Here is a 60093-nt window from a genome sequence, read left to right on the forward strand (position 1 = left end):
AAAAATTAAAATTTATTTCCATTCTTTAACAAGTTTTTTTTTACTTTGGAAAGTAAAATGGTTATATAGTATACAACAAATGCTTTAATTAACCCTTTAGCTTTCTGACTGCAATAGATTATAACCATGCAATCAGTGCAGACAAAGAACAGCTAGCACATCTGTGTCATCTGATCATCATCTGCACTGTTTGCTGTTCTGATAATGGTCACACAAATTTTGAAATTGTCCCTTAAAACTGATGATTACATGAAAGATGGACAAGTTCATTTAAGATATTCAGTAAAGTAAGTTTGTACAGTTCACTTGCACACACTGCTTATGAAGTATATTTTTTGACAACATAAAAATCTAAAATAGTGTTTGCATTTAAACTGAATAAAGACACAAATTTGGGTTACATGTATGAGTATGGGTCAATATGCAATACAATATAAAGTTTATTTCCTAATTTAGATTGTAATTCTTGTGTAAACTATGCTAAGTTTCAAATCATCTGCTTTCAAATGATACCAAAATCATGTGTGAAGTCAACTGATTGAGTATTTTATTAACATTTAAAAATTCCTCACGCTGGTAACTTCATGTAAAATATGACTTGTAAATGCTCATATTGCAGGGGTATCAAACTGGTCAATTTAAATGATTCTAAAGAACCACTTGAAAGTTAGGCAAATAACTCCCATATAGATACCCCTTTTGCTAACATCTGACCAGAAGAAGGAGCAAGTTAAATGCGCTCAGAAGTTACTGAAAATGTAAGTGTAAGTGAACAAGAGACATGTCAACATGGCCATCCCCCACCGAATGTGTTTGCTCATTGGAAGAATGTATATGTAGTAGAGCGGAATAATTCCATTTTAAGAGGTCGTTTGGTAATGAAAACTGATGGCTATAGTGATTACAGATTTGAAACCTATGTGAATACTGATGGCTGAAAATAACAAAGGGCAATTACTGAAAAATAATGCAGGGTAGGTTATCATTCTTGTGTGCTGCATCCCTCCTCAGTAAAATCTATCCACCTATAAAGTTTCTAGAGCTGTCATTGATTCAGTGCAAAGCATATCAACGATATATCGATATCAAGTAACTAAAATCAATGATACACCAATATATCGATAATATCCTATACGCACTTGTGTGTCATTCATTTTCATACGTGTTTCAATGATTTCAGTCAAAAACATGTTCTGTACAGTGTCTTGTCCACTGCATGATTTTTTCTAGACAATATTTTTTTGTCACCATTCATCCATTGCTATGAAATAATTCCACTATATAACAAAAGCATCACATTTGATATAAATAATTGTTTTTGCATATATTTTGGGTGAACTGTATAATTTCTAGACATTTAATTTATAAGTCAAAAGTATCGATTTTTTAAAATGTGTATCGATTATTGATCGACAAAAAAATATCAACGATACATCGATATTGTCGATATCGATGATGGCTCTAGAAGTTTCAAGTTGATACCTCAAATACTTTTTGAGAAAAAAATTGAATTGAAAAATTAAGTATGAAAAAGAACAAAGGGCAATAACACAACAATTATAAAAGGTAGAGTTATCATTTTTGTGCAGTGCACACCTCCTGAGTGAGATCTATGCACCTATGAAGTTTCATTTTAATATCTCAAAGGCTTTTTGAGTTATGCTCTGGACAAAAATTAATTTTGAAAAATAACAAAGGGCAATAACTCAAAAATAATGCAGGGTAGAGTTATCATTCTTAAGCACTGCACTCCTCCTCAATGAGATCCATCCACCTTTGAAGTTTCAAGTTGATACCTCAAATACTTTTTCAGATAAGCTCTGGACAACATAGCATGAAAAAAAACAAAGGACAATAACTCAAAAATTGTATAGGGAAGAGTTATCATTCTTGCGCACAACATTCCTCCTCAAAAAGATCTATCCACCTATGACATTTCATGTTGATATCTCAAACACTTTTTGAGTTATGCTCCACTTGGGTGAAAAATTAGGTATGAAAAATAACAAAGGACAATTACTCAAAAATTATGAAAGGTAGAGTTATCATTCTTGTGCACTGCACACCTCATGAGTGAGAATTATGCACCTATGAAGTTTCATGTTAATATCTCATAGGCTTTTGGAGTTATGCTCTGGACAAAAATCAATTTTGAAAAATAACAAAGGGCAATAACTCAAAAATCATGCAAGGTAGAGTTATCATTCTTGTGCACTGCACTCCTCCTCAATGAGGTCTATCCACCTATGAAGTTTCAAGTTTATTACTCAAACACTTTTAGAGATATGCTCCGGACAAAAATGTCGGACGGACAGACGGAAGGACGGACGGAAGGTCGGACGGACGGAGATTATTACTATATCCTCCGCCGAAATTTTACATACATTATTTTTTTCAATAAACCTGGAACTTTGGTCCTAATTCCTGTTTCTAGAGGCTGTCCTGACACATCAAAGTATCATGGAGAAGTCGTGTTAAGAAATCGAAAAACTCTTCAATAAAGTTTGTCTTCAGATTGGTATGAAAGGTCTGTCCTTTCTGATTGAAAATACTCCTGTACACAAAAGCCACTTTAAATTGATTGACCATATTGCATTACATATTGTTCCCTCCTCTTTAACATTAAATTTCCTTCTCAGCAAACATAACTTCCATGTGGAAACAACAATCATTCCTTATCAAACAAATGACTAACATGAATGAGAAGTTGTCACTTTAACACAGGGCTAAAATCATCATCACATACACACTGCTCCTAGGTTATGAACTATTTTAGATACAGAGACAGATATTCAACAGATATCTCCTTAAAAAATATAGAAATATCACCTCTTTTTCTCCAGCTACACAGTATTGTGCATGTGTTCCAGGTCTTTCTGGTGCTAAAGCTCCCCATACCTGAAAGTTAGATTATTTATCAAGAACTGTCACATATAAATATAATTATACACACACATGTACAGTTAACTGTAATTCCCATGTGGTGATAATGTGGTTAGTTTTTACTTTCTGTCTATCCTCACACTGCCAGGTCAATGGAATTGTTTTGTTTTGGCCGTTCTAAATTTAAAGTCTATGCTATACCTTGCTAGGTGCAAGGATCCAGGTTAAAAGTGTCTAGTGCAAATATACATTTTCTTGCACTGTTGACACTTTTGAAAAGGTTATCTTAAATTCTAACATTCTTCACTTCTCAATTAAGTGCATTATTACATGATACATGCACAGCGTATAAAGCAAATGCTTGCACGTCATCAGATAAGACTTCAATAAACCAAATGAATTTTTTTTTCAACACACCAACACGGTACAGGTCATATGGCTACTTTCCAATTTTACTGGTGGAGGAGGACCTCAGGATCTTTTCCATGAATTATTTTAGACACACATTTGCACCTTAGTAGAACCACTCTAGCTGTATAGTTTCCTCACATCAAAGAATCCAAAGTCCCTGTCGGGATTTGAACCCACAGCATTGAGGGACCAAGAAAATAATTCTGAGTGCATTGTTGTAGAATAATGTATGGTTTATCTTTCAAATGCTTTGTAATTAATTACTCAGGCCTATCGGTCATTGTGATCATACTCCTGCACATTTGAACTCAAACTGTGCATTATTCTTCAACTATTGATATCTGTTTCCTTATCAAATGTTAAGATGGCATTGTCCATATTTATGAACATGTACATGAACTTTGCTCTCAGTTTCAGGTCAAGTTCATATGTGCAGACTGGTCCAGCTCTCTATGCACAGACATGGCTCCACGGCTCAATAACATAGACAAGATAATATTGCTGTTTGCTTTAACACAGTAACTTTGAGATCTTGCCAATCTAATCATATCATTTTTACATACTTTTTTTAAAGTCTTCATCATATCTCACCTCATCTCCAGGTTTATACCTTGACACACCATGCCCTGTTTGTTTTACTACACCAGAAAAGTCCCGTCCCAGAGTGAGAGGGAATTCCGATCCCCCTGAAGAAGTTCCAAACCATTTTCTCATTTGATTAACAACAGTACTACCATAGCCCTCTGTTAAATAAAGAAAGACATCAATACATATATAAACTATAAGGGTTAATATTACAATATACAATCTTGATCTAGAACTCCTATTCAACTAAAGTGGAATATAACTAAGTGAGGATCTTACAAGATGTTGATCTTTGAGTCTCTCAGGTAGTGTTGATTATTTGTAAATGTGCCATGATGCAACACTTTGGGTAAAGTAACTCTTAAAATTCAAAATCAAAAATAAAATTAAAATTTGAAAACAATAGGATATGATGTGATCAAAATCATGGAGAAATTGACAAAAGAAAATAGACTATAGAGCAGTAATAATTTACCTCTCATTCTTACATCAATAGGATTAACACTAGCAGCATGTATTTCTATAAGTATATCTTTAGGATTTTTTATCTCGGGAATCTTTGCCGTTTCTGACAATACTAGCTCTTCATTTCCTACAACAAAAACAAAAAACAAACAATAATTAAAAGAAATTACCTAAAAACCAAAAGTATAAGTAGATTCAAGATGTAATTCATCAAAGATCATAACTTATCTCAATTTAGGTCAAATAAGTTTTTAAGAAACACACACTACTCTAACAAAAAACACAACACATCTATCATTTGTAAATGCACAAGAACTTGAAATTAAGTCACTTATAAATCACTTTGAAGTCTGATCTGCTATAACATAGCTCAGCCCTATTTATTTCATACCCAAAATCACTATACTTTTTTATTTTAAAAAATGATTGAGCATTTTATAGAAATCAGACTATACAGCAATTACATTTATTTGATACATTTTAAGTTAAATGTATTAATTTAAATGAGTACCTCCGTACTGATGAATCTGCCATGCCTTCATTCTAGGTTTCATTTTCCTCCTCACACCTGTGGAAGTGCTACAATGTCTCACCAGACAGAGGTTTGAAGTCATCTTGATCTGTCTGGACACTGACCTCAACATACAACATTGTAGGCAGCCAGTCGATATCTTCAGAACACCAAGTTTCATTTTGTTTAAATACAAAAACTGAAAATATATATATGAAACTATATTAACCATCTGAGTCTGGCTAGAGGTAACATAGCCTAAACGTAGACAGCATTAATTAATCTAAAAGCTGCAAGCCACCAGATGTGCAAAAATATTTCAATAAAATCAAACCTGAAAAAAATGTAGGAAACGTAGATTTTAGGAAAACTATTAAGATTCAAAGTTCTAGTAATAATGTAACTAATGCAGTAAGGGCTATTTGGTAAGTGGGAGAAAAAACTGACTACCCTGTTGATATACTTAAGTATATAGCAAGGGGTATTATTGGCTTACTTATAATGTTTCCTATATGTCTCCATTGAATTTCATTGATGAATTTTATATTGCATATTTTGTGTGAAGCTGAAAAAGTATTTCAGTTTTTGTTGAATGAGGTCAAAGATTTTTCTGCACGATCACACATGATGTTCAAATACCTTCAAATGTGTGTAAAACAATTTAATATGCACTTATCAGCTTATAGGTCAATAGCTGATTGAATTAATGGGCATTTTAGTCAAGTACATTTATAAAGTTCAACAATAAATAGAACTTCTATGCTTAATTAGTAATTATAGTTATTTATTAACATCATTAGTCTTTGTCAATGTGCATCTCCAAAGATATTGTGGGTTAGTTATTTGATGAGGCTTTTTAATTTTATGTGTTGTCATTTAAAATGCCTTTTTTGAATGCATATAGTTACTAGTCCTTTTTAATTGTGTTATCAAATCAGAATTAGCTTGTGTTATCTTATTATTTTGTTTATGTCAATTACATCTTATGTACTGAAATTTATTTTATGTAATTGTATGCCCATAATTGGAAATAAACACTATTCTATTCATGACAAAATACTGAGAGTACACCTATGATAGAGTTGTACCCGAATTATAAATACCAAGTTAGTGCTTCCCTGTTTATTTCACTTTTAAGGTTTTCTAAGCACTTTTAAGGTTTTCTAAGTGACTTGACATGCTGATTGCCTATGTCCTCCCCACAGACATAATGTGGAAGACATGTATAATGTGTAAAATTACTAAAAATGCATTTTATTTGGAATTCAAGGGTTGGAGCTCCACATCCCAAGTTTGTGGTCCTAATCCTAGCCCAACAAATTATGCGCTTTAGGGCTTTTTTTTATATATATGATGGTCGCCCTTCGCGACAGACATACATCTATGAAATATCAGATTATAAAATCGGTCTGTCTTGCCGTTGAAAAATTGAGACTAGTCCTAATCCTAGCTAGTCCTATAAATATGACGTCGCTTTGAGATATTTTTGCTTCTGGGCAAAGCAACAGGCTGGACAGACATAAACGTCTGATATATTGGAATCCTACTCCTAGCCAGGGATTTGACAGAAAGGAAGTTGGAAAGAACTATGGTGCGACTTGTTGTATACTCGATATGACTGCACTTAACTGATTTAGGCTAAATCAATCAAATATCGGTATCATTTTTATATCGCATTTTATGCTACAACTGTTATAACTGTTTGGGGTCGAATAATTTTGAGGACTAAACTGCAAAAAAGATTTATAACTAAGCAGTTGTTTGCATATATTTGCCTGTCCTTCTTAGTCACGACAATAAAGAAGTGCTTAATTCAATTTATTTTTGTTATAAATTCATTAAAATACCATACCTGTGCGATATTAACTTGCATAACATTAAATTTTATCGCCAACAACCTTCAACTTGAATGACCTATGACCTTTTTAATGACACAAAACCGGCGGTGCAGACATACATTTTAACTCAATCAATTTGACCTATCAACAATACGTGTTCTGAATGGCGAGAGAAATAACATATATGATGAATTTGATCTAAATGGAAATAAAAATCAATATTTTAAACTTTGATATTAAATTACTTTGACACATACTATAGATCTAATGGTATCATCTGAGACGTTGATTTTAATGAATTTTACAAGTACAAACCGTTTCATGTACATGTAGGTTTTTGAACAGTGTCACGATTTTATACAGTATTATAGATAAATACAGTATATTGAATATAGTATTCAGATGGGACAACCTGTGACGGTCCGGCATATATGTCAGACATTTATGATATTCATGGCATGGATAACAAAGGTATGTACAGTACAGTATACTTCAGGTGTTTGCAATTAATTGTTTGTCGCATTACATAACATTGGAAATCCGTGATTGTAATTACAAAATAATTAAATAAACAGATATAGTCCAACTTATCACAGCTAAATGGGCATTCGACTAAATTGTCCCAATTATCATAGAATAACTTCATTTGATAGTTATTAAGTTCTTACTGGGACAGAACTTGAAGGATCTTCCGTACAGTAAATGGCAATATATATATCACAGGAACTTGAAATTCTATCAAATAACCAATATTAATTATAATATCCAAATATACCCCCTATATACTATAAAAAAATTTATAGTATATAGGGGGTATATTTTGCATATTATCGTTAATAGTGATAGAATTTCAAGTTCCTGTGATATATATGCTATATATACCGACAAGACTAATTTTATGAGCTGATCGAATGCCGGAAAGCTCAAAATTAGATATTTTATCTGATGTTCTATCACAGAATACAAGTTGTGAATTATTCATTGATAAAAATATTATACATAATATAGGTTTATTGCAATGTTTATATAAAGCAGTGCATGTACGTATTTGTGATCACCACAATGTTTGATAGGTGTAACCACGGATTTATATCATATAAATCCGTGGTGTAACTGAGGAACATCTTAAGCTTGTATGTATATAATTTATATCATGTTTTATCTTAACTGAAATTTGTATTTCAAATCTTTCTCATTTCTCCATTTCAGACAGTATATGTGTATAGATAGATCTACTTCCTAAATTGTAATGTTGTCCGCTTCAACAGCTTGCATGCATGCGAGCATTTAATGATCAAATTATATCTGACACTAATCCAAAAATCTGGAAAATTTGAAGCATTAAAATTATATGAAAATTGCATGCTTGGTTTGATTGAGTCTGTATATGAGGGGTAATGAAAAATGCAACACACCTCACACCCCCTAACACCGACTTGAGCGGTACTTAATTTTAACTCAACCCATTATAAATAGGGACCCATATAATAGTCCAACTTCATGTAATCGTACAACGGTAATGAGAAATTGTGCCATTATGTGTACAGGAAATATCTCCCCTCTATTAAGCGATATTCTGACCCAGAAAAAATCAGAATCTAGCTTTGGCACGTCAATATATTTTGACTAGGCCCTATACCCGTTCCCATTTCTAATGCGGAAGTTAAAATAAATCACGGAGCTAGCTTATAATATTCATAATTTCGAAATAAAAATTGTGTATTCGCGCAGAGAGTAATTTAAGTCCGTTGTATCATAGAGTTTAGATAAATTTGATATTTACTATCCCAGTTTTAAAACTAAACAATGTTAACATGAACGACTGAACCTATATTTTAATAAACCCCGGTATCTTTATAATTGTTATAAGTATTTTAATGTACCTACACGTATCTGTTGCAGGGTTTGTACCTGGAAGTATCAGGACCTTCAATGATAGATCTCAAGTTAATTTACAATACCAACTACGAGGCAATTACTAGGTCTGTTGCTGGACGAGGGGTCGGTGGCTTTCTTGGAGCCTTAGTTGGGGCTTTACTTGTTGACAAGTTCGAGCGACATTTAGATGTATGTATAGCTATTGGAACTACAATCGCAGGCATGTGTATTTCCATGGTGCCGCATGTACCAACAATAGATTATGTGTGGTTGCTGTACTTTATGATTGGATGCACTAGTAACGCCGTTAATATGGGTAAGTTAAACACAGTACTTTATGATTGGAGGTACTAATAACGCCGTTAATATGGGTAAGTTAAACACCGTACTTTATGATTTGATATACTAGTAATGCCGTTAATATGGGTAAGTTAAACACCGTACTTTATGATTGGATGTACTAGTAAAGCCGTTAATATGGGTAAGTTAAACACCGTACTTTATGATTGGATGTACTTGTAATGCCGTTAATTTTGGTAAGTTAAACACCGTACTTTATGATTGGATACACTAGTAATGCCGTTAATATGGGTAAGTTAAACACCGTTCTTTATTATTGGATGTACTTGTAATGCCGTGATTGGATGTACTTGTAATGCCGTTAATTTGGGTAAGTTTAACACCTTACTTTATGATTGGATGTACTTGTAATGGCGTTAATATGGGTAAGATAACATTGTACATTATGATTGGATGTACTTGTAATGCCGTTAATTTGTGTAAGTTGAACACCGTGCTTTAATGATTGAATGTTCTACTAATGCCGTTAATATGGGTAAGCTAAACACTGTTCTTTATTATTTGATGTACTAGTATTGCCGTTAATATAGGTAAGTGAAACACTGTTCTTCAGTATTTGATGTACTTGTAATGTCGTTATTATGGGTAAGTTAAACACCACATACTTTATGATTGGATGTACTAGTCACGTCCTTAATATGGGTAAGTTAAGCACCGTTCGTTATTATGGAATGTTATAGTAACGCTGTTAATATGGGTAAGTTAAACACCGTACTTTATGATCGGATGCACTAGTAACGCTTTTAATATGGGTAAGTTAAACACTGTTCTTTATTATTGGATGTACTAGTAATGCCGTTCATATTGGTAAGTTAAACACCTTACTTTATGATTGGATGTACTTGTTATGCCGTTAATTTGTGTAAGTTAAACACCGTGCTTTAATGATTGAATGTTCTACTAATGCCGTTAATATGGGTAAGCTAAACACTGTTCTTTATTATTTGATGTTCTAGTAATGCCGTTAATATGGGTAAGTTAAACACTGTTCTTCAGTATTTGATGTTCTAGTAATGCCGTTAATATGGGTAAGTTAAACACCATATACTTTATGATTTGATATACTAGTAATGCCGTTAATATGGGTAAGTTAAACACCACATACTTTATGATTGGATGTACTAGTAATGCCGTTAATATAGGTATGTTAAACACCGTACTTTATGATTGAATGTACTAGTATTACCGTTAATATGGGTAAGTGTAACACTGTACTTTATGATTGGATGTACTAGTCAAGTCGTTTATATAGATAAGTTAAGCACCGTACTTTATGATTGAATTTTATAGTAACGCTGTTAATATGGATAAGTTAAACGTTGTACTTTATGGTTGAATGTAGTAGTAACGCCGTTTATAATATGGATAAGACGCTGTACTTTATGATTGGATGCACTAGTAATGCCGTTAATATGGGTAAGTTAAACACCGTACTTTATGATCGGATGTACTTGCAACATTGTTAACAAACTGTGTACTTGATCAGTTACGCTGTAAGTGTAACATATGGATAATCTAAACACTGTACATGCGAGTAACGCTGACATGTATATTGTTATCATTGTATACACACCGGTCTCAAATATCGACAAGACCGGTGTACACAATGATATTGTTATAACATTCATCTATTGTAAATGGTTGAAGTATGCGATGTATATGCTGCTTCCAACAGCGTTTATAGTGTTAGTTTATAGGATAGCGATCTTTAAATCTTGTTTTACTACGTGTCTTAAACTTTATCTAAATACACAGCCTAAAACATGAATTGTATAATACATATTCGTGTATTGATACATACATTTCATTTTAAAATTAATATTCTTTTAATTGAGATCTAAATGTACGGCAATAAAAAGGGTGTACTTTGTCACTGGCAGTATATAGTCAGTCTTACCAGGCTCTATACTGTTGCTTATTCATTTTTTTTCTGTTACTGAAATCCCCTAAACATTATCATTATATAGACAGCCGGGTAATTCCATTTATAGTTTCAGTTATATGTTGACGGTTTTCAAGTCAGCTGATTCATGTCTTGTATTCAATAAAGTTTTTTTTACTGTATACTCAATGATTGTTACCATTATATCTTTGCTTTAATATTGCAAACTGTTTCTAGAAATACAAACCTACGATTTTATAGCTTATTTATTTGAATAATAGGCCGTCACTAGCTGAACATAAAAACTTCATTATTATCTCAAACCAAAACATACAAGAACGGTTTTGTACGGGATCCAGATTTTCAAAGTACTAGTAATACGTTGCGAACATTAGGTATTACTTTGCATCATTAATTGATGTAATATTCATATTTATATATCTTTTTAGGTGGAACTAGAATTGCTCTGGAAATTTGGAAGGACAGCAGCTCGATAGTGCTACAGTTGTTACACATGGGTTTTGGAATTGGCGCCCTTTTAGGGCCGCTTATTTGTTCCCCATTCCTTGCAGTCATTGAAAAAGAACAGACCAATAGTGACAACCCAGTGCCTCAATATCACGTGATCAAAGAGTCACGTGCTCATCTAGCGTTTCTTGGTATTGGGGTCTTCACGTGTTGTGTGGCAGTTCCATTCTTTTTGTTTCAATTGACAGATAAACGATCATCAGTTGTCAAAGGACCTACGCAATCAACATCATCAAAACCTAAATCTTTTAAAGAGATGATCAACCCTGCCTCTTATGCCAATGGGAATTTCTACTATGGGCTAGGAGCCTTAGTTTTACTATTTGTATATTTCTTTAATGTTGTAGGCGGGGAGAAGATATTTGGGACATTTGTTAGAACCATTTCTGTCGATGTTTTCCATCTTGGAAAGTCGGAATCGTCTTATCTGAACACTTTGTTTTGGGTGAGCCTTACTGTAGGACGATTATTAGGTGCATTTATTGCACGTGTTGTGCATGTTCGGACACTAATTCTCGTCCAAACAGGTCTACATCTGTTGTCAGTTATAACATTAAATAAATACGCACTAGCTGATCCGAAAATATTTTGGTTTTTAACAGTAGTTGAAGGTCTAATTATCGCACCATTATATCCACTAGGTGTCGCCTATGGTCACAATATATTGAATCTATCTGGTGTATGTTTAATGGTTATAGTTTTCGCTGGGAGTTTCGGTGATCTGACATATTTATGGACGGCAGGAAAGATGTACGATATATATGGAGGTGCCTCGGTACTACACGCAGCTAGTGTAGCTGCCTGGATTGTGGTCATAAGTCTCGTGCTGTTCAGAATTTTATCAAAATTTTCGTCTGCTTCTCAGGTTAAGACTGTGAGTATCTAAAACTGTGTTCCATGAAATCAAATAATGAGATTCCGCCATGTGTTATTGATCATGAATTACTTTATGTTATTAACTCAACATGCAACTTATAAATCGTTCAATATCAAGTAAGCATATATAGGATATATGATTTAGTTTTATTGTACTGCTGAAATTGTACAAACACATTAAAGAGTATATGAGGCTGTATCTTATGAAATATTTTTACTGTATATTTTTTTTCACCGGTAAAATTGCATAGTTTTCACGATCTTTTGATCGATTCTCGAAAGAGTTGCACCATTAATTGTACGTCAACAGAGTAAAGTGTTCCAGAACAGCTATAATTATGCTGGTACTTTAGGTAGGGTTTGGCAATATTTTTGTTCGTATGCCATTCGCTTTAAAAGCAGATCGCTACTATATTTCTTTCATACCAGCATTTTTGAACTATTCTTTTTTAAGTTCAGAAATATTTTTGCAGCATATATATAGTTGTATACACCTTAAAATTATCATATTAACGGCGCATTTTTGTAAGTGTGAATATGTAAAATAATCCTCAATTTTGGGCGATAAAAACACTTGGTATTTTGAAAGCTGTTTAAATTCCCCTATTTGACCAATCTGACTTAAGCACAGATTTTTACGTTTTTTGTTGGTTTTTTTTTTTTTTTTTTTTTTTTTTTTTTTTTTTTTTGATTTGATGAACTAATTTGTTTGAATTCCTGGAGCAGACACAGCTCTGGTCTATTATATGTTTAGCCTTCGTGATCTGTTAAATGTTATAATTCTTCACTTTATGCATGGTATATGTTTACATGAGGATACGATATATTTTATTGTGAAACACAGTTTATTTTATGATATAAAATGCTTACAATATATTTGAATAAATAAAAACGTGAGCCAAGAGGTTTGTTATCTTTTTACTTTGAATTCCAGATAGTAACAATATTCCGCGGAACTTAACTGTTGATGTTTTGTTTTTAAAGGCACATTGTTCCCCGGAAATGAATATTTTTTTCCATCTTTAGAAAGGTCAAACGTGAGCTTATAACGTTGGGATAATGGTTTAGAGCTTGTTTGATGCTTGTCCCCTGTATAGAAAGTAGAACTGAATGTGAAATTATTCCGCAGTTAAGAAGCAAAATGAGCCGCGTCAACAAAACCAACATAATGGGTTTGCGACCAGCATGGATCTAGACCAGCCTGCCATCCGCGCAGTCTGGTCAGGATCCATACTGTTCGCTATCGGTTTCTCTACTTGTAATAGGGATTGTAAGCGAACAGCATGGATCCTGATCAGACTGCGCGGATGCGCAGGCTGGTCTGGATCCATGCTGGTCGCAAACCCTTTATGTTGGTTTTGTCGTGACGCGGCTCAAATGAAAACAATGTAGTATCTTTATAATACTAAATCACAATAACTACAAATTACCAAAGAGCAACAAAAGTGGTAATTGGCTAATGAGTAACTTTTTTAGACTTTTAGAGACAACAAAAATAAAAAGGTTGTTTTTTGTAAATTTGTGGTATTCAGTTTAAAAAGAAAGAAACCTAAATAATTGATATAGTAATAATGTTATAATTATGAAATGTTTGTCGAATGTCGGACCTATAAGAAGCTAATCTTGTGTGAGAAATTTAAAAAGTGAGACCATCAGATAAGTATTGAAAATTATTATAGATTCAGGTACGTGTACAGTTTTGTTCTAAATATTTGGGAATTTATACATGCTCGGTGAGTTCTCATCCGTAGTATTCGGCATCCCAAGTGTGTAATGTTTTGTATGAAAATACTCCCGGGTTGTTCATTTGAGCCGCGTCGGAACAAAACCAACAAAGACGGTTTGCGACCAGCATGGATCCAGACCAGCCCGCGCAGTCTGATTAGGATCCATGCTGTTCGCTATCAGTTTCTCTACTTATAATATGGTTTGTAAGCGAACAGCGTGGATCCTGATCAGACTGCGCGGAAGCGCAGGCTGGTCTGGATCCATGCTGGTCGCAAACACATTATGTTGGTTTGTCATGACGCGGCTCATTTATTGAATGACTCTGATATTCATCATAGTTTCTTACACCAACTCGGGAAACAGTTATAGATAGTTATAATCGCATAATACTGGATGTAAAGTCAAATTGAAATCCGCTTCTGTTATTCATGTAGGTCTCATTGGACAGAGATGTATTTTGCTACTATAGGGTTTGTTTATAGTTATGTTGTTGCAATTAGGTTTATTGAATATTAGTTGCTTTAACCCATTGTGTGTTCTTTAGACATAAACATATGTTGTAGGTAGGTCCCACTACAGTAACATATCTGAATATAACATAAGTGAATTTATACAATCCAACTAGTTGATCAAATATCTTATATTTTTACGGTTTATAATTTATAACAAAGGAGGTGAAATGTTTTTATTTCATACATCTCTTTTTAAAGTGAGAAAGTTTTGCTCTCTTTATAATATTGAAAAATCAAACTTTGTGGTAGATAAAAAATTACACATTCACAAAAATATCCTCTATACATTACGGTCTACAATAGCTACAATTATCCAGCCAATCGATGAAATATGTGCATATCACAATCATTTCAACATCTGTTGCCACTATAGTAATTAGTGAAATAAATCGTGCATTAATCAAAATTGCCCCGTTCACTTTTGATAAGACATTGTATATACATTCTCTCATCGATATTCATGTGTTCATTGCAGTGTTAACATTGTTATTACAGTGTCCGTATATTTATTACAATGAATATAATTACACTTTCCTTACATTTATTACAGTGTTCGTATATTTTAGTGTGCGTGTAATTTTAGTTGTCCGTATATTAATTAAAGTGTAAGTTTTTTTCTTCAGACCTTACTTGTGGAGGAAGACCTATATTTAAGGTGCCCCTTTGTGCATTATTTCTGACTCGAGCAGACGGCTGAGTAGAATCACCGCCCTTCAGTTAGCTAGCTGGATAGTTTCCTCACATGAAAGAATTTAACGTCCCTGACATGATCCAAACAGACGGCGGTGAGGGACCGGCAACCTTCACCACTCGTATAAGTATTACAGTTAATGTATTTATTACTGTGTCCCTTTATTTATTACAACGTATGTAAATTTATTACAGTATACTACACTATAATCATGTTTATGACAGTGTAATTTATATGTATAACTGTGTCGGTATATGCAAGTATATTAAATTTATTACAATGTACTTATGTTTATGATAGTGTAATTATATTCAATACAGTGTCTGGAGATTCATTACAGAGTATGAATACTAGTAACAGTGTACACTGTATTTACTACATTGCCCATATTTTACCATAGTGTTCGTATACATGCATTCATAAGTGTCGGCATATTTATTTCAGTGTAAGTATATAGTATATAATAATAGTGTCTACATGTATATTAATTAATATTATATTCATTACGTACAGTGAAAGTGTAATATTTTAATAACACTAAGTGTAAAGTAATGATAAAATTGTCACTTGCTTATTTATACAATGCAATATTATAAGATTATCAATTGTATAACAGAATGCAGCCGTAATGTAATAATCGAAATGAATATTGAATGCAATTACATATAAACATATACGGAGAGTTTTACGATCCATATTAAAGTTCCTGTACAATGATACCTTTCTCCAATGGTGCGCATTTGTGTAATGGCCATTGATAAATTAATTAATAGCTATGCTTCATTGACTTTAAAAAAGAAAACGCCATCTTTCACATACATATCATAGCCTTATAATATTGAACACGTGTTGTATTTACGGATCAATGAAACATAAAACATAAAGTATAGATGTGTCCTTTAACATAAAACTGGTCCTAGATTTTCTTTTATGTGGTGTATTAAAATATATTAGAAATTAGAATTCAGCGGAGAAATTCACTATCAAGGAAAAACAATGGTGTTTCAGGATATAAATAAAATAAACAAGGTGATTATGTTGACGTTGGTCTGGGGATCGATGGTGAGTTACATAGTTACGGTTACTTTATTGCCTTTTTTAAAAACTAGTATTACATATAACATTTATGTCATAAAACTAACAAGACCAAAACAGCAATCTCCTACGCAGTGATCTCCCCTTAACAGTACAGTCTGCCCTGTGTGGTAATCACTGTGGAGTTTGACAAAACAGAGACAATGGATTCAACAAACGAAACGCATATCACTAACTCTTGCGACGTATTGCTGAGACTAGAGTACACGTTGTTATGTCTAAAGGGGTATTTTAAACAAATTTTAACACGTTGTTAAAAGTTATGTAAAACCACCATTTGAAGTGATCAATTTACAACCGCATTGTTCAGTTGTTGATATACATTATTAAACAGGTTATTATACATTGTAGAGTACAATACTGAATTCTATTGGAAGAATACATACTGTCATACTTATTTTGGACGAGGCGTTAGCAGAATCCAATATAGGTTTTGCAGCTGTGAACGAGTCGAATAGAATCAGCATTGTTCTCAATAATATATATCTACATTTCTGTTCACACCACATAACTTTGTCCCTTCAAGAACAATAAGGAATTGATATGTTGTTCGTTTTTTAATACTAGGGTAAATGTAGTATGTTATGCATTTAATATATAGATAGATAGAAAACGTGACTTTATGGGTTATTATATGCAATTTATATGGATGTTTTGGAATCTGGAAACATGGAGACATAAACGAGGCTAAATTTATAAGATTAGATCCGTGATTTCTTTTGGAACATGACGTGGTTCGAACGCTGAAAGTTCATTGGTTATATTTCATAATATGTGAAATAAGTATTCTGCTTACAAGTTATGTAGAGATATATGCTTTCTATACATTGATTCTTATTGCTATAGACCCTTTCATTTAAGACCGTATTCAAGTTGTCGCCCTTGGATGACGTCATTGGGGGATACGGTGGATAATGCCGATACGATTAAGTACAATAATAGAGGGATATACATATCTAAATCCTTTCTCTTTTAAGATTGGCAGATTGAAATTGCCAAAATTTTGTGTAATTGTATAAGATATTACATAAAAAGGATGGTGAAATGTATAAATATGTTTACTATATAATATGGTTAACGATTTGAAAATATACTTTTTACACCAATGGATATTCAATGTAAAATTATGTCAAAATTTATTAATCTTTTCAACATTTATATCATATTTTATTTTATTATAGGGATTTTATTTAGAAATACCTGGTCCAACAATGATTGACATCAAAATAATATTCAGTGCAACATACGAGGAGGTTTCTAGATCAGTCAGTGGGCGTGGTGCTGGCGGGTTCTTCGGCGCTTTGATTGGTGGAATTTTAGTTGACAAATGTAGCAACTCCCTAGATTTATTAATAGCCCTATCAGAGACAATAGCAGGATTGGCTATAATACTTGTACCGTACACGTACACGATTAACACACTCTGGTTCCATTATTTTGCCCTTGGCGTCTGTAGTGGTGTCATCGGAATTGGTGAGTGATGTTTCTGTAATTAGTCCTGAACTAAGATGTATAAATCGCAAACATTTATAATTTCTTTGAGCACTCGTGAAATAATCATATACCACTATCATCGAGGTAAATGCTGAAATATCTCAAACTTACAAATAATAGCTTATAAGTAAAAAGCAACATATAATCCTATAACAAATATTTAGCACTCTAATTGGAACTTTATTTTCTTATAATGTTAATAGCTTTATATCATGGGTCTATATACTACATATATATGCATATGTCTATAAACTAAACGGAGAACATATTAAGAAGAAAGAATAAATAAAGATGTTAACTACAATGTAAGCTATTCACAAGGACCTTTGATTGTCTTACTGTCAAAATATATTATTTGATTTTCATTACAGCTGGTATCAGGTCTGTGATTATGCTTTGGCCAGAAAAGACGGCGGTTTCTCTTCAGTTACTTCATGTTGGGTATGGAATCGGTGCATTACTGGTCCCCCTAGTTGTAAATCCATTTCTTGCTGTCGTACAATTTCCAAAACAGAAAAGCCCCAACAAGAATAAGGAAGATTTCAAGGTTATTAAAGGAACACGAGTCCATATTGCATATATTGCTATAGGAATTGCAACAATGTTACTGTCTCTGGCATTTTACCGTTTTCATTTTAACCGTTACTTTTGCAAAGGATATAAAAGAGTTAAAACTTCATCAGAGTCTTCATCCAAGAAATTAACATTCAAAGAAATGATTAATCCTGCTACATATTCTAATGGACAGTTTTGTTATGGTGTTTATATCCTCACTGTTTTGTTTCTATATTATTTTACGCTGGTAGGTGGTATGGAGATGTTTGGACAGTTTGTTCGATCTTTTAGTGTCACAGTTTTTAGGTTTTCAAAGTCAGAAGCGTCCTATCTAAATATGACCTTTTGGCTGGGACTTACGATTGGAAGACTTGTGGGATCAGTGCTTTCTAGTTATATGCCAATAAGAAAGCTGTTTTTATTTCAAGTTTTTATGCACCTTATGTCATCTTCAATGTTAAATATGTACGCGTCTCTACGTCCTTCACTGTTATGGTATTGTACAGCGTTTGAAGGATTCCTGATATCACCTCTATATCCAAGCGGTATTGCATATGGAAATACTCTAATCGAAATAAGCGGAATGTGCTTAATGATTATACAGTTTGCTGGAAGTTTTGGAGACTTGAGTTTTATATGGATCGGTGGAAAACTGTACGATTTGTATGGACCTAAATCAGTTTTGTATATTCTACAGTTAGTAGGAATAGTTTTAATTTTCAGTGCCGGATTCCTTAGAATCGGGGAGCGTTGTAAAAAAGTAAAGGAAATGGAATTAGTCGTAAACACATAAAACATTTGAACATCATTTTATTTTCAATTTTATCTAAGTATGAATATTATATACCAAATACAAATAGTTCAAAAATATATGTTAAACAAGTGATTATCCCCAAATTAAAGCCAGCAAATGCACTAAATGATAACTGTGTAGGAAATATGTAACGAACAGAAAGTATCAAAGATATTCACTTTAAACTTTTAGTACTTGTTCTCTATCACATTTGAAATGCATTTGTAGGGGAGGGGGAGGGGTACCTGAAAGATCTACTTATTTCTTTCATGTAGCGGAGTGTTATTTAGCATGTTTAGAGCTGAATTTAATCTGATTGTGAGCAAACCTTTAACCTAATTCAATATATATATTAGTGATGAGAATCTATAGGCCTATTGTATGCGACAGATGGACACTATAAACAATTATTGATCTGGTTGTCTACCTTACAAGTAAAACTTTCATATGATGTGTATTATCAAATTACATGTAATGTTTTATAACGTGGGAATTGTCATGTACTTAAATGATTTTAGAAACACGCCCGGCAAACTGTCGCTCCACTTCAAAATTGTGGTGTACGGAAAAACGAGCGAACGACATTTCCGAGACCCAGCGGAAGGCCGATTTAAATCGCTAATTGTAAGTAATGTTTATGTTTTTGTCTTGTAATTCATTTAAGTTGTATTTTTTTTTTCGAAAAAAAAACACGAAATATGGGATTGTTCAAGGCTTCCAATGATCTTAGCTGTTACAAAAAGAAAATTAAATTAAACCTGCCTGACGAAATGAACGACGATTTGTTGAATATCGAACTTTCAAAAATGGAAACGCTCTACACTTCGGATTTCTTGAAACAGTGTTTTAGACAAATATCAACACGTAACAAGAACAAGTCTTTTGTGCAAAATAAACTTCTCCTGCTTGATTTCTTAAATTCTTATATGGATTTCTTTCGGAAAGTAGTGGAGCCAAAGGGCAAGAGATGGAGCGAAAGGTCGGTTGTTGCATGAGCGCAAGGCGACATTTAGTTGGCTTAAAGAGCGTTGTTTATTATTTTCTAAAAAAAATCTTTCAAAGTTAAACTAGGCGTACTATAATATGAAGCCCGAGAAATATGATAATATAATAATTTACTTATACTATAACTAGGTCTATTAATTATTGATAATTGTAGTTCGTACACCGACTGCTGCCTTTTTATTTCGTTTGTTTTGTTCATAGATACTCTGTGAATAAACAAACAGAATTTTACAGATACTTCTTTTATCCGAAAACAAGATTTGTACTGAAAATATGCATTGCTTGATGATAAAAGTAAAATGTTCTATTTACACTTTGAAGGGATAATAATGAACTAAACAACAATGCAAAACAAGAGAGAATAAGTATCTTGAAACATAACTGAAACACCAGTTATATCCTTTAGAACGACTGACACTTTGTGAACCATTTTCATAGAGATTCCCCACTTTACAAAAGTCTTTCAATTTTATAAAAACGTGGCTTATTTGTGTTAAACCTGAACGTGTACGTTAGAGCAAATGATTGCAGAAAGTCATAGTAAAATGAACTCTTCTTAGTTGAATGGTAGTAGTGATCCATTTAATGTGTCCCGTGTATTTCATAATTTTGTCTCTGTTCTGCAGTTTGAATATCTAACTTTTCGAGAAACATAACATTTTGGCAAGAACAATCGCCTTACACGCACCTCCTCGGAAAAATTTGTTCGCGGTAGAACCGAAAATATTCGACTTTGTCGAATTTACACGGACACGTGTTTTTAAATTTACATAGCCATGTCAAAAATCATGATATTATGCCACGCATATGATTCAATATTGAGACCACATCCGAGTTTGGAACATAAATATGGAATCTGCGGCAGCCATAGGTGACACCCTGCCGATAATATTTATTACTCAAAGGTTATAAGGATATCACGCTTTTTAGTTGTTTTAAAAGGCACTCAACACTTGATCATGTCTATTTTACATTCCATAGCTTTATATAAAATTTTAGAGACTATACTCTCCTCCTCATACGCCAGATTAATATCGCCTTGCGCTCAACATCAAACCTTTGGCTCCATCTCTTGCCCTTGGGCTCCACTGCTTTCAAAAAGTATCGATATACAGATTTTAGAAATCCACCAGAAGTCTATATGTTGCACGAAGGACAAGTTCTTATTACGGGTTGATATTTTTCTAATACACTTTTAAAAAATCCGAAAGGTAGAGAGAGCATTTAATGCCTTTGAAGTTCAGTATTCTACAAATTCACTTTGTCAGGGAAAAAAGATTCTACCGGGGTATATATAATTTTCTTTTTGTAACAGCTTAGATCATTAGAAGCCTACGGAACTACATTTTTCGTTTTTCTAAAAAATATAACTTAAATGAACTAGAAGTCAAAAACATAAACAACACTTACAATTAGCGGTTTACTCTATTACGGAAATGCAGTTCGCTGTTTTTCCGTACATCGGAGCGACAGAAAGATTTGTAACGACTTGCCTTTAATACATGTAGACATAACGATGTTATCTACATAGATGTAGGTCACGGTCCACGGTGTATAACGTGTAGTTTTATTCGGCTTTATTATGTACATTAATAGTTATGTGTTTTTCTTTGTAAGAGGAAATAATGGATAAAAATAAGAAGAGGTACCATATTTCTACATTAAATTATTACTTTTATCAGATGAGTTAACGTATTTATGTTTGTAGCAACAGTTAAATTTTATATGAATCATTTATTTTCCTTAAGTTTAAGAGCAGAGCAATGTATACATTAGATACGAATATTCCATGCAGGATCAATCGATCGTAATCATTATATATATATATATATATATATATATATATATATATATATATATATATATATATATATATATATATATATATATATATATATATATATATATATATATATATATATATAAGCAAAAACGCTATTTAAATTTGCCGTAGCTTTCGGCCTTGCGGCCTTTCTTCAGCAGCATTTATTTCACATACAAATATATCAAACAAAACAATGGAAGTGACGTAACGTCAATGAACGACGCCCGCCGTGGCGTTGGTTGCCGTCTGCCGCGTTATTCTTTTGTATTAATCCATACGGTCTATAGGTTCTTAATTTATTTTTCCACAAATTTCTATTGTTTTTCTGTATTGGTCATTCCCGTATAGCTTTTTCCAGCCCCATTATCGAAAAATCTTTAACTGTGTGGTGGTCATTTCGGTGTAAAAATGCGCCGCTAACGGATCGTTGTACTTGGTTCGTATTCTGGATCAAATTTAGAAGGTGTCTTTTGTACAACGTGTATCCCCTGTTTCTCCAACATAAATATAACGTTCGCAACGCTTACAATAAACTGCCATACACAACATTCGTAGATTTGCACGTGATCTGATTTCGAACCTTATACGAAGGCCCTGTTCACACCAATGAATGTGTCTGCTTCAATAACGTACGGACAAAATCGCACACTTTTTGGATCTGCAATGGGAAGCACAGGAATTCGGCTTGTTGAAAAAATAGTTTATTGTGTTTTCTTATGAACGAGAATGTCTTGTAGATTATTATCTCTTCTAAATGCCGCATTGGTGGATTTCGGGAATATTTCCTTCATTCTATCTGAGGTGTGTAATTCAGGTAGGTGTTTTCGTACTATTTGGTCCTACATTCGGGAGCGCTCTGGAAAAATGTCAGTTACCAAGGGGAATTCTTTCAGTGGTTTTCTTTTATCTTCATTTATACTGTAATAGGTCACTTTTTTCTTACTATCTACTTTATTTAATTCTGTTTCAATTTATGTCGGCTTCATAGCCTCGGGTTTCTGTAACTGAGTTTTAAATTATTTTCTCTATGTTTTTGTAAGTCGATTCATTAGTACATATTCGCTTTAGCACGGAGGGCAAAGTCCATTTATGGTAATTGATTTTTTTTTGTCGATTCCGGATGAGACGAATTTTTATGCAAGTACCAGGTTGTTTTATCTGTGGGTTTAGTGTATAGGTCCTGTTATTAAAATGCCCATTCTGAATCTTCGTCATTAAACGGTCGAGAAACTCAAGCTTTTCAGTGAATATCTTAAATTCTAATTTTTTATTCTGTGGATGAAGGTTTTCCCCCAAGAGCCATGGAATGTTTTTAACGACTCGTGATACCGTGAGTCCAAAAAGCGGCCCCAAACGTCAGTTCAACATACCGGAAATAACTCAAGCGGAAGTTTATCTGTTATCGTCAATCAGCTGTGATTCCCATGATCCAAGATATTGTAGATGCGTAGATGCGTAATTCATCCCTAATCGTGGGCCAATCGCTGTTCCTTCTGTCTGCGTAAATTTTCTTCCATCAAATGAATAGTGTTATTTTCAAGGACAGTGTCCATCATATTAAGAAACATCTTCTGTGGGTATGTTAGGGTTGGCACGTTGATTTAATGCCACGTGCAAACCGCATCTCGTGCCTCTGCCCGTGGGACACTTGGGTACAGAGCTTTCACGTCTAAACAGAAAAAGAATTGTTCCTACCGGAAGTGGTTGTTTAATATTCTCTAATTTTCTTAAGAAATCAGTATGTGTCTTTAATATATGAAGGGAAGTGATGTCACATGGGCGCGTAGCTCATTTCTTACTATTTCTGCCATTTTCTCCGTAGGATTGATTTTCCCCATTTACTATTGTTCTCAATGGCACCCCTGTTTTTATGCAGTTTCGGAATACCTTTGCAGTTTACCCGATGTACCACCAGACGACGTCAAATATCCTTTTTTTAAATCTTTTGAAATTGATCCTTTCTTGCACATATCAATCTGCCATCTTTTTCACTTTGGTTTTCAATAGTTTTCGTTCTATCTTCGTTCACCTCCCATATAAGGGGCATTGTCAGTCATCTCGGCCTGAAGTTTACCTCTGTAGTCCTCTGTATCCATAACAACGATACCAGACCCCCTTATCCGCCGGACGTATAACTAAAGTATCATTATTTAAGAGCTCTTTTCATTGCTTTGAGTCTTCAGTTCTTGTAATATTTTGTGCCAACCCTACAATACCAACAGAAAGATGTTCTTAATATGAATGGACACTGTCCTTGAAATAACACTATTTCATTTGATGGAAAGAAAATTTACGCAGACAGAGAAGAAACAGCGATTGGCTCACGAATTAGGGGGATGAATTACGGCATCTACTAATATCTTGGATCATGGGAATCCACAGCTGATGACGATAACAGATAAACTTCCGCTTGAAGTATTTCCGGTATGTTGATGACGTTTGGGGCCTTTGGACTCACGGTATCGAGTCGTTAAAACATTCCAATGAGCTTGGGAATCAAAACCTTCATCCAAGAAAAAAATTAGAATTAAGATATTCAGCTTGAAAAGCTTGAGTTTCTCGACGTAATGACGAAGATTCAGAATGGCTATTTTAATAACAGACCTATACCACTAAACCCACAGATAAACACCTGTTACTTGCATAAAAAATTCGTCTCATCCGGAAATCGACAAAAAAATTCAATAACCATATGGACTTGCCTCCGTGCCTAAGCGGAATAGTACTAAAAGAATCGACTTACAAACAACATAGAGAAAATATTAAAACTCAGTTACAGAAACGAGGCTATGAAGATCGACATATTGAAACAGAATGTTAAATAAAGTAGATAGTAAGAAAAGAAGGTGACCTATTACAGTATAATGAAGATTAAAGAAAACATGAAAGAATCCCCTTTTGTACTGACATTTTCCAGAGCGCTCCCGAAATAATGTAGGACAAATCAAGTACGAAAAAACACCTACCTGGGAATTACACCCTCAGATAGAATGAAGGAAATATTCCCGAATCCACCAATTGCGGCATTTTAGAAAGATAATAAATCTAACAAGACATTCTCGTTTCATAAGAAACACAATAAACTATTTTTCAAACAGCCGAATTCCTGTGCTCCTTGCAGATCCAAAAAGTGTGCGATTTGTCCGTAAGTTATTGAAGCAGAACACATTCATTTTGGTGTGAACGGGGCTCGTATAAGGTTCGAAATCAGATCCATAGACGTGCAAATCTACGATGGTTGTTGTAATGCAGTTTATTGTAAGGCGTTGCGAGTAAACGTTATATTTTATGTTGGGAGAAACAGGGGGAACGGTTGTACCCAAAAGACACCTTCATAAAATTTATTTAAACCAAGTACAACGATCCAGGCGGCGCATTTTTTACACGAATGACCACACAAGTTAAAGATTTTTCGATAATGGGGCTGGAAAAGCTATACGGGAATGACCAATACAGAAAAACAATAGAAAATTTGTGGAAAAATAAATTTAAGAACCTATAGACCTCCGTATGGAGTTAATACAAAAGAATAAACGCGGCAGACGGCAACGCAACGCCACGGCGGGCGTCGTTCATTGACGTACGTCACTTCCATTGTTTTGTTTTGATATATTTGTATGTGAAATAAATGCTGCTGAAGAAGCCGCAAGGCGAAAAGCTACGGCAAATTTAAATAGCGTTTTTGCTTATATACGGCAAGTTAGAGCTTATACTTTATAATATATATAATAAATATATATATATATATATATATATATATATATATATATATATATATATATATATATTATATATATATATATATATATATATTATAGAATAGCGGGAAAAAAAGAATGAAGTGATGCCTTTTCCAGTTTACATTGCAAAATTGTTTTATTAACAAAACTGTTAAAAAATAATTGAACGAGAAATATCAACCGGTTTCACCCGTTAAAGGGATCTTCAAGATAATGACGTTAATAACGTCGCTTGGTAACGACGTCAAAACAATGTAAAGGGATGTTACTCTTATAACGTTTTAAAGGGACATAATAATAAGCTATAATATTATTTTTATATATATATCAAAGTTATTTTGAATTCAATTCTGGTTAAAGAACGTTTATTAAAAACAGTTTCTTTCATTCTTCTTTGAATGTGTCTGGTTCTCGCATTTTATAGATTGGCATTATATTAAACTTTGGGAGTGATGTCTTTTGCGCAAATGGCAATGTGTCGACTGACTGGTAATAATGCATTGTCTGGAGTTTCGTATATGTTTGGTTGTGAATGTTACTCGATTTCTTAAATTTGAAGTTTCTCCAATATAATCTTTGGAACAACCATTACATTTCAATGCATAAATTACATTTCTAATTTATGCATTGAAATGTAATGGTTGTTCCAAAGATTATATTGGAGAAACTTCAAATTTAAGAAATCGAGTAACATTACACAACCAACATATACGAAATCCAGACAATGCATTATTACCAGTCAGTCGACACATTGCCATTTGCGCAAAAGACATCACTCCAAAGTTTAATATAATGCCAATCCTATAAAATGCGAGAACCAGACACATTCAAAAGAAGAATGAAAGAAACTGTTTTAAATAAACGTTCTTAAACCAGAATTGAATTCAAAATACTTTGATATATATATAACAATAATATTATAGCTTATTATTATGTCCCTTTTAAAAACGTTATAGAGAGTAACGTCCTTTTACACTGTTTTGACGTCGTTACCAAGCGACGTTATTAACGTCATTATCTTGAAGATCCCTTTAACGGGTTTGAAACCGGTTGATATTTCTCTTCAAATATTTATTACAGTTTTGTTAATAACAATTGCAATGTAAACTGGAAAAGGCATCACTTCATTCTTTTTTTTACCCGCTATTTTTACCGTATTGTTTTAAACTTTACATTTTGGATATATATATATATATATATATATATAATATATATATATATATATATATATATATATATATATATATATATATATATATATATATATATATATATATATATATATATAATATAGTAATACATACATGTATATATTATAAACAGAGAGATGTTATAATTAAAGGGTCAACTCGTCCGTTTAGGCACAATTGTAGCTTTCGCTATCGAGTACTGATCCCGGACATGTCACTAGGCATGCCCTTAAAGGTTTGAAGCACAGAGCGGTAATAATTTACCTCTGTGCAATTTCCACAATAGATTTTTTCCAACCGAAAAAAGTAAGTTTATTCACAGCGGCTAATGAGACATAGATCAAATATACATACAGTAGTCTGTGACAATGGCGAATGAAACAGCCCTGATGTTAAGCAAAGATTCTGCCTTTCAAGCCGTCACTAGGGGCTCACGCAAACTAGTATTATTCCTTGCCGACGCTACCTAATTTGTAAGGCCACTCCCTTCGGAATCAGTCAAGACATGAGCAGGTGATCAGCAGTCTTCATCATCCGCCGTCTCGAGTTCTTTAAATCTTCTGTCCATGTCTTGTGTCTCTCAACATCATAGAAGTACCGAGAGGAAGAGTGTGTGTAAATTAAACAAGTGCTTATCTAAATGCATAATGTGAGCCATTAATGATGAAATCAGACAGCTGCTTCACTGGTGTGACAAAGCAACAAATCTAAATTACTTCTATGTGATTTATGTTTAGGTTCTCTTTTCCTTTTGATCAATGCTTCACAATTGATTTAAAACTTAAATATATTGAATATGATGTGGAAAGGGAGTTATGAAAATGGTTTGTTGTTAAAGTACTTTTTGAGAAATAAAGATCAAAACAACAGATTTGTTAGACTAAAATTTTAAACTTCATCATCATATAGATGATACCGCAGTTTGACAAATTCATATGTTAGTTCAATTATATGAAATGTAAAAAAGAAAATAGTCATTAGATAAATTGCTACATTTTAAGCTGGATTTCATATGCTGGTAGTAAATTAGTGATATTATTATGACTTAAATGTATCCGTATTATTAGAAATGTTTATCTGATTCACTTTTTTGCAATTTTACTTTAGAATGTTGTCAGCTACTTAAAAGGATGAGATACTGGTGATAAAGCATTGGGAGAAACTTTTCAAAATGGTGTCTGAGTCGGTGTGTAAAGTGTTTATGTTATTTCTCGTGTGGGTATCTATGGTAAGTAAAGATTTGACTGTATTCATCTATATGGTCATATAACTTTGTGGTTAACATGTTTAGTCAATAAACTACAAAAGAAAACAACAGCAACATGCAGGATGGCTTTTGTAAAATTATTTCTCTATATAATGTTTAAAACTTATTGATCTTAAATTATTTCTCTAAATTTAGTCACAATTTTTTTATAAGCGAACTATATAGAATTTATTTGAGAAAATTATGTCAAAACTATTTTCAGGGACTGTACCAAGAAATCCCTGGACCTACATTGGTTGACATCAAACTTATTTTCAATGCTACGTATGAAGAGGTATCTCGTTCTGTAAGTGGGCGTGGCGCTGGTGGATTTTGTGGTGCTTTCATTGGTGGATTTCTTGTAGAGAGATTTGGCCACTCCTTAGACCTATTAATAGCCGTATCCGAGACGCTTGCTGCGTTGGTTGTAATGTTTATTCCATATTCACACAACGTGAATACCATATGGTTCCATTATTTCTGTATGGGGATATGTGGTGTTACTATAAATATTGGTAATTAATGTTTACTTTTCTGAAAACGATACTCTATTTTAAATTTCAAATTATCATTGATTATAAATTTGTTTAGCACATACTAGTGCCACTTGAAACGGTATTTCAGTGTGTATTTTTAACGTTATGTCACTTGTGCTAAGACGCACTAAATATTAGCGTTTCGAAGTGGTTCATTTTTACCGCAAACAGTTCCTATTTTGGATATGTGATATATAGAATATTATATTCGTGTAGCTTCGTTACTAAATTTATTGAATTCGTTGAGAAAGAATATTATGTAATATGATTTTATTCAACTCGTTCAAAAAAATTTAGTATTGAACTCTGAAATATATCGCAGATATTAACTTTTACTACAATATTGCATTTTAAACCTTCGGAAGGGCGTCGGTATGCGTTATAACAAATGATATAATAAATGAGGTGATAAAGAGTTAAAAATCAACGGGGAAGGTGAACATTCTACCGAAATACCAATTTGCCTGTAAATTCGGTTCGGTCTCATGGAAATGTACAATTTGTATGTCGTAAGACTGCCTTTGCGATAATTTTTGATATTGGCATCTAATGGTCATAACTTCTTACTTTCTTATTGTATACCTGAGTGTTGAAAATTGTGTTAATATTAAGCCTTTTAAGCATGCTTTTATTGCTGCATGTACAATGATTTCTAGTAGGTCAGTTTGTTTCAAATATGCTGGATATACGTATTTTCATTTTTATTTCAGCTGGTGTCCGATCCGTTATTAATTTGTTTCCAGAAAAGACTGCTGTGTGTCTTCAGTTACTGCACGTGGGGTATGGTGTTGGTGCTCTTTTGGTTCCAGTTTTAGTTAATCCATTTTTAGCTGTTATAAAAACACCAGCATTAAAATCCGGGAACCATGCCGATTTGGAATCGATTCAAGTGATAAGGGAAACCCATGTTCATAGTGCATTTGTAGGAATTGGGTTAGGGACACTTTTGTTATCAACTGTATTCTATCGCTATCAGTGCAATAAAGATAGAAGTACCATCTATAAACAAGTACTGACAGATAACGAAGAAACTGGAAATATAAACGTTTCCACTGACAAAATAAAACATATTGATCGTAACTCAGATGAAAAACTAAGTTACAAAATATGTATTTTAATTGTACTGTTTGTTTATTACGTTATAATGGTTGGAGGCGAGGAAGTATTCGGTCAGTTCGTTAGGACATTTTCTTTAGACGTATTCAATTTTACAAAAACTCAAGCTTCTTTTTTAAACATGACTTTTTGGCTTGGATTGACATTAGGTCGGTTATTTGGGTCATTAATGGCAAATTACATTCATATAAGAAGATTATTTATGATTCAAGTTGTTTTCCATGCATTTTCAACCACACTTTTATATTTATATGCATCAAGTAGTTCATCAATGTTATGGTTTAGTACAGTAACTGAAGGATTTTTGATATCACCATTATATCCAAGTGGCATAGCTTATGGTAACACTCTTCTAGATCTAAGTGGTTTTTGTTTAATGGTTATTCAGTTAGCTAGTAGTTTAGGTGATTTAAGCTTTATTTGGTTGGCTGGAAAGATGTACGATTCTTATGGTCCAACATCTCTTTTGTTTGGTCTACAAATTATAGGAATTTCTTTGGTATTTTGTATTTTAGTATTTAAAGTTTCTGAACGCTTTAAGAAAAAGGAAGTAATCCATATTTCTGTAAAAAGTTGATATTTATATGTAGTTTTTCAATCTGATATTTTTATGTGTGTTTCATTTCTTATATAAAATGTTTAATCTATTTAATATTTGTTTGCTTGTTACAATATGCAAAATATAGTTACATATTAACTTCAATAAGTTTCAAACGTTTCAAATGTTATACAAAATATACGTGTTAATATTGGGATAACTATCAAAAAGTAGTTCAAATATATACTGTAATGTAATATCGAATTATACAATTTTACACCGACAATTGTCACCATCTCGTCCAATAAAAAGTAAATCGATGGGCATGCCATGGTTGGCATACATGTAGATATCATTTTCGTATGATATTAGGAATAATACATATTATTGCTTCAGTTATACAAAAAACGTTTAGCTATATAATGAATATGTTTCTGATTGAACTGCATCGCTCACTGGCTTTAAATGTGACTACATGAGTAGAGTAAAGAATTATATCAAATATATGAGTCTAGAAACGATTAAAAACATCAAATAAAGTCAAATAATTCATACACACATTGAACATTCTTCCGCAAATGTCGTTTATCAACTACACAGAACTTAACAATAACACGTTGACTGCCCAAGTTCGCGAAGGTAAAACAAAGTTAATGAAATTAACATTTTCTATGAAGATCTAGCTAGAGTTACTTAGTAAGTGACTTACACTTACAGATGACCGAGACATGTCATGTATGAAGTTTCACGTGATTATCTTAAGTGTTAAGAGGAGGAAGTGGTACGCAAAATATTGTCGAAGCAGAAATATTTCTAAAGAGGTATGATTGAGTAACGTAATGCCAGCACATTGTAAGGTACATAAATCCTATATAACAAGTCTAAGCCGGCGCTAGGTGCTGTGGAAGATGTTACTTTTTATTATCGTACATGCGTAGATCCATGATGAAACAGTGTCTCCAATTTTGTCATTTAGATACCACATAAGCATTTGCAATAGACGACAGGTATAACTTGGAATAATCAGCATAACTAGTCGTCAATTCAGCACGCTTGAATAGTCATTCTATAGCTAAACCGACTGCCTTGTCCGTCCGCTTACACACCTTTTGCCACTATTAATTAAACAGGTTTATAGTGTGAAAGATATGACGGTCACTTGTGTGTGGAGGTTGTTGTTTGTTTGTTTTGTTGTTTTTTTCTTTTTGGTGGATGTGTTATTAGGGACAAGATAACAAGATTATTATGTATATGCTATCGTTTTGATGCTATGGAAATGGCATACAAGGAGACTCTAATATTTCACAAAAAGACTGCAATTTGTTTTTAAAATACGTAAATACGTACATGATTGTTAAAACATTTAAAATTGATATAAGATATTATAAAACTGAATCTTCAAACTCCAAATACAAGTAAAACATGCACGTCGCAACAGAACGACAATTAAATCACAAATACGACTGGTGATACATGTTGCAGTTCGTCATAGTGGCATGACGCTTAATCACTGACGCGGCGGCAAGAAAAGGATTTTTTATGATTGCTCGCAACGGCAAGAAATGGAAAGTTGCAAGCAAGGCGCAAAATGACAATATACATAATTGTAAATGTGTTTTGTCGTTAGTGAATATCGCTCTTCTTGTTGATATTTCCTTTAATAATTTACTTGTTTCACGGCGAAAGTGAAAGCAATGTTGCTGTTGTCGTCTAGCGGCATGGTAGCTGTAGTAGGGTACCTTAGCCAGACTAAGAGATTCCCGCTTGATTTCATTTAGCCCACTGCGGGTAATCTGATGTAGCTGCAAAATATATTGCTCCTATAAGGGACGCTAATATTGTTGCCGGTGCTACAGTGAAAAAAGTTATCTTGTCTACCGAATTGCTGACATCTTTCCATGACATGACTCGTTCTTGTCGTACACTTCCCTCTGAAAGGAATTCATCCTCAAGTGATTTGTCTCTTTTATTCGACGCTGAAGACAAACCATTGCCTGTCTCCAACTCCTTGGAATCAGATTTTGACGAATGATCCTCCTTTTTATTTTCATTTTTCGAACCATCCGGAATCACTGATCCTTTTCTTTCAAATTTTGACACAAAGAATACAAGATTTTGTTGGGTTTGTCCGATAGGTTGTCCCTCTGTCCGGTGATGATATAAGTTCAAGCTGTATATGTTTATAATATTAACAAGAAAGGCAATACACACTAAGATAGCTATATAGATACACGTGTATGGTAGAGGGTCCGATATTTTTGGAACTTCATCCATGATAGCCATCATAAAAACTACAATTGACAACATAATTGTAACGGCAAATCCAATTCGCTCTCCAGATTCACATGGTATAAGAAACACGAACAATCCAAGAAAGCAAACACAGTACAAAGGTATTATTACTGTAAGCAAGTAAAATGCGAATTGGCGCCGGACCTTCACAGTATAAATGATATCCCTACCAGCACTTACAAACTGATTTTTGTAGGATACAGTTATCGTTTCATATGTCCATTCACCCATATGAATAAAGTCTTGATCGTAAATTGGTTTTGATGGGAAAATGAAATTCATCTTTTCTTTTGTTCCAGGATAAGGAGGTATGAAATATATATGACATGCTTGTCTATCAAACGGCCAGTAAATCATTGTGAATGCACATAAGACATCAAAAGATCCCCCAAGTGCGACCTCAACATATCCATGGTTATTGACTAAAGCCATTTCCCATCCTTTTTCGACATATTCGTAGGGAACTCCATTACCTAGAATAAGAGGTGGAGTCCAAATATCTTCTGTCCGCAAATATAGAGTATCAATACCATCATAATCTGATTGTGACCATGTTAACTTATCATCTTTCCAGACTAAGTACAAGAGTGCTCTCATCTTCATCAATGAATTCACAGTATCTACTTCCGATATTGTCATTAAGGAAAACACAACTGTTACATTTAGCACGTGGGATTGGTTTGCCAAAGGTATAACGTCTTTATCATATTTTGAAAATAAATTCCTTTTAAGCGACGTCATGTTATCATAAGTTTGCGCATGTGTGCAAATCAAAGCTTGTATTAACACCATAAGATACATTAACGTTTTAGAAAAAATATCAAAATGCGGCATCTTGGTGTATGACAAGACTTTTCATAACATAATCCGGTACAAAAAAACTGTACTGTTTTGAAAACTTATATCATAACAATGATCACTTAATTCTAATGAATTGTTACTAAACGATGATTACCGACATCCTATTATATTGTCATGTCTGAGTTTTCAAAGTAAAATATTCACTATTGATTTACATTATCCTCATGTTTTCAATTAAATCATGTCTCTTGTTTGCTCAAGCTTTTACTTTATTAAACCACCACTATTAATTTGATCTGATTTATCAATATGTCTAAAAATGGAAGCGCTAAAAATCGAGAATCTAGACGCGGTTAGATCAATCGATAGCATTGAAAACCAAATGGAATGAGAGATGTTGTAAGGTGCGACACCTCCAACACCCTCTTCCTCAACATAATAAAGAATCATGTTTAAAGTCATTGTTTTGTATCTTACTATATTTCTCTTTCAAGATTATTCAAATCGGTTTCAAAAAGATTATTCAAATGGGTTCCAAAATTTCGAAAAAAATTATCCTAAAATACAAATAACATTGTTTTTTTCAATTGAAATTTTGTTGTTGTTATTGTCTGATTTTATTTTCCTGTCGATTATGAGTACATTAAAGCACTTATTTAAATATTCGATATCACTTCGGTCCCGCCCGTGAAATTTACGAGAATTAATATATAACGTATGAAAACAGAGAAAAACTGATTCCCTAAAGAACACCCAAAACGACAAAATTGAAAATGTTGCAAGACTAGTTTGAGTCTATATACATGGACGGTACTGGAAAGTGCAAGTCACCGTTCACGCCCTCCTGACACTGGCTTAAGGAGAATTCAACATTTAAACACGAAAATGGTGAAATTTTGAATGAATACTCTCAGATGTGTTCATACAGCGGTTATCATGTAACCTTCAATGTGACACTTTAGTCCCATCCATGAAAAGCGGCGTATGGTTCCCAAGTAAAAAAAGGCGTGTGTCATCCCTTAACGAAAGAAAGAAACAATGGGCGGAACTAAACAAAAGGGAATTTTGAGAGGGGATCAGAGGTTATGAAGTCTGGATATAATAGATAAGACGTCAATTAAAAGACAAATTTTAAAAGCGAGCCGCATATCTTTTGTCACACTAGCATAATGAGTAGAAGAAAAAGTTTATTTCGGTAACTTATACATTTACAGTATCTCTTTACATACAATAATTACAAATATAATAATTCTGTGGTCACATGACAAAAGCAAAGAAAGAAATTATAATAAGATCATAAAAAGTTTTAACTAATGACATTCTAGAAAATTTGTTTCAAACGGAGAACAGACAAAAAAAGAACATCATAACATCATTATCATTCATAGAAATAAAAGGTTCCAGAAAGAAAGAAAAACACCAAAACCAAAAAGACTTGAAAAATAACGTCGTCAAAAGTATAGTGTTACAAGTATCTTTTTAACGATAATATATTGAACTAATTAATATTACAAAATGTGTTATGAATTAACAATTGGTAGTAACAATTCTTGTCTCTTTCTATATATTTTCCTAAATTTACAAGTATAGCTTTATTATCTGATTGTAGTAACTCTACTAATTTATACAATAGGTGGCGCGATAGCTCAGTTGGTTAGACCACTGACTGTCACTCCTGAGGTTCCGGGTTCGATCCTGGGTAACACCCTTGGGATTTTTCAGAAACACTTTCAGTGTTTCCCACCTAACTAGAGGTTTACTGGTACGAAACCCAGGTAATCCTCGCATGTATCAGTGCTATACACTGGGCATGTAAAAAGAACCAAGGAATCTATTCAATAAGAGCTAGGGACTGGTTTCGGATTTCCTTGTATCTCATAGCTGTCTCTAGTGTCTGCTGAGGTAAGGACGCCTACTGAAATAAAGTGCTTGCACTTTCGTAGTTATTCCTTGACCGCCCGGTCTAAATATTTTCCTAAATTTACAAGTATAGCTTTATTATCTGATTGTAGTAACTCTACTAATTTATACATAGAAAGTGTAATAAAGTAATAATGCTTGATAAATCTTCTTCGAATATTTCGATAACACGGATAAACTAAAATAAAATGATATTCATCTTCAAATTCTTGTAAGTTACATGATTGACATAATCTTTCATTTCTTTGTATTATATTACGTCCGTATCTTCCGTTTCAATCTTTAAGTTTTGAGCAGATATTTCTACAAATATTCATACGTATACTATGCAATAAATATTACTTAAATATGGTTCCTAACAAAAGTCTTTTTTTATATAACTTTATAAATTGTTTAGTACGATATTGTTTTCTATGTCTGAATGCCATTTTGCCGAAAACAATCAATAACGTTTTGCTTAAATTCAGATGAAAAGAAACTACTTTTGATATTTAATGGGTTGTCCTACACAAAAGAAAGCCAAAATTATTTAATATGGATTTTACATTTTGAATTTTGAGCCCAATCATTTACACAAGTCAAACTATTGCTTACTGTATATCTTTCAGTATAATATTATCCGTATTTACAAGCTTAAGTCCAAATTGTATCTGTTGATATGTAAGGGGTATCTGCATAATTCGCCATACACTGCATTATTACTAGCACATTGTTTTGTTCCTAATATTTATTTGCAAAACTTACGGTGTACCCTTTCGATATCTTTAGATTTAGTGAAACCCCAAAGCGGACATGCATAATTAAGTATTGAGCCAACAAAGGCATCAAATAATTGTAGTGAAAAATGAGAATTTAAATGAAATGTGTTTATCTTATTCAATAAATGACTACTATGACGTCATTCCTTTGTTCTGCCTGTACTGTATGTTTAATACACTTCATTATTACTAGCACATTGTTTTACTCCTAATATTGATTTGCAAAACTTAATGTGTACCCTTTCGATATCTTTAGATTTAGTAAAACCCCAAACCGGGCATGCATAATTAAGTATTGAGCCAACAAAGGCATCAAATAATTGTAGTGAAACATGAGAATTTAAATGAAATTTGTTTATCTTATTCATTAAATGACCACTATGACGTCATGTCTTTGTTCTGCCTGTACTGTATTTTAATACAGTACAGGTAGGCGTCTAATATTATTGTGTAAGTCCAATATTAATCGTGTCGCACATTAATATTAGACGGTGTGTCGTGTACTGTAGTGAAAGAAGATTGTATGACCACGGGACTTTGGAATTTTATCCAAATATTAAATAAGTAAATGTAACCTCTTATATGAGAAGTAAATACGAGGAACGCATTGCCATTCACATTTTACAGAATTTACAAAAAAGAACAATAATTGTTATATGCGATACGGAAATGCTAAAACCGATTTTTTCTTTCTCATTTCACAAATACTATCTTCCAGACTACTGGTTTTCAATGCCAAGCCCTTAAAAATCATATAATTGCTTACGCTTCCCTAGTGAAAGGAAGCGGGGCGTCAGTAAGGATATAATTTTGATTGCATTGTTTAAATGGTTTTATTTCTGGCCTAGTTTTCCTTTTTTCTTTTTCGTTTTTATACATGTACATACATTTAGTTTACAATCATACCTGATTTGCTTCATTGTATGAACGTCATGTTTCAGCTTGTTCAACTTGACTCAATCAATTCGACTCTGCAGTTCTCTTGTAATTTTGTTGTGATTAAAACTTCCGTTGGATAACTTTGTTTCCAGATTTCTACAAGTTTATTTGAAAAACCATTTATATAATCACTGAAAAAACAGTTGTTTCTGGTGAGCGATTCAGGGTCATCATGGCCCTCTTGTTTATTTTCCATGTATTTGAATGCCATTGAGGAACATTTGTCTGTAAATGGTTTATAATGGTTTCTGCTTAAGCCAGTGCTAGGGGTTCGTGGACGGTAGTTTGTACTTTAAAGTACCGCCCATGAACAACATTTTCAATTTTGTCGTTTTGGACTTTCATCAGCGATTCTCATTTTCTCTATTTTAGAAGAAGTTTAGTAAGGTTATTTAAACATAGTTTTACTGCTTTATGCTGATGATATTGTAATTACTTCAGAATCGGAGTCCAGTTTACAGGAAGGTTAAGATTTGTTAGATGTCTATTGAAATAGATGGAAAATTAACAATGAACGTAAACAAAACAAAAATTACTCGTATATAACCGGATGAGCTGCTTTCCAAGAATTTTTGTCAATATTCTACGTGCAGAACTTTTACTGATCCTTAAAATTCCGATACGCAACACCACATTTTCGCTAGTCTAATAAATCTTTAACAGAGGCCATAATGCCGCTATGATAGGTGTAGCTCTTCCCGCTTGAAAATTGCTTGCAAAAGTCTTGCCACTTCTGATTTATATCCGAGTCATTTGTCAACCGTGTACATATATTCACAATGAGATTTCCTATTACAAGGTACATACATCCTATATAACACGTAAAAGCCGGTGATAGAGGCTGTAAAAAATGCATCTGTTATTATATTACAACAGTAAATCCAATCAAACAGTGTGAGACGTGTTTCATTTGTATCTGAAAAAGGGCACATGTAAAAATGCAATTTCTCAGGGAATACAATAGTTTCTAACTGGTTGCTTTACAACACCAAAGCTCTGTCAAAGTCAGTGTTTGCTATGGAAGTCAATAGTTGATATGGAAAAACAATGGTTGTTATGGAAGTCGATGGTTGCAATGAAAGACATTTTTTGCTATGGAAAGCCCCTCGTTGCCATGGGAGGTCACTGATTGAGTTGGAAAGTCACTGGTTGTTATGTTAGTCACTGGTTGCTGTTGGAAGTCAATGGTTGCTAAATACAACATCTATAGCTATGAAAAGTCAATGGTCGCCCCTAGAATGGGGCAAATTTTGACCCAAGGGCTATAATTTCAACAAATTTAGTACAGTCTTCTATATAATGCTTCATGTCAAAAACTAAGCTTTAACTTTTGTAGTTTTAAGATTATGTTTTTAGTTTTAACTATAACCGAGGGTTAAATTTTGACCCAAGGACCATACTTTGAACAATATTTGTAGAGGCCAAACAAACCTTTTTTCATACCAAATATTTAAGCTAAAGCCTCTATAGTATAATAGAAAAGGGGTGTTTTCTTATTTATTATAGACATGTAAGAAATTTAAAAACAAATAGTGGGCAGGGCCAATTTTTACCCAATGGCTATAATTTGAAAACATTTAGTAGAAGTCTAATCGAAAATATTTTATGTCAAAAACCTTAGCTTGATCTTTGGAAGTTTAGACAAAAAAAAACTTTGTTTAAGTTCTTACAAAAAACATATAAGGAAAATCTATGTCCCTCCGGGCGGGGCCAATTTTTACCCAAGGGCCATAATTTGTCCAAACCTATGAGAGGTTGAGCGCCGCCTTTCCTTGTTGATCTTGTTTATCATATTGTTTAGTACCAAATATCTAAGCTAAAGCCTCTATAGTATCACAGAAGAAAATTTCCTTTTTTTTGCTCAGGTTTATTTCAAATTTGCATTCTGGCCACCGGCCCACATAGATGAATACATATAATATATATATACAATAGCATATTGTCGTGGCAGCGTGTAAGGGTAACATTACATAACAACATATACATGTCAACATAAAGTTGAATAGTACAATAATACAATGGTATTCACAAAACATGAAATTGCATAATGAAATTTAGCAACCAACATAGAGAAATTTAAGATATAAATATATACATAAAAACATTGATAAGTCTCGTATTGTCTTTACACTTTTACATAATATTAAAAAGTTAAACTTGTACTTTCCATTACCGTCCATGAACAGTCTTAATCAATCCGAGCCTGCAACATTTGTCGTTTTAGGCGTTCTTTAGGGGTTACGTTTTTCTCTATCTGATGATTATTTGACTGTTTCAATACTAATTTGACATAAATTTTCTTATAAATAAAACAGAGAAAAATATTTCATACTGACAGTGTAAACAAAAAGAATTTCCCTAGGAATATCAATGTGTCATCCATTCTCTATCATCAAACATGAGAAAAGGACCTAAAAATAGCAAGGCTACTCCTAATATGTCTCTACAGTCCAGATGTTCTTCAAAATTTATATTGCATTTAAAATTTCTATAAAATAGCAGCTTTCTATTTTCTCAACATTCACTGTTCCAATTTTGCATATTCATCTTTTCATCTATTTACATAAATGGTAAAGAATAACGAGCTGTTGATTCCAGTTTTCTTAATCAAGCCTCATTATAAACTTTCTTTTTAATCTACATGTATCTTTATACTTTTTATTACTTTTAAAGTAATTGTTAAGATAAAAAAATCCCCCTACGTTCACGGAATTTTCTAAAATAGATATTACAGTTCCTTGCATTTTTTTTGTCGCACCAACACTGTTTATTGTATTATTCAAAGGTTTTCTTTCGTATTTTCTAAACGGGTCACTAAATGATATAATAGCATTTTAAAAATATATGAAAGATAACATCAATACTGTTATCGTCGATTTTCCTATCTATTTCATCAGAAAATCCTTAAGTGGTCATTTCAAATAAAAGGGACTCAAAACATTTCAATTACCTTTGTTAATACAAAATGTAAAATTGCCAGATTTAGAATTATTTCCAATATCATGGCGTAATGACACTATATTTACAGATATACATGCATATTATGTATTTCTATCTATATATTAGGAAAATCGATGACCCCTTGGATTATAATTTGAACATTTTTGTAGCGGTCAACAAATGTACCAAATATTTAAGCTAAAGCCTAAAGTATTATTTTGTTAATACTAAAAAAATAAAAGGGAAATCAATTATTTAATGGCCCCTTGGGCGGGGCCAATTTTGACCCAAGGGCTATAATTTGAACACATTAAGTAGATCATGTCTCATGTCTAAATACTAAGCTTTAGCTCTTACAGTTTTGAAGAAGATTTGTTTTTAAGTGTTTTTTTTTAAATACATTTAAGGCAAATTTGATCCAATGGCTATAATTTGAGCAGTATTTGTAGAAGTCAGCCAGACAATTTCTCATGCGAAGATATTGCCCTTTCAGTTTTCAATAAGAAGTTTTTTGAAGTATTAACTATATATATGGATATTCAATGGTCCCCTTGGCTTATTTTGACCCTATATAATGTATCTATATTTGAACATATTTTGTAGAGTTTTATTAGATAATGATGATGATACACAAAAAATAACTAAGCTCTTGTCATTGCACTTTCATTTTAAAAATCTATTATAAACCCTTCTGGCCAAGATATTCAATAGAGCATCATTATGTCATTTGAACAATTTAAGCTTGTGCTAGAAACATTATAGGAAAATTTCATTAAATTTCTGAGGAGATGCCATTTACCACGGACGAAATGACGCACGGACGGACGATGGGCGCCGGAAAAATTGTGACCACAAAAGCTCACATGAAGCATTTTGTCCTCTCAGGTGAGCTAAAACTATTGCATGTACGGTTTGATTGAGCCTGTTCATGAACGGAAGTTTAAATAGACATAAACTATGTCTTAAATTGACAAGAGTGTCAATCTAAGAGTATATAACGTACAAACAAAGATGTACCTGTGTGACTAGGAAAACAATAGGTAAAGGTACATTTTCTTTGCTCATATTTATTCCGATTTTACTTGTGTGTCTTTGTTATGACTTTTGTGACTTACATTGTCTAGGAAGATCAAACGAAAATTCTCTCCTAAGTACTAGTTATATGTCAGTTGTCGTCTAGCTACATGATAGCTGTAGTAGGTGACATTTGAAGGATTTATTAAGATTAATGGTTTAAAAGGTACTGTTAAATGTATTAACGATTACAAAATATTTACAAATTAAAAAGATTCCCGCTTTATTTCATTTAGCCCACTGCGGGTAATCTGATGTAGCTGCAAAATATATTGCTCCTATAAGGGACGCTAATATTGTTGCCGGTGCTACAGTGAAAAATGTTATCTTGTCTACCGAATTGCTGACATCTTTCCATGACATGACTCGTTCTTGTCGTACACTTCCCTCTGAAAGGAATTCATCCTCAAGTGATTTGTCTCTTTTATTCGACGCTGAAGACAAATTATTGCCTATCTCCAACTCCTTGGAATCAGATGTTAACGAATGAACCTCCTTTTTATTTTCATTTTTCGAACCATTCGAAATCACGAATCTTTTTCTATCAAATTTTGACACAAAGAATACAAGATTTTGGTGGGTTTGTCCGATAGGTTGTCCCTCTGTCCGGTGATATAAGTTCAAGCTGTATATGTTTATCATATTAACAAGAAAGGCAATACACACTAAGATAGCTATATAGATACACATGTATGGTAGGGGCTCCGATATTTTCGGAACTTGGTCCATGATAGCCATCATAAAAACTACAATTGACAACATAATTGTAACGGCAAATCCAATTCGCTCTCCAGATTCACATGGTATAAGAAACACGAACAGTCCAAGAAAGCAAACGCAGAACAAAGGTATTATTACTGTAAGCAAGTAAAAAGCGAATTGTCGCCGTATCTTCACAGTATAAATGATATCCCTACTAGCACTTTCAAATGTATTTGTGTAGGATACAGTTATCTTTTCATATGTCCATTCACCCATATGAATAAAGTCTTGATCGTAAATTGGATTTGATGGGAAAATAAAATTCATCCTTTCTTTTGTCCCCAAATAGATAGGTATGAAATAAATACGACATGCTTGTCTATCAAACGGCCAATAAATCATTGTGAATGCACATAAGACATCAAAAGATCCCCCAAGTGCGACCTCAACATATCCATGGTTATTGACTAAAGCCATTTCCCATCCTTTTTCGACATGTTCGTAGGGAACCCCATTACCTAGAATTAGAGGTGGAGTCCAAATCTCTTCTGTCCGCAAATACAGTGTATCAATACCATCATAATCTGATTGTGACCATGTTAACTTATCATCTTTCCAGACTAAGTACAAGAATGCTCTCATCTTCATCAGTGAATTCACAGTATCTACTTCCGATATTGTAACTAAGGAAAACACCACTGTTACATTTATCATATGGGATTGGTTTACCAAAGGTATAACGTTTTTATCATATTCTGAGAATAAATTCCTTTTAAGCGACGTCATGTTATCATACGTTTGTGCATCTGTGCAAATCAATGCTTGTTTCAGCAGCAGAAGATGTATGAATATTTTAGTAAGAAAATGAAAATGCCACATCCTGGTGTATGATTTGACTTTTTATAACAATAATCCGGTACAAATACTGTACTGTTCTAATATCTTTTTCATAACAATGGTCACTAAATTCTAGTAAATTATTACTAAACGATGATTAGCGACAACCTATTTGTTGTCATGCATTTGAGTTTTCACTATAAAATTTTCGCTATTGATTATTATTATTCTCATGTGGACCATTTATACAATAACGTGCTCGCTCATGCTTTTTACTTTATAAAATCATCGACTATGAAGCGTTATTTTAAAAATTGATATGTTTGAAAAATGGTTACATTGAAAATCGGAAATCCATACATAACATGTAAATAAAATGAAATGAGAGAAAATGTAAAGTGAAACACATCCAGCGCACTGTCTTGAGCAGAATTCACCCACGAGTACAATTAAGGATCGTGTATCAAGTCATTCTTTATTTTTCGATTAAGATTTTTCAAATGGATTTCAAAATTCGAAAAGATGAATCATAATATACAAAATTGATACCTGTTGTTGTTATAGTTTGATTTTATTGATCTGACTTTTATGAATACATAATAGACCTCCTTTAGATATTCAATACCACTTCTGTTCTGTCCGTGTAAGTAGAGAGAATTCAATTATTGTTTGGCTTTAACATATATACAATGTCTATCGCCAATACATATTATATAGTATAATGGAGGCACAAGACAATACAATACATATTTTGAACATGAGAAAATCATGATAATAGCACCAGCGTCATCACCAATACGCCCATTAACAATGTTTAAATTCGAATACAAACATTAACAAGAAAAGAATTGATGCAACGCAAGACATGCAGCAAGTGAAGATGAACTTGTAGACATATGATGACAAGATATTCTTATAAACGTTTCAATGGTTTATTGGTTTTTACCAGAATTGTATATCACTTATGAATGACCGGAAGAAAGTCATTGTTCATTATGAACTTGGGTAGGCATGTAAGAGATTAGAATATTACTTGTTATTTTTCATGATCATAAATGTAATATCGTGATTATTAAAAGCAACGGATATATACAATCATTTATAATCTCATTTGTGTAACGCATGATCAACACCACACCTGTGTATTGTCACTTATTACGTTATCGCTATTAGCGAAGACTCCCTTTTAAGGTATCTTTTCATGCTTTGTAAAAATATGATGCTGGCTATATTACCATGTTGATCATATTGAGCATAATTTTTTATTATACAAGAATTGTCATATCTATTTTTATATAATAGAATATAATTGATGAACACTGTTTTGTTTTTCTTTCTATTTTTTTTTTTGTATTTAAGGTGCTATTCTAATACTGATGTTTTTATTTTTACTACTTTTTTATTAAAATTGTTAAATAAATTTTAAGAATTCAATTGTCATATTGACCAACGATTATAAGTCAAAAATAACTGGAAAAAGTCAGTAAATTATGGTTAATCTTTCAATATCTTATATTGTTTATTCTTAAACCATGTCCATATACATTTGTATTTTTCTTTATCATTTTTTTTTTAAATTATCAATCAATTAAATAATTCATAAAATCTAATTGGTAACTTTGAGTAATTCCTCAGCATCTTTACTAAACACGAATAAGAAATTAAATTAAATGTTTCAAAGTTGATGGTGTCATATTAATACCATTAAATGTTCTTTTTACTCAATATTTATTGTTTTTATCTCATATAAATAAAATGAAACATGCTATTGTTGTTGTTGGTTTTTTTTTCGAATTGTATGTTTATGTATTATAATAATCAATAAATTTGAAAGTTGATCTGTGCTTATTAATTATAATAACCAAACTAAGTGACAAACATTCATTTTGGAAAAAAAACTTATTTATCTGTAACAATATCAAACATCTACTCCAAAGCCGGAAGAGACCGGACAATAAACGTGTGATACTATTCGGCGGTTAAAATAAAACATGGACTTGCCCCTGAATATATGGGAGAAAACTTTATTCCATTAGATTCTGTTCCTACTTACAGGCAAGTGAAAGTGGTTGTTATATGCTATCTAAGGTCAAAGGTTTCGGATCAAAGTCTTTTGCTTACAATGGATGTGTATTGTTGAATAAACTACCCTCTTCTATTAGGATGTACTCAAAATTGTACAATTTTAAATTATCTGTTAAAACACATTTACCTAATAGGTAATTATCTCTTTCAAGGGTGTCTATCCTCTAGTCGTAATGTTTATTATTTTTATCTATCTATTTTAATTTGAACATTTTATGTATACTATTGTCTTTCTTCAATTTAAAACTGTGATAAGTCATTTTCATGCCTCTCTTTGTCAAAACCATCAGTATCTAAGGACCACAATGGAAACAAGAGATTAAGTACTCTTGCTTGTGTTATCCTTGGTATGATGGTTTTGATATGGTTAGAACAAAAATTCATGATTCAAATGATAATCTTGTTTCTTGGTGGTATATATTTATATAAAACAGACATATAGATCAACTTCAAAACCAAAAATGTTTGACTGTATTTATAGAAAAGACAATTTCCACCATGGCCTCTCTTAGATTTTAAACTATCAGGTCTAGGTACAGAAATATGCTAATACCCGATCAATAAAAATTATTAGTTTTAGTAATAAGTGTTTATTTGGAATATACGAAAAGTCACATTAGTTTATTGTATAAACACAATCGTAGTACCACAGTCGGTGAAGTGATTGTGTAATATAAGAGAAGTTTGTGATTCAAATCCTACTGTTGCCATTGTTTGTAATGTTTCGTTATTTTTGCAATATACATGTATTTTAATGGAAATGGCTGAGTGCAAAAAATGTAAACTTGAATGTGAACAACTCAAAAATACGGTTTTGTCTTGTTTTACATTATATTTTACGAAATTGAAAAGACATTTTATGATTTTAATTCTTAAAGGATTTTATTTAAAAAGAGTATTAAGAAAAAACAACAACAACATAAAAAGATAATAAGGAAAATATAAATAAGACAAAGCAAATGACCTACGCTGTCTCGTTCTTCCAACACTTATTGAATGGTTGGGTTAGCTCCATCACATTTCTGAATGCTCTTTTACAGCACCGTGTTGATGGCCCGATCACATTTGCGAGTGCTCTTTCACAGCCCCGTGTTGATAGCTCGATCACATTTGCGAATGCTCTTTCACAGCACCGTGTTGATGGCTCGATCACATTTGCGAGTGCTCTTTCACAGCCCCGTGTTGATGACTCGATCACATTTGCGAGTGCTCTTTTACAGCCCCGTGTTAATGGCTCGATCACATTTGCGAGTGCTCTTTCACAGCACCGTGTTGATGGCTCGATCACATTTGCGAGTGCTCTTTCACAGCACCGTGTGGATGACTCGATCACATTTGAATAAATGTAAATATTTTATTTCTAACCAAACGCTGTGATATATGCTTTTTGGTAAGACAAAGAGGAGGTTAGGATAATGTTCCCTGCAAAATAAAGTGGGCAGTCATTCACTTTACGGTAATTAAATCACTAAATGTCTCAAATTAATAGAAAACAGGAAAGTTTATATTTAGGGTATTTCATACCGACAAGGTATCCAAAATGGTTAGAAAAATGTTCTATGTGACATAGCATTCATCGATGTTTAAAAAACAAACATATTTTTTTCAAATGATGTTATAAGAAACTGTTTTTACTTTTTCAGCTTTGCTTTGAAGGAGGGCTCTACAACGGAAGTGTCGAAAGCTGTCATCTGTACAGTTCACCAAAAAATGAAAGAGGCACCGTTTAGAAGGGGTGATAGTAGACGACAATATAGAATTTTTATTTGAAATATGTTAAGAATTCTCGATTTTCCTTTCTTCCTTTGACTTGACATTTTTTAAAAAGTGCAATCAAATATTTTTGATAATACGTAAAGATACTTAAAACGAGTGGTGATTCATTCTTTTATTTGAGATTTATTTTTGTTAGATACAAATTTTAGTTGTTGCAAACAGTCATATTGTGGTCAGTTAAATAGAGTACAAGTTTATTTCTGCTTTGAATCTAACAGCACATTGGATCTCTCTTTATGATAAAAATTTCAATTAAACGAGAAGTTGATTACTTTCAGTGCATTCAAATCGTTTAATCAAGATATTTCCCTAGACACCTATGCAATTAGTTTCTTATTGGTCATTGCACCATTTATTATTCCCGCATTCATTTAAGCATGCACTTTCATGAAATCATGTGAAACATAATTAATAGAATGATAAATTCATATTGATTTGTTTTATATTATTCAGCAAAATTCGACAAAACGAGGAATCCGGTGTTTTACCTTACTTCAGCTGCCATTGTTCTGTATATATTTCTGTAAATAATTTATACATGGAAATGCAATAGAATGACGATGAATCGACCAGTTCAGCATAACAGATGAGAAAATAACGCCAAAATCAGGTGAAGTCGGATGCGTTCAGAACTTTTGATATGACAAAGATTTTGAATATCGAAGACGTCAACTTAAACATAATCTTTACAGATACAATTTAACCGAGCCTGCAACATTCTCAATTTTGCCGTTTTCTTTTCTATGTTTGTTGTTGTTGTTTTTTACCTTTGTGGATTCTTATTGTCTCTATTTTATAACACTAATACCATGGAATAACAGCGTTTTAACTTATAAAATAATTAATATAAAAACAAATATCACATGTTTTACGAGTACTTTATCAAATGTCTTTATTTTTATCTTATTTCTATTAAAGCAGCACGCCTCCAGATTCATGCTTTTTTTCATGAAAATTTGAAAATGTATTTTTTAGTATAATATTACCAAAATTTACCAAAAGAATGCAATTTACACATTATCAATGGCACTAACAACCCACGTAAATTACCATTAAAAGGTCAAAGTCTTACTGCGTAAGTAACGCAGTAGAAATAAAGCGAAAAAATAGAGAAAAATCGGTGATTAATCGCACATTACATGTAAATTATTACAAGAAATCGAATCTTTATACTTTTTCTAGAATCTAACTACATTTTTCTCAGGTTTGATTTTATCGAAAAATGTTTGCTCATCTGGAGGCGTGCAGCTTTAAAACACATTGAGATAAAGAACTCAAGCTAATGTGCCAAACCCGATTTTATGATACGATGAAAAAATATCGAGTTGTTATAAAACCCTAAAATGTTCTACTTTTTCATAAAAACAGATACCCTGTCTGCTTGTCATGAAAAAACATGCATCAAATATTTATAATACTAAAACAGTCATTTTTCTTCTCTTATATATATATAAAACCATTTCTTTTCAATTAAATTTAAACGCTTTTACCAGTATAATTCTTTTAGAAAAAGTCTATATTCAGACGTTTGTCGTGGCTGTTATTGTATTTATTATCATAGTAACATTTAAATAGGTTATTATGTAATGTTTAAATCGTGTATCTTTTTTAATGAAATGTTTAAATCGTGTATCTTTAGCTCATTTAAGTTTTTGATCAGTCGATCCGGCGACTGCGTCCACTGTCTTAAACGTCACTTAGTTGATATTTTTGTATGAGAAAACACTTTTCAATCTTATTTTGTGAAACTGCGATGTCAAGAAATAAGATATTTAGCATGAAGCATTACCTTGTAAACCTCTGCAAAAATGATATTAATCATGCCTTTCGGTTAAACTGGCCCGTCTGGGGGTCACTTGATCTTGATTCATATATGCATACGATATAAAGGGAAATACAATTAAGTCTTATTGTATGAAACTACAAAGCAAAAGGCTTAGACATTTGGCATGTAGCATCAGTGTTTGGATTGTTACAAAGTTATATTAATCATGTCCACTGAGTCGCTTGTTTTTGTTTTTAGACTACGGTTTAGGAAAAGACATTTTATATTTTGTGGATAAATACCATGCCTATACATATAACATTGCTAAGTAAACCTCTATAAATTATGCACCTAGGGTAAAACATGCCTACACTTTGAAGGTCACATAATGTCACAAGGATAATTAGAAATAAAACAAATTTCTATCTTAAATGAAAGATTATTTTTTATTACTCAAAAAAATTTACATTCGGGCGTATATTAGCCCGCTTTTGTGAGGCTCTTGTTGAATATTATTGTTCTTGTCTGTCAATTCAAATCGCAATGTGCTTTACCTTAGTAGGCTCAAATGAAATGTGTGGTCCACTCACGTACATACACATGCAGCGAAGGGACATGCAGTGAAGGGTTTAACCATTCTATATATTTATCACACTTGCCAAATCGGAACTGAATAATGGTAAAAAATTCGACTGATTAATGCTTAACATTCACTTTAGTGCCTCTGTATCTATAGTAATCTAAAATCTTGAATGTAAATATTCATTTCTAATAAACTTATCACTACATAAAGAGTATTGATGTTCAACATTAAAGTACGTTTGATCGCGTTCCTTTCTTATTTATGTGCGCATCTTGTATACATGTGTTACAATGTGTAATGGCCATTGATGTTTTGTTCAGAACAGCTTTACTTCATTGACTTTAATTAAAAAGCCGATGACATATGTAGATTATACTGAACACGTGTGCATTAATTAAAGTAAATTCACCTAAACACCTTGTGTCAGATGTCTGATGTTTGATATATATACAACCGATTCAGAAGAGGGAATAAAATGGTGTATCAGGATTTAAATAAAATGAACAGGATGTTTATGTTAACGCTGGTCTGGGGATCGATGGTGGGTTAAGTTCAGTAATACATTTACCAATCTTAAGCTATTTCTCGTTATGTGAATTTCTGTTATACATTTATTGTAAAAACCAACATACGGAAAAAATCGATAAGACCCAACATAGTAATATATTCCAATAAGCACTATATATGCTGGGATGCAAGGCGTGATATTGTTTTAACACAGACGTTAAGGCGTCACAGAGGTCAATTTGATTTGTTCTGCTAACATAATTATTATTTCTAAAATGATGGGAGATCAATTCCTTGTTCTTTTTAATACGATCACATCTCAGCTATACCATGTTTTATTTTTAGGGATTTTATTTAGAAATACCTGGTCCAACAATGATTGACATCAAAATAATATTTAGTGCAACATACGAGGAGGTTTCTAGATCAGTCAGTGGGCGTGGTGCTGGTGGGTTCTTCGGCGCTTTGATTGGTGGATTTTTAGTGGACAAATTTAGCAATTCCCTAGATTTATTAATAGCCCTATCAGAGACAATAGCAGGATTGGCTATTATACTTGTACCGTACACGTACACGATTAACACACTCTGGTTTCATTATTTAATCCTTGGTATGTGTAATAGCATAGTAGGAATTGGTAAGTGAAAATAATGCCATACATATTTATATATGCATGCATGTACACCATAAAATCGAAAATTCATTTTTTTATGTTTTTCATTTTTGATTTTAATTTGGAACCGTTTTCAATGCCATTTTATTTATATTTTCTATTACATTATATATTTATTTTTCAATTATCGATTTACACAATATACAGGATATAGAATTATGCATAACTATATATATGTACATGTATTAATGAATATTTAACACCTATACAACAAACCAATGTAGTCTGACCAGACACGCTCATAGGCTTTATATATTGGTATCTTCTTTAAATACATATTGCGTAATGCAGAAGAGTACGAAACTGTCAATTTCAATTTCTGATCAGTTCTTTTCATTGTTTTCTAAATTAAACACATGATTACTAATTTGCGTCATATTATGATTTTTGTTTTACTTTACAGCTGGTGTTCGGTCTGTTATAATACTGTGGCCACAAAACACGGCGGTCACTCTTCAGTTACTTCACGTTGGGTATGGGATCGGTGCGTTACTGGTTCCGCTTGTTGTTAATCCATTTCTTGCTGTCGTACAATTTCCAAAACAGATAATCCCCAACAAGAACAGCGAAGATTTCAATGTTATTAAAGAAACACGAGTGCATATTGTATATATTGCTATAGGAATTGGAACAATACTACTGTCTCTGGTATTTTACCGTTTCCATTTTGACCGTTACTTTTGTAAAGGATACAAAAGAGTTAAAACTTCACCAGAGACTTCATCCAAGAAATTAACATTCAAAGAAATGATTAATCCTGCTACATATTCTAATGGACAGTTTTGTTATGGTGTTTATATCCTGACTGTTTTGTTTCTATATTATTTTACTCTGGTAGGTGGTATGGAGATGTTTGGACAGTTTGTTCGATCTTTTAGTGTCACAGTTTTTAGGTTTTCAAAGTCAGAAGCGTCCTATCTAAATATGACCTTTTGGCTGGGACTTACGATTGGAAGACTTGTGGGATCAGTGCTTTCCAGTTATGTGCCAATTAGAAAGCTCTTTTTATTTCAAGTGTTTATGCACCTTATGTCATCGTCAATGTTAAATATGTACGCGTCTCTACGTCCTTCGCTGTTATGGTATTGTACAGCGTTTGAAGGATTCTTGATATCACCTCTATATCCCAGCGGTATTGCATATACAAATACTTTCTTTGAAGTAAGTGGACTGTGCTTAATGATAATACGGTTAGGGGGGAGCTTTGGCGATTTGAGTTTTATATGGATCAGTGGAACACTTTACGATTTGTATGGACCTAATTCAATTTTGTATACTATACAGCTAGTAGGAATGATTTTAATTTTCTGTGCAGTCTTTCTCAGAATTGGGGAGAAATGTATATGTAAAACAGTGAAAGAATTGGAATTACTCATAAACCCTTAAGTCAAAGATCTACCTCGAACTTTATGTAAAAAATATATTCTTAAGAAACAAATTTATTTTAAATGAGCTTCTGTTTTTTACAGTTAGTCAATATCATATGCCAGCAAAGGTTGAATATAATTATTGTGTATCAAAAGTTGCTTGTTTGTAAGCTACTGTCATCTTGAACAGACTCTTTTAAATTAATTTCTCTTTTGACATTTTTGTAGGGTGTTTACCTCAAAACATTTTACCCCCCCCCCCTTCTTCATTTTGTTCTGTTATTAGGGCTCATACATTATCATACATGAGTATGTAAGCAAACATCTATAAAATAAGAAGGAGAAGTTCTGAACACTGAGATGTCTGCTTATCGTATCATGATGTTCAGTCTTATTTGAAAATAAGATTCTTTCAAATGATTTTCGAACGCCGTTAATTCGGAATTAACCTATATTAGTGTTCTGCCATGACATTTTACAAGTATGGAATCAGATCTTTTCAGAAAAATATATAATATTCGATATAGACACATTGTCCCATGTCGAGCTTGAATAACATCATCCATAAAAAGATATACTAAAACATTGATTACTGCTATGTTTGGAAGTCAGTGGCGTTTTCAAACGTACACACATGGGAGCTCCTATATTGTCACATTTGTCGATAACGGTTAAAATGAAGTTTGAGGAAGAAAAAAGTCACTTACTTCATTTAAATTAGTTCAAATTATTACACCCATTAGTACAATACACCTGTATAAGTATTTGGCATGGACCATTGGCGCCATAGAGTACCTTTAATTTATTTTATAAAATATTAAGTCATATCGACTCGTATAACACATAATAACCTCTGAGCGTAATTCGAAGATAAACAGTTACTGTCGATAATTGACTTTACATATTTATTTTGTTCATATTTGGAGAGCAAAACATAATTATAATGAAATACATTGTCATATCAACTATATATACATGTACATATGTATAAACAGCATACATTTTACTTCTTTGAATAGTGCATAAACAAACATTACTATATAAACCATTCGATTTTAAAGCCTTAATATAGTATTTTAGCATAAAAATAATTCAATCCAAAACAAGTAAAACATTAAGTTCACTATTATAATGACCAATGAAACAGACTGGTCTTCAGTTAAATGATCTTGTCGAAAACGAAATTAAGATACATTTCAGGAATCAATAGTATGCAAAATGGCCTATACGTTAAATAATTTGCTTACTCTCTGTACCAGTATTTTTATCAATAGCTTGTAACAACTTAGACATAACAAGAAAACACTTGAGTAAGCTATCTGCAACACTATAAAACAGGTCAATAATTCAATTCTATCAGTTATATATGCACTAAATTTCACGCTCCATAATTCATGTAGTACATGTCTGTATTAAAGTCAAAACAATTCACACACTAGCCATTTTAAAACAAAATTGGATTTTTTTTCGAGAACTAAGCCAAGCTGATCTGACGGTGATAACTGTATAAATGAGATGTATTTGTTGTATCCGAGATTTTCAATAACAGCTCCCCATACCTTTTCACGCGTGTCTAGGTTCTTAGGACAGTAACATATTTGATGTTGCACAAAGTCTTCATATAAACAATTACATTTGTCACATTTCTAGACATATTTTTAGAGACAAAGCACGATATTATGTAAATGCGTTTTTTTTTTGCAAAGGGACAGTAATCGAGGGATATTCCTTGACTTTCTCCATAATGTGCAAGGGTTATACCCCATTGGTAATATTGGTGTTTACACTTGAAACTGCACTGTAACTGCACTATCCAAGTCTTTTCTTCTTCGGTTCGATTACATATTCATGTAATATTCGTTTCCATGAAGATTTTGGTGAAAATCTACCGTCTGTTACATATTAATCAATAACATCACTCAAACCATGTTTCCGAAGAATACAATAAATGTCAGGAATATACCCTTGTGTTTGACTATCAAAATTTAAGTAGTGAAACAGTCTATTATTGAATATATTCTTTGCCAAGAAAGTGTTTGGTGTCTACAGAGCTGACTTAGGAAATGTAGCTTCTTTAGTTGACGGAAGACTGTAGTGTTATAACATCTAACGTACTCAATACAAAAAGCCGTTGGCATTCTTATTGGAAAGGACTGCATGTGTTTAACACAAACACGATGAGACTGCTCAAGACGTAGTGCATCTGTTGCAGACAATTAGGATCATAATTCACAGCCATATAAGACCTTTGGAATAACTGTCGAATTATAGAAAACTTTGGAAGAAATGGGATTCAAACCTTGTGGCGACTGCCTACTATGGACTATATTCAGGTATGTCCCAAGCACTATCAACGGCATCCTAATTCGTCAGAAAATGATCAGTTTTCACCCCTAAATGAACATAAGAATTAGTTTCACTTACAACACTATTACCAAGATAAAAACGTCCTGTTGTTCGAACTAACCGTACTCCGCTCATTAGATATGACTATCAAGATCAACAAAGAAAGGCGTCGTTCAATGAACGCAACCTGTACACGACCCAGCAATTAGAGCTAGTGGCATGGAGTCCATGCGGACCAGGCAGGGCACAAGGCACAGCACGGACAGGCTAATCACTAAAATGATAAATAATTTGTAACTGATAAGGAATTCAAAGAAAACAAATAAATGTTTGAATAATTGGCCCAAAAAGTCAAAAGGCACAGGGGAAGGAGCCCGGGGAAGGGGGAGGGTAAATTAAAGCGATAAGACTAAGGGCCAAGGGGAATATACTTACCATAGACGAGAAAACAACAAGGGACACAAGCAAAAGTGTCACCAAAACAGTATGAAACATCATATACATACATCTGAGGAACACAGATGCCGCCTTGGAACGGTCAGCAGCACAATTACAGCTGGGGAGTTTAAACCGGTTAATGGTGCACATAACAAGACGACTACAGCCCATTTATCAGCGTTATAACTATACCTCATAAGTTTGGAGTAATTTTTACTAATATCAAGTATTTGTTTAAGATACTGAACTGAAAATAATATAAAGAGCATGTCATCAGTAACAGTAGGTAAACTAAGCCTCGTGTCATACACACAAATTCTATATTCACTTTGTTCTAATGCATTCAAGAGGCCATTAATGTACAGAAGATACAAAATTGGTGAACTTCATTCCCCTAGCCTTGTGCCTTGAAGAACATTAAACCAGTCGGAGTGTTCACCTTGATATCGTATACAGCTTGTCATGTGTGTAAACATTGCATTGAAAGCTAAAAATTAGTTTCATCGATACAAGTTTCAAAAATATGTTTATACACCATGCCTTTGTGTCAAACTGTATCCGTCCATAAAACACACGTACATTTAAGAGCCTGATTTGCGAGCAAATTGGATACTTTCTCTGAGTATAAATGACGTCATTAGGCAGGGTAAACCATTGTAAAATAATCCTTGATTGATTAATAGGCCCACAAAGTAAAAGGGCATCGGGGAAGGGGATATGAAAAATGTGTCACGAAACTACAAATAATATATGATAAACAAGATCAACAAGGAAAGGCGGCGTTGAATGAACGCAACCCCCATACGACCCAGCAACAAGACCCAGTGGCAAGGAGCCAAGGCGGACTCCAAACAAACACAGGACAGGGCACAAGACAGAGCACGGACAGGTTGATCGCTAAAATGATAAAAACATACATCTGAGAAACATAGAGGGGCGCCGCCTTGGAACTGTCAGCAGCTGGGGAGTGTGGCACCATACTCCAGTCTTAGCCCCACCTTGTTCTTATAAACGAGATGGTGTAAATAAAATAAATCCCCACCAAGTGAAATTCTAACAGTTGTTATGGTTACAAAAGGTGAAATAAATACAACACCGAAAATATCATGTAGAAACATTTACAAGAAAACCCAATGATTATAACAATGTCTTAAAGGAAGACAGAGCAACAAGAACATCACCTACAAGGGCACGACGAAGCAATGATGAAAACGAATATTAAGGCAATTCAGTTCCAAAGGGCTTTAAGAAATGTCCATCATAGAGTCTTCCACTTAGTCCGTCAAGAGGAAAAGGTAAGCGTCCAACTATAAAAGGGTTGAACACTAAGCATGCGGTTTGTCTTAAAATAGTAGGGTCATAACATAACCTCTTTTAATTTTTAGTAAAGATAACAGAAAAATTACAATGACACAAGATGTTTCGAAATGTGTACATAACATCCCCATAAACATCAGACTGCCTAATTAATCCCTTGTCGCAAAAGTGTTTTAAATCACTATTGAATTTTGAGATTAAATCAAAGTTACGACTGTAATTTTTTTTTAATATTTACTTAATTTATAATAGCGAGTACCTTGCTAGTAATGAAAATATTTCGCTCGTGATACAAGCTCTAGCGAATCTTAACTGAGATACATATACCCCGTAAGATGTTGCATGTGGTACGTCTCCATATAAATATAATTTACTATAATTATCAAAGTTATCTCTTTTATCATAGATTTTCGTGTGAATAGAATTGTTTTTGGAAGTAATTTAAAGATCCAAAAATGATGTACTAAAATTTCAAGAAATCGTTTTATTAAGTTGTAGTTCATTGGGATGAATATTATACACCATTTGATCAAAATAAGAATTATCTAAATTAAAAATGTCATCAAGATAACTGGAAGTGTTATTAAATGCTAATATAATATCTCGTGAATTTTCAGAGAGACTCAACATAAAGTCTCTATCATAGCAATACAAAAACAAATGGGCGACCAGGGATGCACAATTAGTTCCCATAGGAATTCCTACGATTTGTTTAAATAGGGTATTACCAAACCTGACATTATTATTGTCTCAAAGAAAAGACTTCGTAACATGTCTACATAGTATACAGTTTGTAAAGAAGGCTTTTCGAGAGTTAAATGCAAGAAAGGTAACTTTTTCTCGTGCAAAAGTTTTCTAAATAAGGGAAATTAGTCAGTCATTAATCAAATTATGTGGCAGTGTAGTATAAAGGGAAAAAAATCGTTTGTGCTTTTAGTTGAAGCTTGATAGTTCTTAATTTTCAATATGTCCAAAATTTCACCAGAATTCTTTATAGACCTATTGTAAGGTAATAATTACCCCTCTCTTTTTAAAGATTCCGGGCCAAAAGCAGTTTACAACAAACATCCATGTGAACACATTAGGCAAATATAGAGGAAAGTCAGGAGAGTGTAATCACATTTCGATTTTCTTTTAAAAAAAAAGCTTTGAATTTTATATAAATGTTTAAAACTTGCCCTGTGATTGACCTATTTTCTCCATCACATAACGAGTTATAACGCACATCTGGATCAGCGGAAATTCGCATATATATTCTACCGATGCTCAATTTTGAGATCCATATGGGGTTCCAACCCTGTGAAATATCATATTTATATGAAGAAATATATGGCGCCGTTTTTTTGAAATTAAGGAATACTTATATTTTTGAAATAGCTAATAGCTAGCGGGTACGTTGTAATTAGCAAGTTCTAGTAAGTATGATTAAACTGCGTGGTAAAACACAATGTGTCATGTACGGTGTTCCGTGTGGACAATAATAGTGATTTTTATTTCGTCCTTACCCGCGATGCACGATGGTACGATGGTGAAAACGCGATTCTACGATGACACGATGAAATGGTACGGTGGTGAAAACACAATGTTAGATGATGAAATCGCGATGGTACCTTGGTGAAAAACCCGATGTTATATCGCGTTTTCATAATCGCGTTTTCACCATTGTACCATCGTGCATCCCGGGTACAGACTAAATAAAAAATCACGATTGTCCAAACGGAACACCGTACGCAGATGATAACAATGATCTAGCATTGAAACTTACATCAAAGTGACATGTGCATACAGGTTAAAGTAATAGAAACTATATTTGTTGCCAAAACTGTAATCAATTTTTGTATTCTACATCATAAAAAATCAATAGCCCATGTAACTCATGAAAAATTCTATAAATATCCTTTGGAATATACATCTGTATCATTCAATTGATAAAAATAATATGGACAGTTCTATAATATTTTAAGCAGTTCTTATACTTTATATCTTTACCACTTTAATTATAAGTATCGTTTCCCATTGGAAACGCTTACCATAGAGCTCTGATTTCCCTATCCTCTATCCAACCCATTGATAGATTCTACCAATCTCGTATCGGTAATGTACGCTGTATCCCCAATGACGTCATCAACGGGTGAGAACTTAAATTCGAATTTAATTGAAATTGTCTATTGAATACCTAAAGTTGGAACAGTGCCGTATAGCTATATACCATGGCCTTAATTTTGAATACATCTACAAGACAAATACAATATTTGAACCAAGTACTGCTGTCACAATATTTTTATTATTATCTAATTACTTTGATACATATGACCTGGATAACTGATAGTTTCCTTTTATAATACAATGTTCTTTGTTTTTTTGTTGTTGTTGTTTTTTTTTTTTTTTTTTTTTTTTTTTTTTTTTTTTGACGATATAAATAATATGCATAAGATAGGGAATGATTTACAGATTTACTCAATATTTTGTGTAGAACGTGTAATAATACTCTTTGGAAAAGTTTCAACAATAATTCAGTGGTTATGTCAGTGTTTTCATTGTTAATTAAGTTTGATCTTGAAGTGTTTTCTTTACAGACCAGTTGTTTCTGCTCACTGTCGGTCTTGTAAGGGTGGTTTCTTATCTGTTCAAAAATACCGCCAGATTTGTTCTGCCGTTGAATTACTATCATTATAAATTCGTATGTTGTACTGTTAAGAAAACTGTTGTTTGCTTAACAGGATTTGTATTGACCAAACATGCATATTGCCCTTCATCGTAAGACATTGTGTTTACAATCCTCAAGTTCCAATCTACTGCAGATGGTCTTTCGATACTGATTCTAGCATCATCAATTATTCGACGGTCATCGAGTGTCAACAGTGTGCTCCACTGGTCCGTCCAAACAACCTGATAATTATAAAGTAAAAAAAAATTTACGAGGATTACCAGAAAAGTAAAATTAATAAGTCACATTTACCAAGTTAATATATTTATGTTTTTGATATATGTACACCAAATATATGCGTTCAAGTAAGTAGAAAAAAAACATCTCAATCTGGAACAATTTCTTATAATTTGACCAAAGTACATCATAAGATGATAATTTTTTTTAGATATTTGAATGACCCTTCATAGATATACCTTTGATTAATATAAGAAGTCCTATGTGGATTCTACCGTAAACATGTTAACAAGGTTAGCTTTTAAAAAAGCTAGTAGCGACTCGCTTCTTAATTTTTTTCAAGGGTTGCGTTTAAATGTAAAAATGATAGTTCTGTTAGCTGAAGTCTTAGCTGAAGAGACTTCAGCGAACATCAAAATAAAAGTGAAAAAAGTTATGGAAGCCAGTTCTCAAAGTTTAACACAGAGGAATATGAGTATATATGAAGATGCATGTAAACAGATAGAATGAAGTCCCTATGTCTATGCACATTTACTGTATGGCCTGTTGACCTTGACCAAAAAACAGATAGAATGAAGTCCCTATGTCTATGCACATTTACTGTATGGCCTGTTGACCTTGACCAAAAAAAAAATCTTAGATAGGTAGAATTCATAAAGATGTCTCTTTATACGAAGTTAAGTTGTAATATGTTATTTAGTATTGGAATGAGTGACAGACACAAGTCCTAAAGTAAACACAAGTTGTCAGAAAAGCCGGGATACTATTAACAAAAATATAGGGATCCCGGATTTTGACCCGTCTAAGATGTTTTTCAAATAAGCCGGGGTCCTATTAAAACATATAGGGATCCTGGGAATTGACCAGTTCAAGAATACAGTTTTCAGAAAAGCCGGGATCGTATTAAAATATAAAGAGATCCCAGGAATTGGCCAGTTCAAGAATATAGTTTTCAGAAAAGCTTGGATTGCATTAAAACATAAAGGGATCCCGGGATTTGACCAATTCAAGAATGTAGTCTTTGATTTATCCAATTAATTAGGCATATAATTATAAGTATTGGGATTTCCGCATCTTCAGTTTGTTAATAAATACCTCTAAGTAAATTTTTATCCTAAGTTTGATTAATTTAACGTACTTACATACAATAAAAAAACTTAATGTTTAATGTCCCTTCATTACAACAATAATCAACACAAATATAGTTTATTAGATTTTCCTCTATATCTTATACAATCCCGGATCCCGGCCAGTCCGGGCCTCCCGGACCCCGGCCAGTAAATATATACAATAAATACCGATAAAGGATAAAATGACCGGAAAAAAGGACTTGCTGCTTTTTAAAAATGGCGTGAAAATTGAAGGTTTTTTGACGCTATGTAAGATTAAATTAGATTGGCTAAATAGTTTTGGATCCTAGCCCTGATAGATAAATTATGTAGAAAGCTGGAAGCCAAGCTTCGATTAAATTTTTGGATGGATTCGGAGTTTAAGGTTGTTTTTCAGTAAAATCCTAACGTAAAACGGCGAGCCGGCATAAAAAAAACAAGCTACTGCCTGATTTGTAATGTCATTTATACTATTTCCGTGCTATGTTATTATTTAAAACTAAGGTTTACAGCTGTATTGATATGCAATGTACATACTTCACTATAAATTGGTAAATAATCAATAAAAAGTTTGATTCTGCAGAAAATATTTTTAATCGTTAAGCATATTTTCTCTAGTGATGTCGAGGATAATGGTTGCTGATTCCTGCCATTTCGTTATGTCATGTTATCGCGTTAACGGGCACCGACATGTTTGCA

The 60093-nt window shown here is 33.0% G+C and overlaps 3 protein-coding genes across 5 annotated transcripts; 2 read left to right on the forward strand and 1 right to left on the reverse strand.

Annotated features, from left to right (window-relative positions):
* Positions 1-3885: 3885 nt before the first annotated feature.
* Positions 3886-6783, reverse strand: LOC132729446 (reticulon-4-interacting protein 1 homolog, mitochondrial-like; the record flags this gene model as incomplete). Its single annotated transcript, XM_060715211.1, is given in 4 exon segments — positions 3886-4037; positions 4355-4471; positions 4856-5054; positions 6708-6783. Coding segments are annotated over 4 exon segments (489 nt in total), but the record flags the coding sequence as incomplete, so codon positions are not given.
* A 69-nt stretch (positions 6784-6852) lies between these two features.
* On the forward strand, positions 6853-12747 carry LOC132729444 (sodium-dependent glucose transporter 1A-like). The gene is made up of 3 exons (XM_060715207.1): positions 6853-7164; positions 8596-8887; positions 11263-12747. Exons 1-3 carry the CDS (start codon positions 7096-7098, stop codon positions 12225-12227), a joined length of 1326 nt encoding a protein of 441 aa, XP_060571190.1. The 5' UTR covers positions 6853-7095; the 3' UTR covers positions 12228-12747.
* A 3177-nt stretch (positions 12748-15924) lies between these two features.
* LOC132729445 (sodium-dependent glucose transporter 1-like) lies at positions 15925-51615 on the forward strand. Of its 3 annotated transcripts, XM_060715210.1 has the most exons (6): positions 15946-16210; positions 17425-17716; positions 18109-21735; positions 27953-28073; positions 28315-28606; positions 29338-30395. In XM_060715210.1, the coding sequence occupies exons 1-3, from the start codon at positions 16145-16147 to the stop codon at positions 19083-19085; spliced, it is 1335 nt and encodes a 444-aa protein (XP_060571193.1). In that variant the 5' UTR covers positions 15946-16144; the 3' UTR covers positions 19086-21735; positions 27953-28073; positions 28315-28606; positions 29338-30395. The 3 variants fall into 3 exon arrangements, with proteins under 3 accessions (XP_060571191.1, XP_060571193.1, XP_060571192.1); XM_060715208.1 differs by lacking the exons at positions 17425-17716; positions 18109-21735; positions 27953-28073; positions 28315-28606; positions 29338-30395 and adding exons at positions 49606-49897; positions 50337-51615 and having other exon boundaries at positions 15925-16210; XM_060715209.1 differs by lacking the exons at positions 15946-16210; positions 17425-17716; positions 18109-21735; ... (1 more) ...; positions 28315-28606; positions 29338-30395 and adding exons at positions 49211-49294; positions 49606-49897; positions 50337-51615.
* Positions 51616-60093: the final 8478 nt, after the last annotated feature.

The sequence above is a fragment of the Ruditapes philippinarum genome, unplaced genomic scaffold (genome assembly GCF_026571515.1).
Source record: "Ruditapes philippinarum isolate M1 unplaced genomic scaffold, ASM2657151v2 ctg9021_1_1_1_1, whole genome shotgun sequence".
Taxonomy (NCBI): Eukaryota; Metazoa; Mollusca; class Bivalvia; order Venerida; family Veneridae; genus Ruditapes; species Ruditapes philippinarum.

Bases quoted from the DNA above. Each gene is read 5' to 3' on its own strand.
- LOC132729444 (XM_060715207.1), top strand. From the start codon at position 7,096: ATGGGACAACCTGTGACGGTCCGGCATATATGTCAGACATTTATGATA. The intron at 7,165-8,595 runs GTATGTACAGTA...TATCTGTTGCAG, and splicing joins TCATGGCATGGATAACAAAG to GGTTTGTACCTGGAAGTATC. The intron at 8,888-11,262 runs GTAAGTTAAACA...ATATCTTTTTAG, and splicing joins TAGTAACGCCGTTAATATGG to GTGGAACTAGAATTGCTCTG.
- LOC132729445 (XM_060715208.1), top strand. From the start codon at position 16,145: ATGGTGTTTCAGGATATAAATAAAATAAACAAGGTGATTATGTTGACG. The intron at 16,211-49,605 runs GTGAGTTACATA...TTTTATTTTTAG, and splicing joins CGTTGGTCTGGGGATCGATG to GGATTTTATTTAGAAATACC. The intron at 49,898-50,336 runs GTAAGTGAAAAT...TTTACTTTACAG, and splicing joins TAATAGCATAGTAGGAATTG to CTGGTGTTCGGTCTGTTATA.